The following is a 68,499-nucleotide window of genomic DNA, read 5'->3' on the forward strand; positions in this document are numbered from 1 at the left end:
AGCCGGCGTTGGCGCGGTCCGCCAGCAGCTCCAGCAGAAACTGCCACAGCTGGATCTGCCCGCTGCCTGTGGGGACGGGGCGGTCAACCGCGGGCGGGATGAGGGAGGCGGGAGGTAGGGGAAGACGTGAGGCGGGAGACCGGGTCGGCCTGGTGGGAGCTGGCGTCGGGGAGGGAACGCACGCGTCCAGAACGGTAGCTGGGCGCAGCTGCAGCGGCTGGCCGGGGAGGGGCTGATCCGCCGAGCAATCCTTAGCCCTTACCGCGTTTGCACAATGGAAAATACGGCTCCCACCTAGGAGGACCCAGCTCTGCGGGCGCCTGGCTGTGCGAGAATTGGGGAGAAAGGCAGGTCGAAGCACGGCCTCCTTTGCGTGGGAGCAGCAGCAGCTTCCTCCGAGGCCAACAGGGGCCAAATATCAGCCCCTACTGCCGCTTCGGCCCTGCGCCCCTATTCAGAGCAGAGAGGAGCCTACAGAACCGCACAGGGTAGTCTGTGCAGGTGGTTAGACTGCCCCATCCCAGCTGGACCATGTCTGCAAGTTCAGAGTGAAGAGACAGAGGTGCGGCAGGATCACCCCCGCCACTAGACAAGGCTTAGCCCCCAAAGGCATACAGTTGGACTGGCCCTCCCTAAGGTGGAAAAGAGGTGGAGGCTGTCTTCCTTGCGGTACCAGACAGGAATGGGGGCAGCGGCCCCCAATGCGTGCGAGAGGGTCAGACTCTGCCGGCTCCCCGCCCTTCTCAACTGCCGGGGGCGCAGAGCACAGCGCTGGCGCCCCTCGGGTTCAGCACCCATTTTCGGAACAGGCGGGATTCCTGGCATGTGAAGGTACCATACTTCTCTGGGGCTGATGCACAGGTCTGAGGACAGGAGATAAGACTGGGAAGCCGCCGTGCTTAGCTCCCTGCCTCCTCCCATCTTTGGCCATCTCGGAAGCTCTTCAGCCCGTCCTGATTTCAGGATTTGCTGGAAGCGGCCAGTAGGATTTTCCCGGATATGCCGGTGAGGAGAGAGAGGGCTGCCCGAGAATTTCCACTCTCTTGTTTTGGAGCCTCAATCAGACAAGGGGAGAAAAATCTTGGTACAATTACTTCCTCTCACTCTCTTTTGGGGGGGGGGAAAGGAGGGCTGTTCCTCCAAGTAGTCTGATTATTGATTCCAATCAAGCCTGGTAGAACCTCTCTCTTCTTTTCTCAACCACTCGCTCTAAACACTGACACTGCCGCTCCCCCTCATTTTAACCCCACTCTCTCCACACGAGCTCAGCGAGTAGCCGCCTGACTTCAGGCCCTTTTAGGGTCACAAAGAAGGAAAGGTTTGGGTAAGAACGTGCAGCTGGCACGGATCCAGACAGACATCAGAGGCTTGGAAACCCATTTTGTTGGGAATCATGTTTCCTTTAGGATAAAGTCGTTTCCAACCTTGTCTTTGTGGTTACTGCGACTTGGTGAGATCTAGGGTACTGAGGTGGGGGAAGGGGGAGGAGGGAGAGGTGGGGGACTTTGGGGAGGCTTTGCCCGGAGGGCCAGCCAGGCTCTGAGACCAACAAGGCAAAGCCGAGTAATTTAGCGACCTGCGGAACGAAGAGCGGAAACCTGAGAATCAACTGCGATAGCCCAGCAAACTTGGCCCCCAAGTGAGGCAGGTAGGTGCTAGCCCGGTGCTAGTGGTGTGGAGGCTTGGAGTGACCAGGGGTAATTATCCGGATCCTCTTGCCCAGAGGTCCTGAGCCTTGCACTCCCGTTGCCAATAGGGAAAGGACACCAAGCACCTGGGTCCTGGCCCTGCAGCAGAAAAGGCCAAGGGCTATACAGGTCCAGCTCTGGGACCCGAAATATGCTGGAGCCAAAAGCCAAGTGCATGCCCCCTCTCCTCAGCCTCCCCACAGTCATGCCCGTCCCCTCCCTTTCCAGAGCCCCGCAGTGCACACGCTTCCGCCTTCCGTTCGGGTGGCGGGTGGCGCCGGTGCTTCTGGGGTGGATGCCCCGGCCTCCGTCCACTGTTCTCGCCCCCGCCCCCAGTCGCGGGCCAGCTCACCTTTCTGCACCGCTGGGCTCAGCGGCCCCCACCCCGGGCTCTTCCCATCCTTGAAGAGACCGTCTCCGACGGGATCTGTAGCAGCGGAAAAAAACAATCATGAGGACCGGGGCGGAGGTTGTGGACTTGACCGAAAGGGCTCCGGGCCAAGGCTCAGGAGGGTGGGGGTGTTGGGGGTTGGTTCCCGGGTGCAAGGCTGGGGGCTCGAGCCGCCAGCTCCTCCTCCAGGAGCCTGGCCTGGGCGCGCGCCGCGCGGAGCCCCTCCATAACGCCCAAGTCAGGAAACGCGTCCAGGAAAAAGGAAATCCGCTTTCCGAACGGGCCGGCGGGAGCCTTATAAAGCCGAGCAGCCAGTGCGCCCGGCGAGCGGGAGCGCCCGGAGCCCATCGGGAGAGGAGAGGAGGGCGCATGCAAGGCTGGGCTGGTGGGAACGCTCGGAGCACGGAGGTGAGGAGCCCCGGGGCGCAGGGGCGACGCTCAGCCGACCACAGCCTCCCAACGCTGAACGCACACGGAGTCCGTCCCCGGCCACACCGAAGACCCCTGCTTCCCCTACCAGGCTTTCTCAGACCCTGAGCTCCCACCCTCGGCCTCCCAGGTTCCCAATCTGCTCACCTGGAGTCCTTAGACCTCACACTAAAACCCCAAATCTCTCCATCCGCCTTTAAGGTCCCCCAATGCCCTAGATTGCTCAGTCTTCCCAGCAATCCTAGTCTCTGGACCGCATCCCCTTCCCTGGGACCCCAGCAACCCCTTCCCATGCCCTAGCCCAAAGTTCCGGCCCCAGGTCCCGGTGCCTCCAGCCCCCGGCTGGTCCCTGGTACCTGGCAGGTACATGTTGATCAGCAGGGGCTGGGAGGCGCCGCTCTGTCTCATCGCCGCCAGGGACTGGGTGGTGGGAGGAGGGGGGGGNGGGAAGCGTCAGGCTTTGCGCTCCGGGGCACGGATCCCCGCCAGAGGCAACCGTGGGTGACAAGGAGAAGAAGACGGAGCGGGTCCGACAGGGCCTGGCGGGAGGGGGCTGCCCGGGTGTGGCGGGGGATGGAGGGGGTCCTGGAGCGATGCTCCCAGCTACCAGGCTGCTTGGAACCCTCCCCCCCCCCGCGCGGNGCCCCGCAACCCTGGAGACGCGCGGGGGATGGGCCTGGGCCTCCCGCTCTGATCGGGGTCGGGAGCGCATTTCTTTTCCGCCTCCGTGACTCTCAGCAAACAGCGAAGGGACAGGGTACCCGGCCCCACCTCGGACCCCGGGGGCCACAGCCCCTCATTCCGCCCATTCTCGCCCCCATCTGGGCTCCACTCTCCTCCCCCTTCATCCCCCCACCCCCGCCCGGGGCCCCGTCTCCAGGCTGCGTTATCTGCATCTTCACTTTTAAATTTCCGCTTCCCTCCCTCTCGCCTGTCGCTCGGCTCCCGGCCGGGCAGCAGTTGCTCCCTTTATCTCCGCCCCCTCCTCCTCCCTCCACCTTCTCCCTACTCTTCCTCGCCTGCTCTCTACTCTTCCCTGGAGACCCGATCTCCTTCCCTGTTTCCCCCCTGCTTTGGCCTGTTTCCTGCCTTTCCAGGGCTCCCAGCCCTTTGGGCCAGCGCGGGGTCGTCTCCCTCACAGCTTCCAGTGGGTTGCCCCTTCTTTCCCTTTCTAGGTCTCTCCTTCCTCCTCTAGTCTCTTCTGTGCCATCCCCCTTCCTGTTTCCTTGCTGTCTCTCTATGCCTCTCTCGCTCTCTCTCTGTCCAATGTCTCTCCTTTTCTCATTCATTTGTTTCCTGACTAATTTGTGGCACGCAGTAGGCTCATGATTCCCCTCCACTTCCTCCCAAAACTATAGCTCTTCCATCCTTCCCCATCCCTTCGTCCCAGCCTACTATCCACCCTCACAACTACTCTCATCCTGGTTCTCTATGAACAACTGGTATCTTGTTCTAGCAGGAGGAGAGGGGTGGAAACAGTGTTGTGTTCTGTAAAAGGCCCCCAACCCAGGATGGGGAGGGGGGGTGGAAGCTGAAATCCATTCCAAAGACGCTTATTGTGTATTAGCAAAGCGGATGTGGTCCCCAGGTGGCCTGGAGTCGCCTTGGGGCTTCCTGGCTCAAGGGAGCCTGACTAAGGAGGGATGCTGGCTGAAGGTGAGGCTCTGGCTAGGAGCCTCGCTGCGGCCATGCAGCACCTGGTGGCTACTGTCCACATTGACACTGCTTGAGCCCAGGAGGTGAGGAGGCCTGGGACTCCAGGGCACATGGATCGGAGTGGGAAAGTCTTCTGTAGGATCCATGATGCAGGGGTGCCTGATTGAGGATGGCTGGAAAGTTCAACTTCAGGGGCTCAGCAGGGAGGGCCCCTGCTCATTCCTCACTTGCTGTAACTGCTGGAGTGTCCATCTTTGCTGATGAAAGGTGCAAAAATCAGAAGGAGCAAAGGAGGACTGAGGGAGGCAGAGGCCAGGGGAAAATGGGAGCTCTCAGGACCCCAGAGGATCCTCAAGGAAGAGGGATGGGGCTTTAGGATGTAGATGAAGAATCTGGGGGGGAGCAAAGATAAGAGATTAGGGTACTTCCTGGGGACCAAACCCAGGGCTTCACGGGGTGGGGGGAGGGCTTTAGGGGGGGTTGAGGTCCTAATGTCATTCCTTCACACCTTCATATTTCTTCCCCAGATAGAAAATGAAGAGCAGGAGGTCAGAGCTGAGAGGGGGGAGGGGGGCAGTGAGGTCCACCCACATAATGCTCTCAGCAGAAGGCTGAGACAGAAGGGAGAGATGGTCAGAGTTGGGGGTCTACCCAGGCATCCCGCCTCCAGACTGGTGAGGGATTAGCAGCTCAGGCTCTGTGCCTCTACCTCACTGAAAACTCAGGTGATGGAGGGGTAGGTGAGCTCTGAAAAGAGTTTGTCTGAGAGGTGTTCCTTTCCTGCCCCCCCCCGCCCCATCCCTGACCCTGCCCTTGGGTCTTGGCTGCGCCTGAAAGAAGACCTCCTTCATCCCCTTTGGCCTTGGCAGAGTACAGCCAATGGATGAGTCCCAGACAGCTTCTCCTGCATCCTCCTCTCACCGGACTGGGTGCCAGTCCCACAGGGTTCTGCTGACCGTCAACCTGCCTAGAATGGGAGGAGGTTGGAAAGGTGAAAACACTCAGTTCTAGCCTGGCCTCTGCATCCCATACTGAGTTTCCAGTGTGGGAAGCAAGAGTTGGACCCCTGGGTCCAGGAAAACCTAGAAGGTTCATGTTGACAAAGCCTGTAGCAAATATTAGCTCTCTCATCTCCCAGATGGGGACACTAAGACTTAGAGATAGAGCGTGTCCTATTCAAGTTCACGCTGCCAGTCCCTACAGCCATCTTGCTGGCTCCTTCCAGAAGCCACAGACCCTTCTAGAAGGAGGGCAGCTTAGCTGATGGTGGATACTACATCTCCCTTTGCCCACTGCCTACCGTTGCAAAGCAGGAAGTGGAGAGATAGACTGCTGGGATCTGAAGCCAGTTTGTCTGGGTTCTGGGTTCAACTTCACTTCTCCAATTTCTTAGCTGTATGACTTTGGGGGAAGTTAGTCCCTTCATCTGTAAAATGGGGATTACGGTACCTACCATACAGAAATACGAGGCTTATATAACCCGACCTGAGCACTCAGAAGGGCTCTATGTACATTTAGCTATTGTTACTATTATTCTCCCCCAAGTGGACATTTAGGACCAGGAAGGAGCCCCAGGCTCTTCTGGGGCCCAAAGAGGTTTGGGGCTCTGCTGAGGCTTTTAGCCACCGCTCAGGTCAGCCTCCCCTTGACAGCCTGGATTTGGGGTCAGGAGCCCTGTGTTCAAGTCCTGGCTTTGTCACCAGTTAAATGGATGACCTCATCAAACCTTCTCCCTCTCAGACTGTGCAGCTTCATTGGTGAAATGGATGAAGTATGGAAAGTGTTAGGAGAAACAAATGCAACAGGGGCCACGGACTCCAGAACTCATCCAGGTATAAAGCAGAATTCATATTCTACCCAGATTTCTGTCCCTTGCTCCCCCGACCTAACCCTAGGATCCATGGATAGGTGGGGGGGGTGCAAGGGATGGGGACCCTATGTTGACCTCTCCAGTGCTTTTCCATAATAACACAAGCATTTTTGGTAGATCCTCCTTGAATCCTCGCAACACTGTGAGACAGACAAGGCTGAGATCAGTCACCCCAGTTTACAGGTGAGGGAATGGAGGTTCAAAGATGCTATATTAATGGGTCCCAGGTGTTCTGACTTCTCGTCCAGGGCTCTTCCTAAAGGAGCAGATGCCTGACTTTGCACAGCCCTTGGGAATGGCTCAGGTCCAAGTCCGACTGTTCTCCCACATGGCCCTGCCTTCTTTGGGCTTGGGCGATGATCTGGGCCACTTCTCCCCATTGATATGTCCACTAGGGGCTTGAAAACACAAGCATCCCTGAATGACAGAATGGGGGGAGTTCCAAGGACTTTGAAAGCCCTACTTCTGAGACTAAGGGCATCATTAGCTGGGCCAAAGAGGGAACTGGGTAGAAATTGCATTGGTGCCAAGAGATCTGGTACCACACTCAACCCCAACGTGGCTATGGGCCTCTGCACCGCTTCAGAACCCAGGCTCATTGTGGTCAGTGGCTATAGGATGGACTTTCCAGCTCACCAACCCTCTGAAGAGAGGGGAGGGAGAGGAAAAATGAAGGGCGTTCTTTGAAACAGCTGAGAGGAGGAGCATAAAAATGCTTTGTAAATGTTGGAGCTCAATATCATGAAGAGGTTGTTATTCAGACAAAATGTCTGGGGGCTCCACTCAGAGAAAGTCTCCCCTTTTGAAGGCCCTGAAAGGCAGTGGAACTTCCCACTCATTTATCCTCTTACAGTCTTGCTTCTCTATCAGACAGAGATTCTATAAGCTAGGAAAGGAGTGCAGGCTTTACTCGGTTGGACAGGCAGCCAGGCTAGAAGACAAACTCCTGGGGGTTAGAGAAGAATCCAGCTGAGCTCTGCATAGGGTTACACAGGTCCTGCTTGCATCCTGGTGCCTGGCCCAGGTGGTTGGAATTCAGCTATGAGCCCTATGGTAGGACTGTGTACACCCAAACCAGAAGATGGCAAAGGCATCATGTGTGCTATGGTACACCTGGCCCAAGCTGATGGGCCTTTCTCAAGGAGAGGTGTGGGGCTGGTTGTATTTAACAGAATCCCTAAGATTCTTTTTTTTTTTTAATTTTTTTAAATGTTTTATTTATTTCTAGGAGAGAGAGAGAGAGCGTGAGCAGGGGAGGGTCAGAGAGAGAGGGAGTCACAGACTGAAACAGGCTCCAGGCTCTGAGCTGGCAGTCAGCACAGAGCCTGATGTGGGGCTCGAACCCACGAACCGCGAGATTATGACCTAAGGGAAAGTCAGACGCTCAACAGACTAAGCCACCCAGGCGCCCCAGAATCCCTAAGATTCTTAACAGCAGTTTTCTTGGCCCTGTCAGGATCTAGCCATATACATCCTAAGCCAGTTTATGCTTCATAGTCGACAGTCCCAAAGCCTGAGGGAAGGGTCAGGTCGGCAGGGAAGGACTTTCATCCGTCAGAAGGATTAGGATGAAGATCACAATGCAAGACACCAAGAAAGAGGCAACAGGGACACGCAGGTTCAGAAACCTTTATTGAGGGTCCTCATGAGGGGTGTCAGGGCTGTGGAGCTTAGTGCTGCACTCTTCGAATGGACTGCAGCAGCCCAGTGTGGGCCTGCGTGCCAAATTCACTGTAGTTTCGGAACTCCCCGCTGTGCCGGTCCCGCTCCAATACATACTGGTAGCCCCGATAGCCTGGGTACTGGTAGGCCACCCACCTACGCCAGTGAGATCACAGAGGTGGTAAGCAGGCTCTGCCTTCATCCCACCAATGTCCCCCATTAGTAGCTCCCGTTTCTCAGCCCCCAACTCCCAGCTCCAAAGCCATTGCTTCAATTTTCCCTACAGGGATCTCTCCTTGCCCTTCCCACTGCTCCAGGTTTTTCAATCACGATCCTCCCCTCGTCCCCTATTCCCACCCTCCATTGCCTCCTCATCCATCTCTTTAAAAATCCCTTGCTCTATCCCCACATTGGCTCCCTGCTTCTTATTCTCCTATTCTCTGCACTCCCTCCAGTCCCCATCATCTCACTTCCCCCAATCCCCCAGTCCCCAGCATCTTTTCACTATGTCTATTAGTACCCCATCACCTTTCCCAATCCCCCTCCCTGGTCTCCATTGCCTCCTTTCTCTTTTCATTCCTCTTGTTCCAGTCCCAGGACTCACGCTCCAGAGCTGACTTTGAGAGAACCCACATCCTTGCTGGCCCAGCCCATGGAGGGCAGGGATGGGTAGTCATCACTGAGTTCAAACTTGCAGCCCTGGAAGTTATCCCCCTCAAACAGTGTCACGCGGCTGTCACTGTGATTCTGAAGCACAAGAAGGTGGGGGTGGACACGTTAGGCCCTCCAGGGAGGTATTATTTGATACATTCTCAGCCCAGCTCTCCCCCACCTCGCCACCCAACACAAGCTCTGCAGACGCTTTGGTCCACAAGCGTTTCCAGAGATCACTCCATCGGGTCCATAGCAGGCTAGGAAACTGGGATGCTCAGAAGTCCCTAGCCTAGTCCCTTCTATGGCTTTGGGTTGAAGTGATGAGACTCAGGTCAGGTCAGGGCTAGAGGGCATCTTGTAATTTGGACCTATTTTCAGAAGGAAAATCAGAGATTCTGAAAGAGATTTGTCCCATTAACCAAGATCGTTTTCTTAAGGGCCTCATTGACTACTCAATCCCTTGCATGGCACCTTGGGAACAGCCTCTCATACAGTAAGGCCCAGCTAAGGGGTGCCAGATGGCAGAATCAGAACAGACAGCCCAGGACATCAGTGTTGGCTGAGTCTGGGCTTCCATAGTCATAGGGCCTTTCCCTCCTGGAATAGAGAACCTAAGCTGAGTCAGCATTTGCTCTTTGGCCTCTACCTCTCAGCCCCAGGCTTCAACAGTAGGGTACCTAAATCAGCACAAGTGAGAAGTGAGATCCTCTTTTCTAGTGATTCATTTGATTCATTGCCAACACTTCCCCCACATACATACACACAGAGATTGACCCCTTCTCAACAATGATCCCTGGATTGAGTTCTAGTCTCATCTCCATGTTAACCCTTGTGTCCGGGTGCAAGTCACTTTGCCCTTCTGAGCCCCATTTCCATACCTGTATGAGGCTAACAGCAGCCACCCCAACCTTACAGGACTGTGTGATGGCAGAGGCACTCTCTCACAAGTGTCCACAACATGATATGAGGAACACGTGGGTGCTCAAGAGGGGCACGGGCTCGGCGCTGTCCGTGGTGCTGATTTTGGGCCCACTGTCCCAACCTTCTGGGACTCTTCTGGTTCTGCGAAGTAATGCCACTACCATTCATCTAGGAACCGTGTTTACACGTCCCCGTACAGTGGGTGGACCGCCTTTCTGAGGTGCCATGGTGGAGTCAGGGTCTGGAGCGAGGAGGTAGGAAACAGAGGGGAAGGCTGTGCTTACTGCGCAGAGCACTGGCCGGAAGGAGAGCAGCTGGTCGCTGTGGTGGCCGCCACTGCCACTCCAGGCACTCCAGCGAGGATAGTCACCTTTCTCCAGAATGAACTGCTGTCCCTGGAAGTCAGGGTACTCAAAGGCCACCCAACTGGGGAAATATAAAGAAAGCTGGTAGGCATCTGCCCCAGGCTCACTGCTTCCTCTGCCCCAGCCTTGATTACTGTGATTGAAAAGACTGAGAAACCAATTCTTTTCTCCAACCCCAAGTCCTTACCCTGACATACACAGCGCAGGGCAATATGGCCTCTCTAGAAGCTAAAGACCCTAAATTAGCTGCTATCTGGGGTTTCAGGGACCCAGGCTTCCAGCTTAGCCTCCCCAGGTGGGAAGGAATTTTCCAGCTTCTGAAGCTTACCTACCAAGGGTTCCTACCTCCAGGATGTAAGTGCCTGCAAAGGTAGGTGTAGGAAGCCCCCAACCTGCAGTAGCAACCTGTGATAGCAACACCTGCGATAGTCAGAGGCCTCAGCTCTCCCGAGCACCCCAGGCTCTGGGAGACCAGAATGGAGCGAGAGGAAGAGATTTGGTTTCTTTTGTTACACTAAGTGCAGAACTATCTAACTGCACAGAGAAAAACTCTGGGGAGGAAATAACTACACTGGGAACCCCTTCAGTGTTCAAGCCGATCCCACAGGGCGCGCATAAAGGGTTGCCTCTCGCCTCAGCCTTTTAGTTCACATGCTTTGTTTTGTGGCCCATGGGGAGCTCTGGAGAGGCCAAGGGCAGTCTCAGGCAGGCCCAACAGTCTGGGGAACGGAGGGCTGAGAGCTTAAGTCCCAGGCCCGGCGCCCCCCAACCCAGCCCTGCCGCGCCTGTACCGTCACTCACGCGCCATTTTCCACCTTGACCGAGCGCACCCTGCGCAGGCCTCCGCGCTCCGCGATGTTTGCGCAGTCGCTCAGCAGCCTGCAGCGGCGACCCTGGAAATCCTCCTCGTCCCAGAGCGTGAGGCTGGCGGGCGGTGGGCCCGGCGCGGGAGCGCTGCTCATGACGCTGGGGAGAGAAGGGCGGGACCGAAGGTTCAGTTTCTCTCTAACCCCCTCGCTCACCCAACCAGGGATGGGGGTGAAGAACTCGGGGCTGGACCAGGGCCGTTAGACGCTCTACCTCCTCTCGCCCTCCCCCCGCCCCGGAGAGATCCTGCCCCGGCACCGGCACCGAGTATTCACCGGGTGGGTGGTGAGCGCGGTACTGACGGAAAATGGAGAGGCTGCGCGCGGGGCTGGCGTGCGGGGCTTTATACCCGGCCTCGCCTCCCCTCCCCGCATTCCCTCCCGCTGGGGTGGGGGGAGCTGAGTCAGCGGGCAGGCTGCGGTCAGTTCTGGTGTCCTCTGGGGAGCCGAGGCCTTTCCCAAATCCACCAATCTGGCCCCAGCCCTCGGGGATTACNCGCCCTCTCCGGCCCAGGCCCTTAGGGATGGAGGTACCAGGTCACTCGGGGGCCGCGAATTCTTGACTGGAGGTCGCAGGAGTTCTTCCTCACGTCTCAACTCCACCTCTTCCCCAGACCTAGGTCAGGCCCTCTCTTTTGGGCCACGCCGGGCAGGGGGGGAGACACTGCTTTCTGCAAGAGACTTTCCTCACGCTCCTCAGTCCCTTTTTCCCTGAGTATCGGCCCATTGTGGCTCCTGTCCACCCAAGCTTGAGTTCCCAGACCAGGCTCTGCGATACCGGAGTTTTCACGCGCGAAGGGGCCGGGAGAAGGCAATGACCAGGTTTCACCGCGAGGCGGCGCTAAGCTCTGGAAGAGTGAACTGCCCAAGGGAGCGAGCGGATTCACGAAGTGCTTAGAAATAATAGTTACTAGGGAAGTGGCTCACGTTGGTAGGTAGAAAGAATATTTCAGCCTTAGGGCGACTCTCCCAACCGCCAGATAGAGCTCCAGGGTCTGCGAGTTCTGCAAGGCTCTTACCCTCAGTCCCAGCGCCCTGTATGGTGGGGAGAAGTGGGGGGGGGGGGGNGGGGGGGGGGGGATGGGAGGAAAGGCTTGGCGACCCAAGGGAGGCTCCAGGGAGGATATTTTGTACACATTGTACCGCGGAATGTCCTAAGCATCATAGCTCTCAATAAGGCACAAAGACTTCTGGCAAATTTGTGAGTTTTTCTTAATGGAGGGGCTATTTCAGCAGAAGTGGAGGGGAGAGTGAGAAGGGAAATAATATTTTGCTGTTTTAATGAGCCAAGTGGGATTTTTTTTTCTTTTTTTCGTCTTTATTTATTTTTGAGAAAGCACAGGCAGGAGAGGAGTAGAGAGGGAGACACAGAATCCGAAGCAGGCTCCAGGCTCCGAGCTTTTAGCACAGAGCTTGAACCCACCAACCAGGAGATCATGACCTGAGCCAAAGTCAGACACTCAACCGACTGAGCCACCCAGGAAAATGCTTTCTTTATAGACTCAACAACAGTCCAGTGTGGCAGGCTTGGGTATACAGATGCGGAAACTGAGGCTCAAGGGTGCCCTAAGCTTTGTCCAGATTCACAAAACTGGTGTTGAAGCAAGATTAGAATTTAAACCTTTTGACACCAAAGCCAGTGCTCTTGCCACTCAACCTCTTGTGACTAAAAGGACTTGTAGGCCAGATGCAGCCACCCCCAGCTCCTGGCAAGCTAGCCATGCTGACCATCCATCTTTTCTCTGAACTGCCAAAAGCTCATTTCCACCTCAGGGCCTTTGCATTTGCTATTCTGTTACCTTGAGTGTCTTAGTCAAAGATTTGGGCATGCTGGCTTCTTTATTACAACCCTTGAGTGATGCTTTTCCTGGCATTTACTATTCATCATACCACCCTGTTTTGTTTTCTTCTTTTAAAAATGTTTTATCTAATTTTGAGAGACAGAGCAGGAATGGGGGAGGGGCAGAGAGAAAGGGAGATACAGAATCTGAAGCAGGCTCCAGGCTCTGAGCTGTCAGCACAGAGCCCAATGCGGGCTCCAACCCATGAACTGTGAGATCATGACCTGAGCCGAAGTCAGCCACTTAACCAACTGAGCCACCCAACTGCCCTCTTCTTCTGCTTTTAATGTTATTATTTTTTGAGAGAGAGAGCATGCGCTGGGGAGGGGCAGAAACTGAGGGAGACAGATTCTGAAGCAGGCTTCAGGCTTTGAGCTGTCAGCACAGGGCCTGATGCAGGGCTCAAACCTATAATCCAGAAACCGGCCAGAATCATGACCTGAGCTGAAGTCCGAAGTCTGAAGTTTAACCGACTGAGCCACCCAGGCGCCCCTCACCCTGTTTTCTTTACAGTGTTTTGTCGCCGTGTAAAGTTGTCTTCTTCATCTTTTGTTTATGGATATTTATGGCTGTACCGAGAGTCTCCCTTACTAGAGTGTAAGCTCCGTTTAAGGAGGAAGGGCTGTGTCAGTCTTGTTATCTTCAAACCCAGCATAGTGCTGGACACATAGTAGGTGCTCAATAAAATGTGAGGCAACAAGGTAGTCAGGCTGGGCCATATGTCCATGTGTGTGTGTGGTGGTGGGGGGGGAGAGGTGTAGAGGAAATTACCCAGTGAGAGAGCAAGGGTAATGGTTTGTCCACACTACCAACTCCCCCCCAAAATTTTCTATAGAGTGTTGAGAACAAGCGCTGGGAGCCCCTGGAGCTTCCCTTGGGTCTCTCTTTTCATTGGTAAGGAATTGCTATTGAGGATCATAAGGTGTGTGAAGGTGAATGCCAAGAATAAAGTGCCCCAGGAGTGCCTGGGTGGCTCAGTCGGTCAAGCGGTTAAGCGGCTGACTTCAGCTCAGGTCATGATCTCATGGTTCCTGAGTTCAAGCCCCGCATCAGGCTCTGTGCTGACAGCTCAGAGCCTGGAACCTGCTTCGGACTCTGTGTCTCCCTCTCTCTCTGACCCTCTCCTACTTGTGCTTTGTTTCTGTCTCAATAAAAAAAACAAAAACAAAAAAACTTTTAAAAAAAAGAATAAAGTGCCCCAAGTGAGTAGTACAGTACAAGTTAGTAATACTTGAGTCACAGCAAGGACGAACACAGGCAGGCTTGACTGGAGGTGGGGTCAGAACCATGCCCAAGCCCCTGATTCCCTACGCTTTTGGGGGCAGGGTTGGAGAAACACTAATAGGGTATAATTTTCCCCAGTCCATAAAGGAGAAATACAAACTATCGAAGGAGGCAGGAGCCAGTCCTGGATTCTTCACGTCCTGGCCCTTGGACTTGGTCTTGCCTGGACACGGTGGTAGGTGAGAACCGAATCTCTCCTTCCCTCCTTTTCCCTCCCTCCTCCATTTCTATCAGACAATTCTGGATTCGGCCACCAGGAGGCGCAGGCGGAACGTGCTGGGGAAGCAGGCGGAGAGGGGTGGGGTGGACGAGGGAGTTGGTGGGAGGGTGAGGTCGGAGGGGCGGTGCGCGCGGGTGGCGAGTGCGTCAGGCTGTACGTCTGCGCTGGTCCGTGACGCTGGCGCTGGGTGTCAGGTTCGAGGGTGCGCTGGTGTCTCTCAGAAGATGGACAATGTGTTTGCGGGAACTGGGGCGGAGATTCTGGGCGCGGCCCTGAGATTAGGGCCCCACTTAGGTGGGCAGTTTCCAGTCCAGCTGTTGGCCAGACAACCAAATCTACGGGAGGGGCGCGCGTGCGCGTGGGGTGTGTGTGTGTGTGTGTGTGTGTGTGTGTGTGTGTGTGTGTGTTCACAGGCCAGGGAAGTAGTGGGGAGGAATAACAGCTGAGATCCAAATTAGTTAGGAATCAGGCTGGGATTTGGGGTGAAAACCCTTTGTGTGAAAAAGGGCACCGCCCCTTTTCTAATCCTAAATTCTGATCTTGGCTCCGCTCTAAAAAGCTGTTGGGCACCACCCAGCCTCTTCCCTCCTGTGTACCTCAGTTTCCTCCTCAGGAAAATGGTGTGTAGGGCCCATTCATTGCTTCCTCGAGTTCTAGATGTCTGTGCCCATCTCTCTCAGAAATGGGCACACCCAGCAACACCACCGATACCCAGTTGCCTAGACCTCTCTCAGGGTCCCCACATCCCCCAGGCCCCTCCCTGGCTCTGAGCCTCAAAGTCACGGAGAAAGGAAAGAATGACTCACGGAGAGGAAGGAGCTGTCAGGTGGCCCTGCCTAGTGTGCTCCCTGTCCCTTTTCTGTGCTCTGGACCCCCTCCCATCCTCCTTTCTGTGCCAGGCTGGTCCAGCTCCGGCCCCCCACACTNTGGTCCTGTTTGTTTTCCCAGCTCTGTTGCTCTCAGAGCTTCCTGAAGGATGGATGCACAGGTGGCTTTGTTTGCCAGCTCAGCACCCTCACCCCTACCTCCTCCACATCCACGGCCTCAGCCTTTGGGCATGGAGGCGGAAGTTAGAGNGAGACCTCAAGATCTCATAGGGATCTCATCATCCTCAAAGAACCCCCTACCCCCACCCTGTCCAATCTTTCCTCTCTTATGAGGACTTTCAGTCCGAAAGAGAAACCTTCAGGGCCACCTTCCTCACGATTCTACAAAAACACCGATCTCACAAGGCACCTTAAGATCCCACAGAGAAACCGGCAGACTCAGTCCTGTATTCTCAGGACCTGTGAGGCCCTCAGATCGCCATCCCATATGGGGACATGCGGATCTGACAAAGAAACCCTTAACCTGGGCCTGGGCTCCCACCCAGGTCTCTATCTCATATAAAGGCCCTGAGGATTCCCCAGGGGCATCTCCCTCACATAGAGACCCATCCCTGAACAGGACTTCTCGGTATGGGTGGGCAGCTTAGAAGCAAGCACCCAGTGGCCAAGGTCCTCTCCTCAAGGTGGCCCGCTCCCATCCCTTACCCCTCATTTCCCTGGGAAATCAGCCAGGGCTTTGGTGACTGAAGATGCAAATTCTGTGAATGGGGCCCTCCCTCCCGTGCTCCCACCACCAGCCTCTCCGTTGCAGCCCCACTCCCTCACCCTCTACCTCCTCCCAACCCCCCTCCCGTGTTCTGGAGCCTGGAACTGGCAGAAGAGCACCTTCCCTGGGGCTGTGAGGTCTGGTCTCCTGGGAGACAGAGATAACTGAGTGAGAGATCAGTTAAACTCGGGCAGGGTCCAACAGCTGGCCCAAAAGAGGGGGGTTCCTGCGGGGGCGGGAGCCCCACCCACATACCCATTGCCTTACCCTGCTAGAAACAGAGCCCCTCTTCTCTGCCCCTCAGTAGGGGGCAGAGCTGGCTACCATCCAGGGAAATGAGAGGCAGCCCCCACTACCACCCACTCGCCAGGCGCAGAGCCGTGGGGCTCACACAGGGCAGCAGGGAGAGGGCACATGCATTCACACACTCTCGCAGTTACAGGCACACAGATCCCACAGGCATCACACGTGAACACTCTCCTAGGACTCAGTAGACCCCTCAAAGTCACACTCATTTATGGGCAGACACTGTTCACACCCTTACTCCTCAAATGTTTAATACGTGCTGTGTGCCGCTCTGTGCTGTGTATTGGAGTCGCACACAAGTACGCCCTTCACTTACCCATCCACATACCTCATTCCGCGGCCGCGGAGAGGAGGAGAGAAGGTGTCCCAATCACCCACCCGTGATCATACAGACATTGAAGGGTTAAGAGTGCTCTGGAGTCTTGCACTAATGCCTGGGTTCAAATCCAAGCTCCCCTGCTTATACGCTGCAATCTACTTCTCAGTTTTTCCCTCTGTAAAATGGGAACAATGGTCTTAAAAAATGTGAAGATTTAGGTGCATGTAAAGCACAGAACTGGCGTGCCATTTGCGCCCAATAAATGTTAGCTGCTCTGTCATTGTAGTTGTGGTTATGACTGGCTCTGCGGCACGGTTTCCCCCGCCCCCCATACCCGCAGGCTGGGCTGGGGTGGAGGGAGGAGTCGCAGCAAGCACAGCTCTGGGATCTGCGTCCCCCTTTCCACACTGGCCTTGTGGGAGCCAGCCTAGTACTCAGGAGGGAGAGGTTCCTGCCTCACCCCATCCAAGCTGCTCTGCCCCTGATCTCAGCTCGGGAGGGTTGGGAGGGTCAGAGGAGATGGGTATCTTAATTTTCTTTGTTCTTGTTCAGGCCACTGCTTTTCTGGAAAGCACACTTGAGAGTGGAGCTGGGGACCTGACTTCTGGTCTGGATGCTTTTCTGGCTCTATGGGTGCCCTCGGGCAGGTCACTCCCTCTCTTGAGGCCCCAGTTTTGTACTAACCGCTGACCCTGGAGGGGCCTCCCAACCTGGACTGCTGTGATCCTGTGATGCCTCCGGAAGGCCCCTCCCCTTCCCTCCCAGCCTCTGCACACCACCCCCCACACCTAGCCAGAGTGAGGGGGCGAGTTGCCAAGGTCGCCATGGGGACTAATCTCTAAGAAGGTCAGTGAGGCTCTGGTTCTGCCTTGGCCGGATGGGGATTAGCACCTGGGTATGAGCCCCCCCACACTGGTGCCTCTGCTCCCAGGTCCCCTGAATCTCACATAGACCCTGGGTGGCCTCCGCACTGCACCTAGAAGGTTCCAAGGCTGAGCAGGCGGGTAGGGGGTCGGTCAGCTGCCACAGCTGTCTGTTTCCCCAGCTGTGCCCAAGACAGAAGAGGGGAGAGATGGAGTCAGACCCCTCGCTGCTCAGTGTCCAGAGGGGCCAGAGCCTTGCCCCTCTTCGCCTTTTGATGGGGAAAGATGGGTCTCTCAAGAGAGGGGTATCAGCCCCACCCCCAACCCTGGCTGTAGAAGCCACGCCTCTCTCCTCTCCTGGGGGTGATTTCCCTGCAATGTGAGGATGGAGGCTGTTTCCACGGCCTTACCTCCACAGACACTGTGCCTTCCACCTCTGGTTACCCTGACCTTTGACCTGGCATCTTGAAAGCTCTCCATCTCTCTGAATTGTACATCTCCTGTTAGGTCACGTTGCCTCTGTCTCTGCCTCGGTCCATTTTTTTTTGTTTTCCCTATGGTTGTCTCTGTCCTCTGTCTAGCTCTGGCTTTCACATGGGGTGATGGGAGGGCTGCAGCCTCTCCGAGTCCCAAAATCTCCCCTGTGTCTCACAGCCCTTTAGGCTGCACCCTCAGTCCATCCTTCCGTCCTGCTTGTGTTTTCTGCTCTCCCCACCTCCCTTCCACATTTCTCCTCCACGCTTTTCCCGACCCACCGCCGCCCGCACTCCCACTGCTCAGTCCCTCTTTCCACTTCCTCCACTACCTGTCCCCTCCCCCGCCCGGGGTGCTGACAGGGATGACAGGAAGCAGGCTCTGGCTCCAACGAGAGGGGGGAGGGGTAAGGGGGCCGCTCGAACACCAGCTGCTGACCAGCCCCCCCCCCCCCCCCCCGCCACNCCCCGCGCGGCCCCCCCCCCCCCCCCCCCAGCCCCGCACCTGCAGGCCAGCCTGGCGCCTGGAGTCTCCGCCCCTGGCCAGGCAGGGAGGAGGGACCCGGATGAGAGGCCCGTTCCCTGGCCCAGCCTGGAAATGCGGGTCTTGGGGACTGGGGGTGGAGTTCTGGGGAAATTAGGCCCTGGGGGAAAAGGCAGTGGCTCTCAGTCACAAGGGCAGACCCTGACCACTGGTGGCCTCATTCTTCCCAAACCCCCCGCCCCCCTTAACTGTGTGGGATAGTCATTTCAGGGGGAGATCTCTTCATTGTGCAACCACAAGATCTGGAATCCCAGCCAAAGGTGGGGAGTTCTCACCCCCATCCAAGATTAGGGAGGAGAAGAGGAGGCCCTCAAAGTCCCAGGGAAGATGTGCCAGTCCCAGGTCAGGCCCCCACCAGGCAAATCATTCAGTGCCAGGCAAGGAGCAGAGGGCTGAGCCCAGGCCAGAAGCCTGGTCAGGGAGGCCAGGATGGGGGGCTGCACACATCCCAGCATGGGACCCATGGATACCCCCTCCCTAGGCTGCTGCAGTCCACCCACTCCCAGAACTGCCTAGAATCTGTCAGAGCCATCTCATTCCCCTCCCTGCCCCTCCCTTTCTCTGGGCAGAGGACTCAGCAGATCCTGGTGCCTGCGGGTATTTGGGTGGGGGTGACCATGGGGGAAGGCAAGTGGAGGGGACAAGCACCTCCAGAAGCATCCAAATTGGAGCTGGAAGGGACCTGTGACTCCTGACCCTCGTTCTCTCCCACTGGGGGCTACCTCTGCCTGGGGGTACAGTTCCTACCCCGTGATGCTTCCTCACCCTAAGGGGAAACCAGGGCTCCTTATTGCTGTCCAAGGAGGCTCCCCTCCACCTACGACCCTCTCTCTGGGGGTAGACCAGCATCACCACCAATTTTGAGAGAGGAGGAATGACAGACGCCTGGAGTGAAAGGACAGAGACTCAGCTAAGGGCTCAGACTGCCCTCTGGCTGTGTGTGGACTCAGTTCTAGACTCCAGGCAGGTGGCCAGGGGTCGAGGGCAATCTCCACCCCCCTCCCTCGGTCAGATCTTAGCACTTTGACTCACTGCAGAAGGGGGACTGTCTGTCCCAGGTTTGGTTGTGGCTAATGACCCACGGACTCCTGCCCAAGATGAGGGCCACTGAGACCCAACCTCACCCCCAACTTCATGAACCAGGAGACCTTGGGATTACGAAGTTTAAGAAAGGTGGTGGGCTGTGGTGCCTGGGGACCCCATCTGGTAAGGGCTACCAGACTCCATTCATCCTTTTTGATCTTTCTGTCTGTCTGTCTCAGACATGGGAAGACTGAAAGAAGGGCTTGGGCGATGGCAGGGAGCGAACCCTCAGGATGTCAGCACCAAACAGATGGGGAGGCATAGACTTGATCTTCATCTGGTTCTAGCTCCCCCACCCAGATTTCCCACACCTCACAGCTACTGCTCGAACCCCGTGAGGACCTCCAACTTCCCAGGTCAAGTCGCTCAGCATTATTGCTAGGAGCCCAGAAGCCAGAATTTGGGGACGGGTGACGCCCTTGCCCCAGGCCAGACCAACCCCTCTGAGCACACCGGAAAACGAGGAAAGGCTGGGAAATGACTTGCCCAAGGCCAGAGAGGTCGCTGGGACAGAGAGGGGCTAGAAGCTGGGTTTCCTCCTCCAGAAGGGCTCCTGTTTCGGCCACAGCTCCCTATGCCACCCGGTGGAGCCTGCTCGGCTGGCCCATATTACCCGGAATCGAGCCGGGCAGCCCTGGAGTTGCGGGCAGGATGAGGCAGGGCGGGCGGGGCCGGATGGGAGCCGGATCTTCCCGGAGGAGCGGCGCACAGCCTCTCCGGCCCCGTATGGCAGCGGCGGCGGCGGCAGCGACGGCAGGTGCCTGCGTGGCGGTCTGGCCCGGCCCCGGGGCAGGTGCTGAGAGGCCACCCCTGCCTCACGCGAGCCGAACGAACAAAACGCTCAGGTCCGGTTTGTGCGAGGGGCTCGTCGCGGGGCGGGGGCGGAGGGTCCGGGGCCTGGCCGTGGCCCTTGGTGATCTCCTGGTCCTTATCATCCGCGAGCACAGTGCCACACAGCGCTCCGCTTGCCGCCGCCCTCACCTGCGCGCATCTGTGGCTGACACGTCGCCCGCCGAGGCGGCCACCGCAGGTGTGCACCCGGCCCGCCCCTCCCTTCCTGCCACCCTTCACCTGGCCGGGCCGTGCTTGGCTTGGTCCCCAGCCCATTCCCCAGAGCTTGTGAGGGATCCTGGGCTCAGCGCGCTCTTATACGGCCTGCTCAGTCCCCGCCCCTAGTCACACACACACGCACACACACACACACACACACTCACACCTGTCCGGGCGCCCGTTTGCTCCAAGCAAATATTGACTCAGAGGAGGCGGAGCGCACCCACCCCCTCCCCACCCCCGCCTGGGCTCTGGGGCCTGAGCTCTTTGGAGGGCTTGGCGCGGGGGTGGGGGGGGTGTCCGGGACCTGGGCGCCTCTGGAACAACACCAGATGTCACTTTTCCACCCACCTGCTTCTGGTGGGGGGGAGGAGCAGAGGACAGAGGCTGCCGGGAGGAGGTTAGGGGGAGTAGGAAGGGACGTGGGTATCCTAGGGGACGTGGGACACCCCCTAGGCTAGGGATTCAGATTCACAATGGGAATCGCTTAATAGGGTCTGTGTCCTGCTAGCTGTGACCACCCGCGTCCCAGCGCCTAGCTCTTAGCCCTCCGGGACGTGCCTTGGTTTCTTTTCCTTCTCAACCTCTTAGCAGTGTCCCAGGAGCCCGGCAGAGGCTGAGAAAGGACTGGTGATGGAGGGACCCAGCCTCGGAGCAGGCGCAACAGGGAAAGGGGAGGGGTGGTCACCTCGCCGCGCAGCCACCTGCTGCGCGCACTAGGCCGGGCGCTCAGTTCCTGTCCACTAGGCTATGCTGAGGCAAAGGCCCGCTAGGCCCTGCCCGAAGCGCCCTCCACTGGCCAAACCAGGTCCAGCGCCCAGCAGAGAGCGGCGGGAACTCCTGCCCAGCCTCGGTGTGGAGCGGAGAGGCGCAGCCTCCCAGCACCCAAGTCTGCAACGAGTCGCTGCAGTCCACCTCGGCCGCTCCAACCGTCTCTCCCTCCCAGAGCGCGGGCGAGAATTCCTCCCGCGTCGGGAAAATAAAGTCAAGGCAGATACAGGGACGGGAAAAAAATTGCTAAATGCTTTACTGGAGGGGCGGGGGAGGGGGGGTCCTTAAAGCAGCAAATCCATGGGGCTGGGCGCTGACACCCGCAGAGTGTTGGTAGGGGGCGGCGCCACCAGGCGGGGGACCTCTGCTTGATGCAGCCCGAGGGATGCTACCGCCAGCAAGTCTGGAGTCCCAATCCTGGAAGGCAGAAAGCCCCAGAAAGGCGTTGGAGAGGCTTAGGGCCGAGCCTGCCCGCCCCTGCCGCCCCTCGCGCCCTTCGGGCGCAGTCGGCGCCCCCACCTGGAATCGCTGAGCGGCGGCAGGGCGATGACGCGCGGCGGGGAGGGGAGCACCACCTCCCCGCGGCTCGCCTCCACCAGGATGTTCTGGATCATGTTCTCCAGCAGCGCCTCCTGCAGGTTGGCGAACGCCGGGAGACTGCGAGTGGCGGGGACAAGGGTCTCAGCACCGTCGTCTACGGCGCTCGTGTTCTCCGCAAGCCTCCTCTGTGCTGTGTACGCTGTGTGCGCTGTGCTCTACGTGGATTCTCACTTAACTTCCCACCCTTCCAACACGATAAGGCATCCTTGTCCCGGTTTTATAGACCCTCAACTTGTGGCTTAAAGGGACCAAGCCAAACGTCACACTGGCTGGTACCAGTGGTGACATCCGAACCCAGGCTCCCTCTCAGGGCCAGGCTTGGGGAAAGGCATCCAGCGGTGGGAGGGTGCCAAAGGGACCAGGCGGGGCCTAGGGAATCCCAACACAGACAGAAAGCAGCCCCAGGAGGAGGACCTTCCCGAAGAGGTGGGGCTTTTAACCCATTTAAGTGACTTCAGAGACAAGAACTACCCCCCGCCCCCGGAAGTGATGTGCTAGTAAATGTTAATCGCGGGTCTTGGAGGGAAAAAGTAAAGCTCAGATGGCCATTCTGTAAATACCCTCATGAGATGGGAGTGAACCCTGAGCTGGGAAGAGCCTTGCACACAGACAGAAGCTGGCCCCTCCACACCACCGCCTCCCGGGACCCTTCAGTACACAACTGCCCTCCGAAGCCTGGCCTGGGCCTGGCTCCTCACCGGCTCATCGCCTCCTTCTCATCGTGCTCCTGCTCCTCCTTCGCTATGGTCTTCAGTTGCTGCTGCCAACGCCATTTCAGGGATTCCTGGGACACGTGTGACTGGGTGGGCTCAGTCCCCGTCCAGGGCAACTTCTCTTCCTCCTCCACCTCCTTTACCTCCAGCTCCCTCTTGCCTGTCTCCTCCACCTCTTCAATCTCCTCCTCTTCCTCTTCTTCCTCCTCCAGCTCCTCCTCTTCCTCTTCGCTGGTCTCTTCCTCTTCCTCCTCTTCTTTCTTCCCCGGCCTCAGTTTGTCTTCCTCCTGCTCCTTGTCTTTGTCTTCCTCCTGGCTGCTGGAGGATGGGGACAAGACTGGCACTGGTTGGTGTTGTAGGTTGTGGTTCTGGGCCATGAACTTGGCTGACCGCTCACTCCAGAACTGGCAGAAGTAAGGTATCTTCTCCACCAGGCTTTGGTCCACGGCCTCATGGAAGATCTTGTCTTCTAGCAGACCCCTGCATGGCAGGGAGGAGAAGGTCCTTGCTGAGAGGCCTTGCACCCCGCTGTGGGGCTCTGGCTTCGGTGATCCCCAAGGGACAGTTCCTGCCTACTGTGTCTACAAATGGGTGCTAGGCAGTGGCGGGGGGGGGGGGGGGGGGGGGGGGGGAAGACCCCCTAGTCAGTTGCCTCCTCCATCCCTTCTTTGGGGGAAGGCACCTCTGGGCCTCATAGGTTCTTAGAGGCAGAGTCAAGAGGTCAGAGTTACACAGATAAGAGACAGGAGCTCTGGGTAGACAGTGAACTGGCTTGGACCTTGTCTACCAGCCATGGACAGGACAAACTTAGGATCCAGCCCTGAGGCTCCATTAGAGCTGCTCTATCCTGGGGCCACCAGTGGAAGGACCTTGTAAGAAAGTTCTATTTTTCAAGAAAGGAAGGGACTTCAGGGCCCATGGGTGGATCCAGAGTTGGCTGAATGAGCACAGAGAGATGAGGTGGTGAGGGACCCGGGGCAGGGGTCACCTGATGATGGCGGTGAGACAGTCAACCAGGAGCTGCTTCTCTTGCTTGGAGACAGGGCACCACTGGTCAGGGGATTCTTCCTCAGAAGCCTCCAACTCTTCCCTGGGGCATTTCCTCTTTGGCAGCTCCCTGGAACAGGCCGTGACATTCTGAGTGGCCTGGGCGAGCTACCCTGCTGGGGGTGGGGTCATGAGCAATGGTGGTGGCAATGCAGTCATGAGGACATAGATGAGCTTGGGACAACCCCTGGCTTTGGCCCAAATGTAGTGCTCCTGCATTTGGGGAACCTCAAACCTAAATCAGCACAAGATCTGGAGAGGCTCCAAGTTGGCAAGGTAAGGAAGGTGGTGGGGCAGGAGGCCTAGGGCGCATTCCCCAGGGGGCAGAGACCCCTCCCTCCCTGAGTGTTCACCGGTGCAAGAAGTGGCGGGGAAAGTCGGAGAAGAAGTTGGCCAGGAAGTAGTCAGTGGCGTGCGTACGGGCAGTGAGGCCCAAGTACAGTATGCCTGGTGAGGGCAGCTGGGGACACAGCCAGGGTGGCTCCTCCTTTGAGATCTTAAGTTTCCAGCTGGCAGGCCGGTTGAGAGGCTGCTGATTCTTGATGGGGGGCAGCGTCTTTGGAAAGGGGGAGATATGGATGACGGGGGGTTGGGGACTTCATTCCCATCACCGATGGGCCCCTAGCCCCCAACCAGCCCCTTAGGGCCAAATATTGATGTGACCCCTCCTTTCTAGGAGGCTGGGCCAGCAATTGGAGGTATCTCTGGGAGCAAACAAGGATCTTTCAATTTATCCCAAGGAGATGGGGCTTAGGACCTCACCTTGTACTTCCTTACAGGTTCACAGGCTGTACAATATACCCTTCTCTGTGGAAGCAAAGAGACCCATGCTTAGGATATAAGACACCTAGAGGGACTCCCCTATTCCTACCCTTCCTGCTGACCCACAGGGCCTAAAGCCAATGGGATCTGCTGCCTCTCGATCCCACCCAACTCCCAGCCACACCCTTTTCCAGGACCTTCCCTAGGAAGTGCTGCCTGCAGACAAGAAAAATCAGATTACCCAACTAAAGGAAAGAAAACGGCATGCCACCAAACAGTGCATACTGTCCCAAGGGGCCTTGGAGCTTTGTGGTTTTGTGTGATAAGATTTAATTCAGAAATCCCTTCTCCCATACCCTCAAAACATGATATGCATTCACAGTTGGGCCAGAGCTTCAGAGAGGAAGAGTGCCTCCCTGGGGGTTCAGTGTGGTGAGCCCAGAGGCGATCAAGGTGTAAGAATACCAGCACAGAGGGCTGTGAAATCAGAGGAAGAACTAAGATGGATGTTCAGTCTCGTGTGGTCTCCTCCTACAAATACTAACAGCCGTGTTTAGCGCATGCTTACTTGGTGCCAGGCACTGCTGGAGGCACTTTGCTTGTATTACCTCATTTAATCCTTACAACATTGCTGCAAAGCAGGTACTATTTTCCTTGCATCCAAAAATTATTTTCTAAATTTTATTTTTAAACTTCTTAATATGGAAATTTTCAAATGTATAAGAAAGTGGAGAGAATGTACAAAAAGTTCTCCATTACCTACCACCCAGCTTCATCAATCAGTAGGCTCATGGCTAATCTTGTCTCATCTGGGCCCCACCTCTGGATTATCTTGAAGCTAATCCCAAATGTCATATTATCCCTATTTTACAGTGGAGGGAGCTGAGACATTAAATAGCTTGACCAAGATCCCAGAGCTGGAAATCATCAAAGCCAAGCATCAAAACTCAGCAAATTGTCTCCAGTGTGTGCACCCAAAACCACTATACCACATTGTCTTCCAGCAGAGGGTGAGCTCTGTCTTGTTTCCAATGAGTCCCAGCATTTAGCAGGCACCCATTAGATACTGGGGCTACACGAGGCAGGGAATGGTCAGCCAGGCTTCTGTACCCAGAAGAGAGTCTCTTGGGGAGATGCGATGTTTGGTCTAATGAAACAAAGCTAATCTAGGGCAGGCTGGCCAGTTTTGCATATAAGACTACATCAGATCACTACCTCTGACCCCTCTAGTAAGGGGATCAGAAGATCTGTTGTGTTCAAGGCCCACTCTGCGTCCTCACCTTTACTTTCTTATCTGTGATGGTGAATTCCACTTTCTGCCGCACCTCCTCACTCTTCCACTCTTGTAGCTCCTTATGGTACTGATTCAGGAGATCCTGCTGGTGCACCTGCAGCCCAGGACGAGGAGAGTGAAGGCCAAGGTCTGGAGGGCCTGTGTGCTGTGGGCCCCCCACTCCTCCAAGGGCTGGCTCCTGCCTCTCTCTGGAAGTCTGGGGATCTCATAGCTTACCCTACACCTGAGGACTGGGAGCTGTGCTCTGTCCCAGCTTTTCTCTGGTGCTAGTCCTACCTTGCAGACTAGGTCAATGCTGTAGAAGCTGGCATGCACTGCGGCCTTCAGGGTCACCACAAATGGGATTGTCTCTTCAGGAGCCACCTTCCCTCTCACAGGACTCACAGACACCTGTTTGTTTGGGGAAGGGGTCTCTGGAGCTTCGCAGGGATGGGATGGGGTAGGCAGGAGGAGGGGGGGTGGGGTGGGGTGGGGTGTGATGGGGTGGGCTGGGGTGGGATGGTGAGGGACAGGGGGGTGAGATGGGGTAAGATGAAACAAGATGGGATAGGATGAGGTAGAGTAGGGTGGGTCTGAAGTCTTGCTAGAGGTTCTGATTCTGTGGAAATAGGAGACTCTCACCTCCCCAATGTCTAGAGGCTTCAGCTGCCACTCAAAGACAATGGTCTCATTCTTGGAGACGTTGTTGAGGAACAGAAGGCGGCTGCACTTGCTCTGCACAGGAATGTTTCCCAGGGAGATATGAGACTGGGACAGGAAGACATTCTGTTGGTGGAGACAACACAACAGCCACCTTGGTGGGGAGTGAAGGAATACTAACTATAGCAACCACTACTAGTTACTGAGTGCTTTCAACAGGCTGGGTACCATGGCAGGCAGTTCACATGCATGTGAACCTCCCCACGATCCTATGATATAGGTATTATTATTGTCCCCATTTTACAGGTGTCCTGCTAAGGGTTAGAGAGCATAAATAATTTTTCCAAAGATCTCTTACAGGCATAGCCGGAATAAACCCAATCTCACTCTAAAGCCTATGCTTTTGACCATTAAAATAGGCTTGGAAGGGCTGAGAAAGGAGGGCTATAAATTAACGGGGAAATCAGCTGTTGACTTCTTCACTGGGAACGGAAGGAAAGGCTGAGGCCACACGGAAGGGGCACTTTCTCTCTGTTCAGAGCCTATGTGCCTCCAGGGCTAGGACTTTGTCTCACTCTTCTTTGTGTCCTCAGGGTCTTCATAGTGCTTATCATGCAGTTAGGATCCAAAAAGTGGAAGGGTGAACAGGCAGATGTATGGGTGGATAGTGACGGGGTGGCTGCATGGGAGGATGGATGGTTACATGGATGAGTAAATGGGCATGTGGGTAATTGGGGAGAGATGGATGGACGGGTGGATGAATGAATGGGCCAGACTTCCCAACAGTGAGATGGGTTTGAACTAAAGATGGTGTTACTGCCTCTAGATATCTTATAGCAAAATCCATACAGGCCCAGGGGAAGGACTGTTCTGTATGAAGATAATACCTCATAGCCCTAAAATGGGAGAGCTTCCTTCTACGCCCTCCAGTATCCCCACCCCCATGCCCAGAGAAGAGGGCGGGATGCAGGGCCCGGCAGCAGGTGGAGTGGCTTGAGCAGGAACTCCTGTGGGCACTAGGTGGCAGGATAAGCCTCTCTTCAAACCAGTTCTGCCTCTTAAATCTGGAGGAGGGCTGGTTCCAGGTTTCACCTCTGCAACCCTCCCTTCTCCCCTCATCATATTTCCTTCTCAGCTTCCCCATCCCGCCACCGGCCACCCTGTGGAGCCTTAGGCACCCTCCTAGGCCTCAGGCCTTTCTATCTTCCTTCTCCCTACCTGTCCAGGAACCATCAGCCTAGAATGTATGGAGTCATTGTCGCAAGAGGAGATGTTGTGGAAGGGGGCTGTGTCCCCCATGACATGGGGGTCATAGCCCACTCCCTGGAAGTGGATGATGGCTGAGTTCCATCCTAGGATGTGTATGGGCACATCCACCTGGGAAGTTAGGAGGGTGGGGAAGGGACTGGTCAGAGCAAGGCTTACTGAGGAGGCCAACCCCAACCTCCACCCTCGATTAGCCCAGGCTGCTGCTCACCGTGTAGGTCTTGGCCTCAATTGGTGAGAAGATCCAGAAGACCTGAGCGGTTGTGCCTGGCTGGATCTCCCCTTGGGGGTTGAGGCAGGAGAAGATGGGGTGATCAAAATTGTTTTCCTGAACCTGCGACAGGATGTTGGTCTGGATCTCATATGTCACAGGCACTGAGCCACCGTTATATAGCTCATAAATCTGTAGGGGGTGAGGCAGAAGAGTGAAGTCTCCACATCAATTCAGGGTTGCAATGCAGATGGCCTGGGATTCTATGTCCACTATAGGAGGGCAGGTTGATCTCCATGATGTCACCCTTATGCTCCTCTCAGAGCTCCCTAACTACCTTGGGTTTCTCTTGTGGCTTGATCACCCAAGAAGTATGTAACTGTATTTTCAGTCTGTGACATTTTAGGATATTATGTAACCCTTATTTTTTTTTCCTCTAAATTTGACTTTGTCAAGGCATAGACACTAATGCTTATGTCTCTAGTGTTGGAATTTATAGAACTGTCCGTGTACGCACCCTTTACTCTTCAGCATTTTCTAGGCTCTCTTTCTAATCACCTGTGAGGTTGCCACTTTCCACATCGGCCATTAGAGGCAGTCCTGCTTAAAGGCAGATAAGGGACTGTAAGGAAAGTTTAAGGTTCCCCAAGGCTAACTCCAAACTGTAGGAATCACAGAAAGTCCTAGAAGAAACCAGAGATCTTCTGGTACAATCCTTCATTTTAAGATGAGAAAACAGAAGCCAGAGAGATTAAGCAGTTCATCTGGATTTAGGTTTTGCCCCCTCATTTTTCTCAACACCCACTCCTGAAAATGCTGATTTTATTCTCTTGCATGGGTCACCCGCTGAGTTCCAGACCTGGTATCCAACCTCTGCCTGAAAGCCCCACCCTCCATTGTCTCATAGGTATCTACGATTTGGTAAAAAAAAACCAAAGTCGTCACTACAAAGCCTATTTCTACAGGCAGTGTATCTCCTTTCAGTAAATGCTCAACTAGGAATTCAATACATCCCAATCCCTCCCTTCTGCCTACTTTCCCAGTCTGGTCCCAACAAGTTCTAAAGATCCTGCCTCCAAAATGTACATTAAATCTGTTCATTTCTATCTCCACTGCCCTCTTGCAGGTCTAGGCTACCATCTGTCATTATCTCATGAATGACAGAGGAAGCTTGGCTACAGTTGTACAGATTGGTTGGAGGCACAATTGGGTCTCCTGGCTCCAGATCTGAGGACATTTTCAATTGTCTATGTTCAGGGCCACATGGGATTGGTCTAGTCTCTCTGGAAAGCTCTCCAGGGGGCACAAGAGTCTTTGCCTTCCAGGAAGTCAGTAGGGTAGAGGGTGGTATAGAAATCAAACAGAGCTCAGGCCTCGGGGCCCCTCTGCTTCAGGTCCAGAAAGCCCATTCCTCTGACCCTAGGCTGGATGGCCAGAGACCTCCGCTCAGAAATACAAGGATTTCTAAAAAGTTAGACATTTCTCAGCTGTAACATGTTTGGGAAAATACTATGTCCCTTCTGGGAGACTTCCAATGTACAATTTCAGAGCAAAGGAACCCAATCCCTTCTAATTAATAAAGAAAATTCTATAGCTTTGCAAGGATTCACATTTGTTTTTCACACTCCAGAAAGAGGTCCTTCTTGGGAGCAGTGATTTTCAAATTGGGGCTGAGACCTATTAGTGAGCAGGTCAAGAAACTAATTGAGCAGGTCATGTCCAGTGTGTAAGAAATGGAACACAATGAAATAAAAGCAGATGGCATCAGAACACTTTGCATGTAGTAGGGTACATGTTGATTTGTGATACTCTTTCAGTTGGTAAGTGTATGTATGTACTTACTGGGTTATTATCCAAAATATGTTAATGAGACTCATGGTCAAAGAAGTTTGAAAAATCCTGTGCTAGGGGAGAGAACCCTCTGCTTTTGCAGGGGAACGAGACCCGGCAAAGGGCTTAGCATTAGGCACCAGGAAGCAGAATCCTCTCGCTTTGGGTCTCTCCCAATTGCCCAGTCTCAGGGTTTAACCTTGTAGCCCCACCTGGTAGAGTGAGGGCTTCCAAAAGGCAGGGTCTTCGTTACCCTGTAAAGGTGACAATGCTTAGGCTTCTTGGTAACCAGGACCATGTAGACCACTGACCTGCCTCGGGGGCAGCGTGTCACCGATGGGGACAGGGATGAACTGGTGGCTAGTGGAGGTGAAGTGCACGTACTTTTGCTCCAGCTTCACTGTCACACCTATGAAATTTAGCTGGAAATAGAAAGCCCATGAGTAGCATCCTTCCCTGGGAGGAAGGGAAACACCCAACAGAGAGATCTCGACCCTAGCTCCCCAAGGGGGAGCACAGTTCCCTGCTTCTCCCTCTGGTGTCCAGGACAGGGGGAGGTCTAGGGTCTCACCAGGATCTCACGGCCATAAGACACCTTGAAGAGCACGGGGAGGCGATCAGTGCCAATGAACAGGTGGCTGGAAGGGAGGAGACAAGTCTGGGATGAGTTATTGAGCCCTGGCGCAAGCAGGAGAGCAAAGCGCCTGTGACCTTGAGGCAGCTAGCCCCTGGGAACATGTGGAAACCCCTGAGCTGTGATGGGACAAGAGGTAAATCAAACTTCCCCGCCGGCTGGGTGGGCAGGGTCCTCCCAGGGTAGCAGTCACTTAGGGTACCCTGGAATCACAGAGTGCAAGGCCAAGCTCTTCCAGGAGCCAAGGGAAAGGGGGATCTCCAGGACCGGTGTGGGAGGAGCACCTGTATTTGAACTCCACCATCTGCTCTTGCCCAGGACTCAGGCTCCCAGCCTTGGGGCTGATGGAGAATATGCAGTTTTCCTGTACACGCATTTGGTGCAGCTCAGTGCTGTCAAACTCTGCTTGTTCAGCCCACTGCTCCAGCTCAATCTGCTGGTCACTTGGGAAGAGGAACGCCCTGGGAGAGGGGTACAGAGCAGGACGGAAGCCTCTTAGAACAGAGAGGTGGGCCCCCTGAGCTCCAGATGGGATGGATGAAAGTCTCCCCTCCTCATTCCCCCAATTAAGTAAGCCATCTCATGCATGGCTGAGCAAACGTGGCTATGGTGGATCCTCATTTCATAATGGCCCCGAAACCCGGGAACAGAAGCAGATCCCTCGTGACTAAAGGCAAAGTGGAGGTCAGGGCTTCCACTGTGAGTGACAGGGGTTGCGGGGGAGTGCTTGTGTAGGTGGGTAACTGAGCTAGCTAACCACTAACCCTGGAGGGGTTGGTGTGACACAGCTCTTAGGAAGTGCCATTTGAAGCACCTAAAAATGCCAGCAGCACCAACCAGAGGCCTCCAATAGGAAGGATGTGCAGTACGGCGGGCACAGGGGCAGAGAACAGATGCTCCAGCAGGGCTGGCTCTTTTGAATCTGGAGCAGGTCTGGGCATAGAATTAATGCCCCCCAAATGCCTCATGTTGTGGGAAAGTAGATATTGTGCTCTAAGTAGCTGACAAAACAAGTGGCAACTGGGTCCCCAGGTTGCAATCTGAAAAGGTGGACCCCTTCAGAGCATAGAACTGGCCTCAACCTGGGCCATGATGGGTGGCGAAGGGGGGGGTGGGGGAGTACGGACAGGGAGCAGCCAGATGGGGAAATGCTCAACAAAGAGTGGAGGAAATGCAAATCAAGACTCCCTTGAATCAACCTGAAATATTTTCACATCAGAAACATGATAAACAGAGGCGCCTGAGTGGCCCAGTCAGTTAAGTGTCTGACTTCAGCTTAAGTCATGATCTCACGGTTCGTGGGTTTGAGCCCCACGTTGGGCTCTGTGCTGACAGCTCAGAGCCTGGAGCCTGCTTCACATTCCGTGTCTCCCTCTCTCTCTGACCCTCCCCTGCTCACACTGTCTCTATCTTTCTCTCAAAAATAAATAAAACATTAAAAACATTAAAAAGAAAAAAAAAGAAACGTGATAAACAGTTCCACTCGGGGCACCTGGGTGGCTCAGTCGGTTAAGCCTGTAACTCTTGGTTTCAGCTCAGGTCGTGATCTCATGGTTTTGTGAATTCGAGCCCCTCCTTGGGCTCCATGCTGAGGTTGCTCAGCATGGAGCCTTCTTGGGATTCTCTCTCTCCACCCCTCTCTCTCTGCCCCTTCCGCACTCATNCCGTCTTTTCAAAATAAATGAATAAAAATTTTTAAAAAACACCAACCAACCAACCAACCAACAAAAAACAGTTCCACTCAATGATGTGTAAGTTGAGAAAGAACGGACACCTTCAAACATAAGTAGGGAGAGAAGGAACACACTTTTGTTGTGGGGATTTTGACAGCATCTACTAGAATAGTAGCAGTATGTGTCCTTTGACTCAGAAATTCTCTCCTGGAGAACTAACTGTACGAATAAATGCATGCTTGTGCATGCATGCGCACATGTGCATACACAGGTGTTTATTACAACTTTCTTTGTAGTGGCAAAAAAAAAAAAGTACTGGGAACAACTAATGTCATCAATAAACAGATTAGCTTAACAACTTAAGGGCTATTCATATTGGGGAATATTATGGAATATATTAAAAAGAATGAGCTAGAGTCACATGCATTGATCTGCATTGAGCTGAATGGAATGTTCCTGGTGTAATGCTGAGTGAAAATGTTATTGGTGTAATGCTGAGCAGAAACCACTAGTATAGTATTGTGCCATTACTGTAAAAAAAAAAAGGCAAAAGAAATAAAATAACCCCCTGGACTGTGTTCATGTGTACATTGTCCAAGGGCTGAGCACGAAAGCCCACTCCACACCCCTCATCGCCCCAGCAGAGTGGATGTGGAATGGGAGCTGGGGAGTTTCTTACTTTTCTTCCATCGCCTTTGTGACTTTTGACAGGTGAATAAACTGCGTTTGTCATTTTATTGGGGGGATACTGATTAGCGGCAAAGCTGGAGATCTTGCTACTTTGGGGTTGTCTGGATAGTCCTGACACCTCTGTTTCCCTTGCTGCCTGCACCCAGTCCCGGTCCCAATAAACCCAACCCCCTTTTCCCTGCCCATCTTCTGGTGTGGGCCTCCCTTCCTGCTCCCCTGCCTCAAGCTGCTAGTCCGTCTCTCTGCCTGTACCCTGCATCCCAGACCAGAGTGCTAAGTCTTGAGATTAGATCATGTCTTTGTCCCCCATCCCCACTTACATCATCATCAGTGCCCTCAGGAAGAAGTCCAGACTCTTAAGAAGACGCCAAGGTCCCGACGCCTTGGCCCTTGCCTGCCTCCCAACCACATCCCGGGCCCCTTCCTCGCTATCAACGCTCTAGCCACGCTGAGCCCTTTTCTCTTACCCATATACGTGCCAGGCCCTCCGTCTGGAAGGTTCTTTGCAGTCTCTCTGCCTCTTCTCCCTAGGCTACAGCTCTAGCTTAGCCATACCTTTCTTTAGCACACATCACCCTGGACCAAAAAGTTGGCCTGCCCCAGACACCTGTGGAACCCGGAGGGCCAGGCTTGGAACTGTCAGCACCTGGATTCTGAGGGCCAGGTCTGGAGCCTGGGCCTAGGAAGCCCCCAGTAAACATTTAGCCAGGACTTCATGAGTGCACGAGGGAACAGAAGATGTACACCAGCCTGTCTGGCGTCCCTAAGGCCTTCCGTCTCACCAGGGGCCGAGGCATCAGGGGAGAAGACCTGGAGGGAGTACGGTAACGATGTGGCTCCTATTTCCTCTCACGCTCCCCTCCCACTTGGGGTTCTCACCCTGTCCTGCCTGCTGCCGTCTCCAGGCCAAGTCCACACTCCCCATTTCTTACTGGTCCCAGCAAGAATAAAACCTTCAGTCTGTTCTTTATGAGCTCAGCAGAGACTGGCTAGAATTTTCAAAAATAGCCTTCTAAGAAACTGAAAGGAAACAACACAAAAAGCCTAGGAGAGTCAAGCCTTCCAAGGAAAGGCCGCTGTGCTTGGAATCCTGGAAGAAGCACGGACGGCCTTCCTGGACCTCAAATGATCTCCTGACGGATGCACCCAGCTCAGTGGGCATCTTGCCTGGGTTTCCTCCCACCTCGGTTTCCAGCAACCTGGACTCTCTCCACAGAGAGTATGAGCTGGCTTGCTCCTACACAAACACACTTGCATGCATAATCCACCCAAATACCCTATTCCGTGCCAGGACAGACTAATGCCGCTTTTCCTGCAGGGCCTGGCTTCTGGCCACTCACAGAGCCCAGTGAATGGCAGATGTGGAGCTCAGGCGGGCCCCGGGCCTTCCCCACCAGGCCAGCAGCCCTGCCTGCCAAGCTTCCTCAAGTCATCAGGGCCAGGGGCCCTCAGCAACTCATAGTCCTGGCCCTTCTCAGACAGGAGCCACCTAAGGAGCCATCTTCCCCAGCTGTTCCCACCGCAGGGAGGGGCAGGACGATCCAGAGAGTAAAGATGGCCGTTGCACCCTTGATGATGCAGGTTTCCACACCCCCCCCCGCTTTGTCCCCATGCACCCCACGACTCTGCTCAGGCAGGAAGTTTCCTGAGATCACAGATGCCAACCCCCACACACCATACACACACATATTTTCCCAGGCTGGGCCCCTGGCTCTCTCTCCCAAGCCCGACCCAGATGCGTACACTTCTTTCTCACCTCCGTTTGGCCAAGAAAAGTTAGAAGTCATCAAAAGGAAGTTTACTAGGAAATCAAGACGCGTGGCAGAGGCGGGGGGAGGAACAAGAAGGAGGCTTGGCATGGAAACAGGATGCTTACTGGACACAAGTTTGGGGCCCCAGTGGGAGGAAGGTCGAGCACAGGAAGGGCCGAGCTTGGCAGGCTCCGGGCTCCTGGCCGGTGCCCATGTGACCTGGCGAAGCGCAGCCTGCTGGGCGCCAGCCTCAAGCCTTCCTTGCAGCCTAGGTGTCTTCACTCAGCCACGTCATCCTCCCAGACACTGGCTCGGCGGCAGCCTGTCCCTGTCCTTCCCTACCAAGGATCTTCACTCGCCCCCACGCGGGCTTGGCCTCCCTGGACTGAGGCTCTGTCCCACCCTGGACTTCCCACCCCATCAATGAGGGGATCTGCTTCTCACAGACATCAGGCAGCCAGGTCTGCCACCGGCAAGAGAAGGCCTCCAACACCTGCCTCCCAGGCCCCTCAGCAGCCCCCTAAAAGCCCCCCATACCAGTCCAGGGACACCACTCCAGTGTTCTTCAGGGCCAGGAGCACCACGGAGGGTCGGGCCTCTATTGGTGCTGCTCCAAAATTGAAGTCGAGCTTCAGAGGGGTGAAGACGGTGGGGATCTGGCCTGTGCTGTGTGGAGCAGAGAAACAGGCTCAGAGACAGGTGGGGACAGTCTGGGGCCCTCCTGGGGGAGGGGGAGCTAGCTCAGCACTCGTCTCCCTGCAGGTGGGAATTGGAGAATCTGGGACTCAGGGGCAGGGGTGGGCTAGTGATTTAGACTTTGGGCCAATCCCTGACTTCCCCTGACCCCTCCAGGGATGGGCAAGAATTCAGGGGGGAGATGAGAGTATTCACGGGCAGGGCCTGGTGCTGGGGGTTTGGGCAGAAAGCTCCAAGAACATCCCCAGATAGGCCCTGCTCCTTCCGTCTGCCCACCTCACCTGTGCCGGGTGGGCACCTTATAGGTGAGCTCCCCGGGGGTCGGGTCGCGCTCCAAGTAACTGTTGAATCTGTCCAGGGAGAAGAGGCGCCACAGGTGTTTCCGGGTGATGCCCTCGGCGCTGCCCATGGAGCAGACGTCCAGGATGGAGAGTAAGGGGTACACAGCCGTCAGGAAGACGCGACACAGCTCCCGTTTCTCCCCAGCCTCGTTATCTAGGGGGAAGGGATGTGGAAGAGAAGAGTGGCCTCACCTCCCAGCTGCCCTGGGGCAGAGCGGAGCATGCAGGCTGAGGGCGTAGGACCCCTGGGCCACCTGCCTGGGACCCTTGTCAGGAACAGCAGATGTCTCCAGGCTCTGAGATGTTTCCAGCAACAGCCGAGCCTTGTCTTTCTATGTGTCAGGCATTGTCTTTTTTTTTTTTTAATGTTTATTTATTTTTGAGAGAGAGAGAAAGCTCAAGCAGGGGAGGGGCAGAGAGAGAGGGAGACACAGAATCCAAAGCAGGTTCCAGGCTTTGAGCTATCAACACAGAGCCTGACACGGGGCTCGAACCCATGAGCTGTGAGATCATGACCTGAGCCGAAGTTGGACACTTCACCCACTGAGCCACCCAGGCACCCCATCCCACGTCAGGCATTGTTTTAAGTGTGCCGCATGCATCACTGTACTTAATGTGCACCCTTCATTACTATTTTTAACTAACTTTCACTAACAGCTCTATTGAGGTATAATTTAGGGGTGCCTGGGTGCCTCAGTTGGTTAAGTGTCTGACTCTTGATTTTGGCTCAGGCCATGATCTCACAGCTTTGTAAGTCTGAGCCCCATGTCACACTCTACGCTGACCCTGCAGAGCCTGCTTGGGACTCTCTCTCTGCTCCTCCCCTTCTCATACTCTCCCTGTCTCTCTCAAAATAAATAAACTTAAAATAATTTATATAAAAAAGAGGCGTAATTTATATGCCATAAAATTAACCCTTCTAACACATACAGTTCAGATTTTTCGTATGTTCAGAGTTCTGTATTAGAGCATGTTCATCGCCCAAAAAGAAACCTGTCCCGGGGCGCCTGGGTGGCTTAGTCGGTTAAGCGTCTGACTTTCGCTTAGATCATGATCTCGCGGTTCGGGGGTTCGAGCCCCGCGTCGGCCTCTGTGCTGACTGCCAGCTCAGAGCCTGGAGCCTGTTTCAGTCTGTGACTCCCTCTCTCTCTGACCCTCCCCTGCTCACACTGTCTCTGTCTTTCTCCTAGAAATAAATAAAAAAAACATTAAAAAAAAAAAGAAAAAAAAGAAAGAAACCTGTCCCAAGTGGCTGTCAGTCCCTATTCTCCCTTCCTCCCACCCCTGGCAACCACCGATCTACTTTCTGTCTTTACGGATTTGCCTATTCTGCACATTTCTTATAAATGGAATCATACAATATGTGGCTTTTTTTGTGACTGGCTTTAATTTGGCCTAATATTTTCAAGTTCATCCATGTGGTAACATGTGTCAGTACTATTCTTTTTTTCCGGCCTGTGCACCATTATGCTTCTTCTTCCCATTTTACAGATGTGGAAACTGAGGCAGAGGGTGGATAAACAACTTGTTAAGATTACACAGCTAGTAAATGCTGGGACCAGGATCCAATCCCAGGCAGTCTGGCTCCTTCTACACTCTTAGCCACTCTTCAGTGCTGCACCAGACTCCTCCCAGCAGGCCCCGGAGCAAGCTGATAATCCCACTTCATGGAGGAGGAAGCTGAGGCCCCAGGTGACTGGGGATTTGTCTTAAGATCCCACAGTGAATAGGCACAGCTCCAAACCCTTCGCACTGAGCCCTCCACAGCTCAGGCACACGCGGGCACACATATACACAGACTCCGGCAGGGACACATGCGGCTGGAATGAGGCATACATACCAGTCACCAAAGGCACACCCTAGCACGCTAACGCTCACTCTGCTATCCCTGTCCGGAACCTCAGCACCCTTCCACCCCAAGTCCTGCTCACACAGCCCTCCCCCTCTCCTCCCTGACCCTGACTCTGGCAGGTGGCCCAGGTACCTCTGTGGGAGAGGAGACAGTAGCTGATAATCCAGGAGTACTGGGACCGGTGGCTGGGACACACTGTCAGGCAGATGGTGTCCTGGGACCGGGGCGGCATGCTCCCCTCTGTACGGTCCATTTCCAAAGCTGCTCAGGGATGACCCGGGTGGGGTCAAGGGCAGAAGAGGCCCTCAGTGCTGGCCAGCGTCCCAGCCTCTCCTGCTCCTTCCCAGACACCCTCCCCTGGGCCAGCAGAGCACTGGCTAGAGAGCGGGCCCAGAGCCAGGAAATGGGGAGCGGAGTCCTTCCCCCCCAGACCAGACAGAGGCAACCAGTCTTCATGTCACTGGCACCTGCTAAGCCCTTTGCTCCACCCAGCAGCCCTGTGAGGCAGGTGCCAACAACAGTCTGATTTACAGATGAGGAAGCTGAGGCTCAGACAGTGAACTGCCCGATACCACACATTGAAAAGGTGGAAACACCAAATTTTAAGCCCTGCTTTGCCTGCCCCCAAACCATGGTCTGGTTAACTTTTTTTTTTCTTTTTTTTTCTTTGAAATAGTGAGTGCATGCTTGAGAGCTAACAGGGGCAGGGCAGAGAGAGAGAGAGAGAGAGAGAGAGAGAGAGAGAGACTCTTAAGCAGGCTCCCTGCTCAGTGTGGAGCCGGATGGGGGAGCTTGACACACAACCCTGGAATCGTGACCTGAGCCAAAATCAGGAGTCAGATGCTCAACTTGCTGAGCCCCCCAGGAGCCCCTAACCAGTCTTAGCCAGTGCCCCTCCCTGCCTGCCTCCCCCATGCCAGTCCTAGGCCTGAGTACCAAGGGGGCTGTCGCCCACGATCTCAGGGCTGCACTGCTCCAGGAATAGGCGATAATACAGGGTGCAGTTGCCGTCGTTCAGAAGCACCAGCAACCTGGACTGCTTGCTGTTCACCAACAGGTTTCCCAAATCCAGCTCCTTCTCCTTCGCCTGAGGGCCAGAGTCAGCTGGACACAGCCCTGGCTTTCCCAGCCCTGGCCTCAGGGAGTCTTCAAGGCAGGGCCGGGCCAGGGGGCTCCCATCCCCTGCATGGGAGTTGGACACCCTGGGGCTTCCCCCCTCCCACCTGTGCCCTGGTCCCTAGCTCCCAGCCCCCACTGCCAGGGTCCCCATACTCACAGAGAGGCTGCTGGTGACGCCCATGCCCACCAGCCGGAGCATGTAGTGGGTGGTAGCAGGGGGCTTGGTGTCTGGGGGCAGAGCGGCCCCCCAGACCCACATCCCCACTCGGAACAGGTACTTGGTCTCCTTCAGAGGGCTGAAGGTCCACGTCACTGTCTGGAGTCAGAGAGATCATCCCTGCATGGGGCTCTCCAGACCCCCCTGCCCAGGCCCCTGCCCATCTGAGAATATCAAGATATGGTACCCCTTAATGAGCATTTACCCCATGCCAGGTACTTTCTACACATCATTTTTTTTTTAATATATATATATATATTTTATTTCTAGGAGAGAGAGAGAGACAGCGTGAGCTGGGGAGGGTCAGAGAGAGAGGGAGTCACACACAGACTGAAACAGGCTCCAGGCTCTGAGCTGGCAGTCAGCACAGAGCCCGACGCGGGGCTCGAACCCACGAACCGCGAGATCATGACCTAAGCGAAGGTCACTTAACCGACTAAGCCACCCAGGCGCCCCTCTACACATCATATATTATGTTATCTTCCTCAACTCCTCAATCCTTTATCCCCACGAAGTAAGTGGTATGATTTTAGTGGCTCATTTCCTTCCTTCCTTCCTTCCTTCCTTCCTGCCTTCCTTCTTTTCTTTTCTTTCTTTTTTTTTTTTTTTTGAGAGAAAGAGAGAAAGCACTCAGCCATGTCAGTGGGGTAGGGACAGAGAGACAGGGAGATGGAGAGAAAGAGAAAATCTCAACCATGCCCAGCTCGGAGCCTGATACAGAGCTCGATCTCACAACCCTGAGATCATGACCTGAGCCGAAATCAAGAGCTGATGGAGGGGCGCCTGGGTGGCTTAGTCGGTTGAGCGTCCGACTTTCGCTTAGGTCATGATCTCGCGGTTCGTGGGTTCGAGCCCCGCGTCGGGCTCTGTGCTGACTGCCAGCTCAGAGCCTGGAGCCTGTTTCCGAGTCTGTGTCTCCCTCTCTCTCTGACCCTCCCCTGCTCGCGCTGTCTCTCTCTCTCTCCTAGAAATAAATAAAAATATTAAAAAAAAAAAAAGCTGATGGCTCAACCTACTGAGCCACCCAGGTGCAGGGAACTTGCCCAAGGTCACACAGCTGGTGAGAGTGCTTGGTGGGAGCTGGGGTGTGAACTGTCGAAGTTGACTCCAGAGCCTATGTGGTCCTCTCACCTCGCTAGTACCTGAGTTCTTCCGGAGACTTTGTGTTGGTAGCTCTTGGCTCAAGTTTGGTCTCCCAACTAGTCTATAAGGTCCTAGATGAGGGAATGAGGCTCTGCTAGTTTGGGCCCCAGGCTGTGTCCCCCTCCAGACTGCTGCTCCGATCCTGAGGAGTCCCCTTCCTCATGCCTTAATGGCACCCACCCATTTGGCCCCAGATCCAGCTGCCCCAAACCACCTCCCAGCCATCTCATGGCTTTGGGGACCATGGATGGAGGGTGGCCTTGCCCTCTGAAACTGGTTCAAGTCCCAGCTCTGCACCTCCTAATTTACAATCTTAGTAAATGGCTTTTTCTGCTCTAGTCTCAATTTTTCTTTGTAAAATGGGAGTTATGACAGTGATAACTATCACACCTACTAAGAAGGCAGAGGAGGTGGTTACAGATTGAATGGGAGGGTGCATCCTGTAAGCCTGGCCCCTCACAAGCATGAGTAACAGATAGTGGTGAAAGTGAGGATGACCTTGGATCTCCTTGGAGACGGCCCATCATAGCCCACATAGACTTCCCTGACTGTGTGTATTAGCTGGGAGTGGGGGGCAGTGGGAACATGTAGATGGAAGCATGGCTCCCTCTTCTCTTGAATCCCAGCTATTTCCTTCCCTCAGGTCCCCAGCAGTGGGTCACGGCACTCACAAGGCTCTCACCGGGCTGGATAAGTCCCCTAGCAGGATGGACAGCCAGCATCTTTCGGTGTTGTTCGGAAACCCTCCATTCAAACTCCAGGGGTAGACGCGAGGGGTTGCGGAAGGTGAAGAGGCTGGTGGAGGAGCAGCCCACCCAGGTGGGCTTGAAGAACACGCTCTTACAGGTGTCCAGCTTCAGCTGCAGTGGCTCCTCCCGGCTCTGCATGCTTACCTCCTGAGGCCAGAGGAGGAAGGGGAGTGCTCTAACCTCACCATGCTGCCCTGGCTTCCCCAAATGTCCAAGAAGCCATGGTGGGCAGCTTTTCCCCCTTGCAGGGGGCAGCAAAAGGCCCTTCTCTAGCCTGGGCATAGATAGCTTCTGTCAAGGCAGAGTAGGTACTGACTGGTCCAGGAGATGGTTCTTGAAAAGAACTCAGAGACCGAGAGAGGATGTGCAGACCATTCCATGGGCCAAATGGGTCCACCATCCTGGCATTTTTCCCTGGCCCGGCCCCAAACACCCTTTTACCATCTGCAGATACGAGTCTTATATTGCCCGCACTCATTTTTTGGGGGCGTATGCACCCCTTTTCTTGTCCCAGACACCTTGAGGTGAATACGCTGGGCCCTGGGGTTAGGAGAGCTGTTCACAGATGTGGCCGAAGTGTCCTCTCTCTGCTATGGCACTTCCTGGGAGAGGAGCAGCCCCTTGACTATTTTAGGGGAGCTTTAGAGGTCACCCACAGAACTGGGTTTTGAAAGGGAAGCCCCAGACTATGGCTCACTCCTCAGGACCCAGTCCCCTAGCTTTGCCTTTTACCTTGAGATACTGGGGACAAAAATTGAACTGCAAGTAGAAAATGTGCTGCTTCCAAGCATTGCCCTTGGGGTAGGTACAGATAAAGAAGATCTGGTGGGCTCCGGGGGCCACAAGGCCTGAGCTGGGCCGCAGGGAGATGTCTGAGGTGCTCTGGGGGGCCAGGTTGAAGGTCAACAGCATGGAGCCTTTGTTGATCAAGAGCAGGCTGCGGTAGGAGGGTTCACTGGGGGATACTGCAGGAAACAGCTGGGGTGCGAGACAAAAGGAGCCCAGACTCAGATCTACGCACTGCCCTCCCCTCCCCCACCAATACGCATACTCAGAGAAGTCTATGTGAGCCTGTCTCCAAGGAGATCCAAGGCACCTCAACACATCCCAGTCACTACCCTGGGAGCAGGGAATAGAGCGACACAGCTTGGCACCGAAAACTGCTCTGTCCTCCAGAGGCCTCTGGACAGGGAGATGGAATGACCATAGGAAGTAGGCCCCGGAAACACAGGCCTCTGAGACTTCCTCAATGTTAAGTAGATATTTCATTTTAGAGTGCCCTCAAATCATCCTTTTTTCCCCTCTTAATGTTTATTTACTTATTTTTGAAAGAGAGACAGAGAATCCCAAGCACTGTTAGGGCAGAGCCTGATGTGAGGCTCCATCTCATGGACTATGAGATCATGTCCTGAGTCAAAATCAAGAATTGGACACTCAAGTGACGGAGCCACCCAGGAGCCCTCCAATCATCCTTTGGAGAACTCACTTTCAGAGATCTGAGATCCCAGATCAGAAGCTCTGGGATAAATCTAGATGATTCTTACCTAGGTGGCTGAGGAGAACCCCACTTGGAGAAAGGGAAGGCCCCAGAAGTCCCAGCTTCCAAATATCCCTTAAGCATGTAGGGTGTGCCCAGCTCCAGGCTACATAAAACACAAGGCCTGAAACTGCTGGCCAGAATGGCCCATCCAGCTGGGGCAAAAGTGCACATACGTGAGGCAGTGGGGGGTGACACAGGCCCAGAATCTAGTGGATGGCAGTAAAGGCCACAAAGTGCTGGGATGAACCAGCCAAGGGAAGGGGACAGGGGTCAGGGAGGGGAATCTCACGTAGTCAGGGAGGGATTTGAACTGAATCTTGGAGGTGAAGTCAGTCGGGGGATTGGAGAGCAAATGTGCAGCTGGGGGTTGGGGGGCAGGATCGCCCCCCCCAGCACAGTGCCCCCTAGCGGCACCTTTCCAACAATATGAGATGTGAGAGGGTAAGGGAGATGGATGAAAAGGCTGACAAAGGTAAGGGAGGCTGGGAAGAGGCATCGGAGGAACTTGGTCATCTGGCTCCAAGGTCTATGCTTTTAAGCCATCTGTCATCTGGCTGCCCAGGTCATACAGGGCCTCCAACGCCCTTCAGAGAGGCCTGGGAATTATGACTCAGGAAGCTGAGGGACCAGCTCTGTGACCTTCACTGGCCTGGCCAACCTCCAAGGGCAGGGGCTTATGGTGTGAGTGGTCATACCCCTAGCAGGTGCTCAGTAAACAAGCACAGATAAATGAAGGAACTAGAGAATTTTAAACCTCAGTATGAGAGGCCCAGGGAGTATTTCAGAAGAAGCAGGGAGGGGGCCAGTGGTCCAAGCCCCAGTCCTCCATGCCCAGAGCCCCACGGGCTGGTGGTGGGGAGGTTGAGACGGCTCCGGAGGGGGCTGGGACGTTTCTGAGGCCCTCAGAGTGCAGAGAGGGATCTTCAAGTGAAAGCAGAAGCCAAGCTCCCCGGTCCCACCTCCCACTGCCACTGGGGCCATGCTCACCTTGGGGGCATCCAGAGAATACTGAGGGATGTGGTGCTCCAAGCCAGCAAAATAGCTATGGCCTCGTGTGCGGATGGTCAGGCACCAGGAGGGGCACATGGTACAGTCCTCCTCGATGTTATTGTAGTTCAGCAGGACCTACGGGGTGCCGGACCCAAGGGCAAGCTGAGAGCCCTGTGTCAGACCCTGTGGGGCCCCCAGCTCCTCCCCTGCATTGCAGGAGTCCCACATTGGGCACAGAGAGAGGGGTTCCCTGGGAAGACAGGGCAGAGAACAACCATCCTAACAGTTCCAACTGCAGTGTGCCAGGCCTGCTCTGAGCACTCAGCAAATATGCTCTTTAATAACCACAACAGCGCCAGGGCAAGGCTGGGGCTGGGATGTGAGAACAGCATTCATCCTGCAAGAATGTGCCTGGAGAAGCGCTGGCCAATAAAAATAGAACACGGGCCACAAATGCAAGCCACAAACGTAATGTTACATGTTCTAGCAGCCACGTTAACAAAGTGAAACACGTGAAATTAATTTCGGGGATATGTTTTATTTACCCCAGTAGATCCAAAATCTTATCATTTCAACATATAATCAATATCTAAGTGACACGTGATATTATACTCTTTTCGTGCTGAGTCTTTGAAGGCCGGCCTTACAACACACGTCAGTTTGGACTAGCCACACATGTGACTGGTGGATGCCCTATCAGACAGTGAAGGCTATCGAGCCAGCAGCCTAAAAATCTGGAGGGCTCAGCCTTGGCGAAGCCAGGTGTCCACAGCCTTACTCCTACAAAACTCTCCATTCTCCCAATGCCAAGATATTAGAATGGAGGCAATTAAAGACTCAGCTTTGGAAGTCCTTCTCAAAAGTTTGGATATGGCCCCAAGGTTTTAGATGAAAAGACCAGGGCTCAGGGACATTAAATGACTTGCCCAAGGTCACATAGCTGGTAAGGGACTCTAATTCTCTCTCGGCCCCAGCACCTGGCCTCTGGGAAAGAATAGCAGGGTGCAGAGCTGACAAGGAAAGGAAAAAGCAGGACCAGAGATGAAGAGGGAGCGACCGGCATCAGGGACCCAAGAGGCTGGGCTGGGCACAGCCTGTGGTCTGAGTTCCCCAGCCAAGGGAAGCTGAGCTAGAAGTCCCTCCTCCTGACACACACCTAATTACCCAGTGCTCCTGACTTGGTGCCCCAGACCCTGGTTCCTCCTGCCCATGGCTCTTTGAATGGACCACCTCCTACTTCAAGGACTAGAGAAAAGTCAGGAGCCTCAGAGAGCTGCTCCTTGTGTGCCAAATGTTCCCAAGGGGCTTGACTCCAGCTGGGTTCTCCCTCTGGATGAGTGGGAAGCCACATATGAGTGAGACATAGTCAGATGAGCCAAGGAGCCCCTTGGCTGAGGCAAGCCCATGAGCCTGGGAGAAGGCAAAGCAGGATGGATCGCTATCCAGTCAAGGAGGAGCTTGGCACAGAGAGGATGGATCCCATAAGCCGCCTCCCTAACCCCTCCAACCCCACCCTGCTGTTCAGGTTCCAGGGCAGAGAGGTGGCCCTCCCCACCCCCATCTCGTCTCCCTGCACACACCTTATAGACAGCGAAGGCCTCCAGCTCCACAGCGTACAGGCAGTTAGGGTAAGGCGGATGGAAGTGCAGGCGCATGGCCATGGACTTGAGTGGGGGCACATCGCAGGTGTCTGGGGTTACCCAGAAGGGGCAGTCAGACCTCCGTGTCCAGACCACTGTGATCTTGCCTTTGGTGTGGTTCATCAGGCACAGGGGAACAGGGTTGGGGTCCCCGGGCCCAGGGCAGGCACCAAAATCCACATCAGTGGGCTCTATGCTGACAGGCGGGGGGAAGATGGCTATGTCGCTGGTACCATCGAAGAAATACTCAGTCATGGGGGGGATCAGAGGAATCTGTGGGGCTGACACATTCTCCAGGTCCTGCGTGGGGGAGAGACAGGTGAGCAGTGGCTCAAATGCCACTCATCTTGCCACTGCCCCTCATCTGCACGCCCCTCTCTGGAAAAGGCCACAAGGGCTCCACACAAGTCATCCCCAACTACTAATGGTGCCCACAATTTCTAGAGAAGGGGGCATGAACCTGGGGAGGGTAGCCTGTCTGTGAGGAGCCCCAAAGGGCCCATCAAACCTCAGTGGGAATCATGAGGGCCCCATTCTTATCCTGCTCCAGCTTCTTCTCCCTCAGCATGGTGCCCAGGATGTCAGGAGGGTAGAGCGTCAGGCCCCGCGCCAGGTGTGTGCGGTACCAAGTGAGGTGCTGAGGTCTCAGGATGGCTGGCTTGGTGCTGTCCGAGTGGCAGGTCCCAATCAGGTCCAGGAACAGTGGGTCCTGTGACATTTGTCCAGATGAGGCTAGATTTCAGCCCCCACTCACCACCTTGGCCAGGAGTCAGCTGGTCAGGGCACAATTTGTATGACTTTTCCCAGGGCCCTGAGTTGGGTCCTCACTTTAAGGCTCTCTACGCTGCACATGCTGCGGAGCATGAGTCCAGTCTCCCCAGCCCATTAGCAGCAGCAGCAGCAGCAGCAGCAGCAAAGCCTTCAGACCGGCAGTAGTCAGGGCAAGACTGGCATACCTACCTGGCTCGAAGTGAGCCTTAGTGTGTCCCTGGCCAGGCTCTGGCTTAAAAAGCCGGGCTGGGGCCCTGGCAGAGACAATCCAAGCAGAAGTTCCAGAATACAGGGCAGCGATCACCAAGCATTGTCTTCATCACCTGGCCTCAGGTTGGCTCCTCTAGCTCCCAGTGAAGCCCCTCCTCACCCCCTCCCCCACTGCTCACCTGGTGGTGGATGAGACAGGCCACTCGCCGAGAGTAGATGATGGGGTGAGTGGGCTGGAAGGTGCAGTGCAAGGTCATGCGGGCCTTGCCCACCAGAGTCCCAAAGGTAGGTCTGATGTTGAAGACACTCTCTTGGCAGTCAATGGCAAACTGGAAGTAGGCTATGCAGTCTGACTTGTTCTCAATCCACAGGGACTTCTCCAAGTTCTCCCCAAGGTTAACCCAGCCGAAGTTGATGCAGCAGTGCTGCAGGGACACCTCAGGACCTGGGCGTAGAAGATGGGGTTCCTGTGAGCAGGCACTGCCACCTGCGTGGGGCTGGGGCATTAGCCTCCTGGAGGATGTCACAGGAAGGGTCCCACTGGTGGAAGGTGGTGTTGCCTGGTGACAGAGGCTGGGCAGGAAAGGCCCAGAACCCCAGCAACCTGAGCTGACCTGCAAGTCACCAGGGGTGAGGGTGGGAACATTATCTCCAGGTGTCCAAAGCTGATTCTGCATAGAGCCCACCAGGGGGCAGCAGACACCCAGGTTGAAGGGCAAGGAGGCATCACACCCTTAAAAGCAGGCAAAGAGCCCTTCCCTACCCTAAACGTGAACTGCTCCTGTCCCCAGGGGCCATGCAGCATTCTAGGGTTGCCAGTACCTCTGCAGAAACCAACGACTTTGAGCAGGGTGTGGGAGGCACAGCCAGAGGGCATGATGGACAAGTAGTTAATGGTTCTGATGTCCAAGGTCTTGGGGTGAAAGAACACCGACAAGAATTTCTTCTCTCCTGGAGGCACAATGCCATTGGTAGTGGGGCATGAGAAGGTGTGATCTTTGGCCAGCATGTCTGGGGCCACTTCAATCCTGAAGGGGGCGCTCACCTGTGGGGCCAGGCAGGGGCAGGAAGGTCAGGTCACAGGGTGAGGCAGTTGTCCTGGGTGAGGTGCCCAGCTGAGGGGGTGAGGGCAGCTGAAGTCCAACCTGTGCCCCTCTTGTCAGTCTGAGCATGAAGCCACCTCCACCAGGAGGGAGGAAGAGGCCAAGCTGTGTGCCCTGCGCCGGGACTGCCTGGGGACACTCTTCTTTCCCAAAGATACCATAAAGGCTGGCTGTGGTCCTTAGGACAACCTTAGGACTGCTCTTGGAGTTGCTCTGGGGGTGGTCAAAGGATACTCCAGCCCAGCCCCCAGCTGAGAAGGGAGGAGGACACCAGCTGACACCTGTTGACACACGTGTGTATCAACAGACATGGTTTATGGGAGGCTTGGGGCCAAAGGTATGGACAGGAAGAGGGCATTTTGTAAAGCGGGTGGGTTTTAGGAGCAGCCAGCTCTGTGGTCTGCCCCCTCCTCATGCACAGGATGTTCCCTCCCCCCCTTATACATGGGACACCCTCTCCAGCCCCTAATACATAGGACATCCCCTCCTCCACTTATACACAGGCTGCCCCCTCCCTCTCCTACCGTGGAAGGGTTATAGAGCTTGATCTTCCTTTCAGCAGTGCAGCCCACAGCAACAGAGCCAAAGTGTAATACTTTCTGGAAGCCTTCAGCATCCTGGTCCTCTGGGCGCTTCTGCTTTATGCTCACCAGCAGCTGGGCGCACTTGGCTGGGGCAGAGATGAGAGAGAGTCCTGGGAAGAAATCCACCCGCCACAGAGGCCCCACCTGAACAGTCCCTCGAAGCAGGTGGGTGTGCCCAGGGAAACACTGGGGTGCCATGCCAAGGAAGGCAAAGCAAAGGCAGAGCCTGCAGAGCTGGGGGAGAGTGGGGAGCTGGTGGAGGTCTGCGGAGGACAGGCCGGCGGGGGAGGTGGGGGGAGGGGCACACTGAGGCTTTGAGACCCATGAGGGGCAGCAGGTGGGCTCTGGGGACAGGGGATAGGTAGGGCCTCACCCACGGCCTGCAGTTGGATGCTGCTTTTCTGCTTGCTGGCCTCTCCATACCAGCATGTGGCCTGAACTTCACAGATGGTGGCCATATCGGGGTGAAAGGTCACCTTGATGCAGGAGGCCTGGCCTGACTCCAGCAGCCCCGTGGTGGGCAGTATCTGGAACGGGCTAGGGAACTCCCAGGTGAAGAAGGTGGGCAGATCCCTGGAGGGGGGTGCAGATCAGAGCCACTGGGCTCATTCTGACTGCTGCCTCTACTTCAGAAAGACAGTGGCGCTGGGCCCCTCCCTCCCCACCCCTTCCCCCACCAGCTCCCTGGGACCCTCCTCACAGAGCTCACTCTCCCTGCCTCTGAGCTTCAGCTGCTCCCCTCACCCCACATTTTCCAGGGAGAACCAGGCTTCAGCCATGTCCCCCACGGCACACACGGGCAACTGCAGGGATCGTGGGCAGATCAGACTGTGGCAAGGCAGGGTGGCTTTCAGGTCCACACAGAACATCCCCTCTGCTTTCTCAAACCACAGCTGGTCCGTGTACTCCTTCTGCAATGTGGGGGCGGGGGGAGGTGGGGAGCACAGGCAGTCATTGATCAGTGGTACCTGCATGGTACTCAGGGATGACACATCCCACCCGGGCTCTTGGCCATTCCCTCAGCACAGTCACTGAGGAGTGGGCTGGCCCATGACCCTCCCTTTTTGTCTCTGAGGAGAGCTGGTTGTCTGTCCTCCAATACTGTCCTGGTCTCAGAGATAGGGGGCCTCTTTTGTGAAGAGCAAAGTATTTGGGGGAATGCTTTGGGCTAAGGAAACTAGGGCTTTCTGGTGGTCAATACAGTAGCACAGATTTTAGCCCCCAACATCCAACCGGGAACTCCCTTGAGTTTAATGAGTTTATAGTCTGAGCCTCTCCAGGGCTTCCCTTGCTGGAGTTTTTGCTACAGCTGGCAGGGTGTGTGTGTGTGTGTGTGTGTGTGTGTGTGTGTGTGCTCGTGCGCACGTGCGGGTGCAAGGGGGGTGGGGTGCTCCTTGCTGCTCTGCCCTGCTTCCTCTTCCAAGGTCACTGTGCCTGTATCCCTCCCTGCCTGCCCCCTCCAAGTGCCAGACCTTACCTCCTCCAGAGGCCGGAAGATAATGGGGAGTGTGAAGGTTATGCCCGGGCTCAGCAAGATGGGCTGGGGGATGACTGTGAAGAAGAACTTGCTCTTGGGGGGCCTGTAGGAGAGAGCCAGGGCTTAAGCACTTCAGGATCAGGGCTCAGAAAGCAAGAAAATTCTGTGAGCGCTGAGCTGGGGGAAACCAAAGCTGAGAACAGAGATATCAGGATACCTTTCAGAGACCTAGGCAAGGCCAGAGAGTTCCAGTGTGGGACAAAACCATAGACATTGCAGACTTCAAAAACATCCATAGGAAGACGATACTTCCAATAACTCTATACCAATAAATGTTAAAGTTTAGAGGCAATAAGCCCATTTCTAGGGAAGTATTAAGTATCAAAACTGATTCAAGAATTAGACAATATATTTTATGGCCACTCTACCTAAATTCATCAAAGCCAGTGAATACGTAGTGAAAAAATCTTCCCACAGAGAAAACACTAGGCTGGATGGCTTCAGAGCAGGTCCGACCAAACATTTGATAAAAAATAATCCCAGCCTTATCTCTCCAATAATATAAAAATGTGGAAACATTCCCCCTACATAGTCTAGGAATCCGACTTGTAACTTTGGAAACGTTAGTAACTTGTTGGTAACTTTACCCAAACCTGACAGAGGCAAGAGAAGAATGGAGAATTACAGGCCTATCCAAAAACAAAAGGAGAGAGCCAAAAGAATTTAGCAACATAAAAGAGTACTCAAATATGCCAAAGGTGAGCTTACGCCAGGAAAACACAGTTGGTTTAACAGAGAAAATCAATTAATGTAACCCACCAGGTTAACAAATTAAGATAGGAAAAAATCAAATGATCATTTCAATAAAGGAAAATATTAGATAGACGTCACCTGTTATGAGAGAAACCCTTAGCAACCTAGGAATAGAAGGGAACGTCCTTATCCTGATAAAATCTTAAAAAACGAAAAACAAAAAAAAACTATAGGAAAGATCCAAACTAATGGTGACACTCTGGAATTTTTCACTTTGAAATCACAAACGAAACAAGGATAAACATCAGTAGTGGAAGAGATCATCAGGGAAAGTATGAACTTTTCACTAAATGGCTTGGGGACTTTTGGACATTTGCTTCAGGAAGAGTATCATTGGATTCCCATGTAAAACCATTCACAAAGATCAATTCTGTATATCTAACAGGCAAATGTGAAAGGCAAAACTATGAAGTCTTTAAAAGATAGTATAGGAGACTGTCTTCATGACCTAGGTAGGTGGAGAGAAGGACTTTTTTTTTTTGAGTTTTACAGTAAATTTGTTTTTTTAATAGTTTATTGTCAAGTTGGTTTCTATATGAGAGACGGACTTCTTAAGCAAGATACAATAAAGCACCAACCATAAAAGATTGATACTTTTGATTCCTTTGAAATAAAGACCTCTATTCTTCAAAAGACATGGTATAAAAAAAAAAGAGAGATGGTAAGGAGAGGAAAAGACAAGTCACAAGGTAGGAAAAGATATCTACAAATCTGACAAAGGATTGGTAGCGACCATAAGAACTTCTATTAAAAAAAAAAAAAGAGCTGCCTGGTTGGCTCAGTCAGTAGAGAGTGTGACTCTTGGTCTAAGGGCTGCAAGTTCGAGATCCACCTTGGGTGGAGCTTACTTAAAAAAACAAAAAAGAAAGAAAAGAAAATCTAATAGAAAAATAGGCAAAGACTTAAACAGGAATTCCACAAATGAAATGGTCAATAGCATATGAAAGACACTCAGCTTATCTGTAAGCTGGGAAATGCAAGTTAGAACCACAAAAAAATTACCACTATTGGCAAAAATTTTTAACTCTGGCAATAGCAGTTGTTGGTAAGAAGTGTGGAGGAATGGGAATTCATGCATGGCTGGCAGGGATATAAATAGAAACGAGTATTTTGGAGAATAGTTTGGCTTTATCTACTAAAGCAAATATGTTCATGTCCTAGATCACAGCAATTCTACTTCTGCATATCTACCCTGGAAAGAATTCTTGCAAGTGAAGATCTATACACAAACGTTGATAACAGTCCCAAACAAGAAACAACCCAAACATCCTTCAACAGAAGAATGGATGAGGGGCGTCCAGGAGGCTTAGTCAATTGAGTGTTCAACTTTGACTCAGGTCATGATCTTGCAGTTTGTGGGTTCAAGCCCCGCATCAGGCTCTGTGCTGACAGCTCAGAGCCTGAAGCTTGCTTCAGATTCTGTGTGTGTCTCTCTCTGTCCCTTCCCCACTCTCTGTCTGTCTCAAAAATAAATAAGTAAACATTTTTTAAAAAACCCAGAAGAATGGATGAATATACTACAATATAAGCATCTGTTGGGATATTATCTTGAAGTGAAAAGGAATGAACTATAGCTGCATGCACATGAGTCTTAAAAACATAACTGAACAAAAATAAAAGACCTACAAATATACGTCAAGTTCGTAACAAGGCAAAATTAAACGATATCATTTAGGGATGGAAATGTAGGTGGTAAATCCATTTGAGAAAAGCAAGAAAATCATTATCACTAAGTCCGATAGTGGTTACCTTTATGGGTAGGGAAGGTGTTCCAATAAAGGAGTGAAACAACATGGGAGGTGAGCTTCAGACACTTATTACTCTTATTGACTGGTCACATGGGTTCCCCTTTCGATAATTATTCAAACTATGCATGTTTTATACCCTTTTCTAATTTTATGTGATGGTTTTAAAGGGTTGGATTTTTTTTCCCCGATAGAGTGACTGTTTGAGGGGCTTGAGGACTCAGGGGTTGGGTCTCTGATCCCTCATTCTGACACCTGTACTTCATCTTCTGGATTTTCAAGGATAGATTTTTCAGAGTCAGGTTCTTGGTGACCTCCTTCCCCAGTGCCCAGCCTTTCCACTGCAGCTCCTCAGCCACCTCGATGCCCCAGATGACCCTCTTCTTCACTTTGTCTTGCTTCTTTGGGCAGCTTACGCGGGTCCCTGTGAAGCTGGCAGGCTGTGTGGTGGGCAGGGAAAAGGGGGAAAAGAAAGGAGACATTAGCCAGGTAAGATTCAAATACCCAGAGAACAGGCAAAGATCTCCCATCTCCGGAAAGTGAGGACTTCTACCACCGCTGACCCCTAGGGGATGGTCTGGAGAGAGAAGGTGAGGGGCAGGCAGGTCTTGGAGTCAGATATTACCGTTTCTGACATCACCACAATGGTTTTCCAACTAGATTCTCTGTGACTCTTCCCCTGCAGCCTTCCTGGACCGCTCCACCCAGCACTGAGCAATCTTGGCTGGTCTGTTCTGTTCCTCCATGATACCTCCAAAGATACCACTCCCCTCAGGTACTGCCTTTTCCTTCCCTTCCTTGCCATTCTGCCCTTTCACTACGGAAGCCTCTCTGAGCTGGAGTGGCTGGTCCTCACGTGGGCACTGGTGTTGCTGCTGCTGCAGGCACTCAGGGCTGCACTGCTGCCAGTGATGGTGGGGATGGCCATGGTGCTGGCACTCAGGCAGGACCCAGAGTTCGTGGTGTAGTCCCTGCTGTCCTTGGTTCTCATGAGGGGGGTTGGGGCTGCCTGGATGAGCATCACGCACCTGGAACACAAGTCCAAGGGAAGCATTCTGGGTAAACCAGTAGTTCTTGCCAATTTGGAGCTAGGAAGAGACCACAGGGGAGAGAGTAGGCACATCAAAAAGAGAGGTTGATGGAGTAGATTTGCTGTGGCCGTCATTATCATGAAGGAGGGCCAGGTTGCAGGCTTTGGCACCAAGGTATGAGGCAATACCATGAGGAATGAGCCTGAACACAAGATCCAGTGCTTTGCCCAGGAGCCTAGAAATTCACCATTCAGGAAAGGGACTTGGAGATGAGGCCCGTGAAGTTCTGCCAGCCACGGCCACGCTTGGCATTTCTCGGTAAGTCTCCAGTGAGTGTGACTAAAGCAAGCACATTACCTTTATCTGGATTTTGCTCTCACTTCCTTTTTCTTCTGAACGTGACTTGCCTCCTGTGAGAAGGAGGGACAAAGAAGAGGTAAATGAGACTGGATGGTTCTTGGTCTTTGGTCTTTGGTCTCCTCCATCAGTATGCAGCCTGTAGTCCAAGTTTAAAGTAAGTATTCGCTGAAATAATCACTCAATCCAAGGATAAGTGAATCAACCTCTAGAGCAGAGGGATCACCAGATAGACTGCAGCTGGAAATTATATGCAAATCTATGTGAATGTTATATGCAAATCACATGCAAAATGTCATGTATATGGAGAAGTGCTCTTTTCCAGGGAGAGAATCAACAGCTTTCACCAAATACTCAGTGGGTGTTTGGCCCTGCTCTAGGGAACACACATGGAGCCTAAACTCCACATCCCCTCTTCCTTTACCACACTTCTTTTGGCATACACACCGAGGTGTGGTTACCATATTAGACAGCATCAATTTAATACCTTTTTGAACATATCTATATTTTTAAGCCTCCACAGTATCCTTTCCACTTCTTTGAATAACAATCTCAAAAAATTAACAACTTCTACTGACATTTACTGAGAAATTATGTGCCAAGCAGTGTTGTAAGGCCTCCTCATGAATTTTAATCTTTATGTCAATTTCTGAGTAGATGTAAACTGTCTTTCATTTGGCCTAAAATTGTTTCTTTTCAAGGTGGGCGTTCAACTCCTTATTATAACATATTCCACTTTAGTAAACAATGTTGTGGTCACCCTTTGGAAATTTATACAATTTCACCAGACACTCTCCATCCCCTCCCCACCACCATCCAAAGCAAAAAAATTCTGTTGACTCAGTTTTTCTTAACCGGCAACATCTCGAAACCCTCTGGGGGAGAATATCTTAGGTTCATCCACTCACTCACTCATTCATTCATTCACTCACAAAGCATTTACTGAGTGTCTGTTATGTACCAGTGCTAGGCAATGCACAAACGGCAAGACCCTTACCTTCAATTATAAAGAGGACGGTTCAATTGGAATCAAAGAAATGCAAGCTGGGGAGACAGGGAGGAGAAGAAATTAGAGAAAATGGGGTAGAATCTGGTCCAGATCAGGCCTTAGGGCTTAAGGAAGTGAGCGCTGGTCTTCGAAAGGAAAGCTGGGTTCTGGCATCTGCTCAGGCTTGTTGAGATGGGCAAGTTTCTCAAGCTCCTTGAACCTCAGTCACTTCACCTAATGAGGATTAGCTTACTTCACAAAGTTAATGTGAAGCTGGAATGAAATAGGGGGTTTGAAAAAGCCCTAGACAAACCAATGTTACTGTAATTAACAATCATAACTTCCATACTAGCTTGAGCTACTCTTCCAAAAGACACACATCTGTTATCATTGTGAAGACACGGGCCAAGGTAGGTGTTGTTTTTAAATCCAGTTTTCAAATCTTGAGGACTTAAAAAAAAAAAGTATGTGTGTGCATGTGTGTGTGTATCATCAGCTTCCTTTATTTGCTTCATTACCAACCTAAACATTCCTTTTTTTAAAAAAATATTTATAATGTTTTATTTATTTCTGAGAGAGAGAGAGACAGCATGAGCAGGGGAGGGTCAGAGAGAGAAAGCGAGACACAGAATCAGAAGCAGGCTCCAGGCTCTGAGCTGTCAGCACAGAGCCAGACGCAGGGCTCGAACCCACGAACCGCGAGATCATGACCTGAGCCTAAGTCGGACGCCCAACCGACTGCACCACCCAGGCGCCCCAACCTAAACATCCCTAATATGACCAGTGGAAAAAGTGGCGGGTCGTCGTGTAGTGTGGAGTGGGAAAGAAATGGTAAAATGAATTGATCAAAATACTTAAAGTTCTTCCTCCTTTCTCTAAGAGATCCCCAGGCTGATCTCGCCCCAGTCTCAGTCCCACAGGGGATCTCTAACGGACATGGAGGGGACCCCTGGCCACAACTTCCCAAAGGAGGTGATCTTCGGGGACAGATACCTTCTTTGGCCACTCACGCCGTTTTCCTGGTCCTGCGACCAACTCTCAGAGCTCACTCTGCCTCCATGTTGTGGTCTCCTTTGATACAGGGCGCTCAGAACACAGCGTCCCATGGTATCCCGGGACAACGACGGCAAGCCGAAGGAGTCAAGGCTCATAGAAGGCGAAAGCGCCTCCCAATTTTAATGCTTACTTTATTTTTTATTCTCTGAGTTTCCGTGCATAGTAGTGACTGCACTTCTACCAATCGCAGCATGTAATGTATAGTCTCCTAGTTATCGTGACGTCCTTGCAATCCTGATTTAGTCGACGACCAAATTCATAGGGGGTAACTCCGGGCTCTCGTCACCGGAGTGGGAGCTCAACCAGTTCTTTCCGGACGCGCGACGATGACAGAGGGTCAGCGTTTCAACCGGAAGTTCAGTCTGTGATTGTGATTGAGATTGTTAACTTAAAAGCATCCCGTAGTTATTTCTCATTTGCCTATTGCTTTACAACTAGGATACCTCTTGCTAGTGAGAGAGAATGTCCTATCCATTTACTGCCGGCATTTCTTCCTCCCTACCACCAAACTAACTCTTTTCTAGGGGTCTGGAGGTTAATGTATGAAGAAAGCATTGTTATACTAATGTGAATTTTTGGAAACCCATTTGTAGATTTGTCCGCATTTGCTTTGGGGAAAGGGTCTGTTAAATAACAAAAATTTAAGGGACTAAACTTTAAAGATCCAACTGGCTTTTTTAGTCCATTCATAAATTGGACAGCATCCCATCTACCAAGTAGAGGGGAGCTTTGAAGACTTGTGCATAATGGAAGGTTTTTATAGACAGGAGGGTGGGACAAGATGTTATAAGCAAAAGAAAAGAAAGGATTGTTTCAGGCAAGATCGCCTTCCTTTATGGGGAAGGGCAAGGGGTCTAATTGCAGATTACCTCATTTTCCATTAGGGGTTGAAGAAGGTACACATGACATGACAGATTACCTACCTCATTGGTGCTGACCAGAAAATTCCTGTCTTACCTGTTAGGATTACATTTCAGGGGGAGGGGGGAGGTTGAAACTTGGCCTAAGTGACACCATTTTGAGCCTGTGGTTTTCTTTTTAAGAGAACTCATTTGGTGAAGACTTCTTAGGTTGGTGAAGCTGAAAGCCTCAAAGTTCATTCATGAACAATTAAAGATGTTTCACTACCCAGGACAGTGATGTGGGGTGTGGTATTACCGGGAGAGACTTTAATGAGAAGCTTAGAAAATAAACTCTCATTTTGGGAAAGTTGGCATTTGCTTGTGAAAGTAAACAATGGACTAAGATGATAATGTGGCCCTAGTTGGCCTGGGAGATCACATGACCAGAAAGAAGTTGGCTGAGCTGGAGGGAAGGGGCAGGCCACAGGGCTCATTAAGTAATGTCAGCACCATTAGGTCTGGAATTTTCTTGGGACTGAGGAATGTCGAACTCAGTGAGCTTTTCAACAGGTTTAACGTTATTCTCAGAATCTGAACCTGCACTTTGGACATGACAACTTCTATGCTATTTGTAGTTTCTATAATGATTTCCTTTTTGTTTTCCTCTAAGCATTTTTTGAAATGGTCAGCCTGACTCAGCTGGACCTTAAGGACAGGGAAACGGACCTGTTTTTCCACTCTTAGGCCAAAAAGAAATAGGAGCAATGACTCTGGGGGCCACATTTGGTGGTGGCCTCAGGAATCCCAGCAATAAAACCTCAAGAAAGTGGGAAAGCTTATGCTAGGAGCCATGTGTCCTTATGCCTCTTCACTGAAGGAATGCCCCTCGATAGCTCTGGTGTGGCCAAACCTTAGTGGATTCTGGGCTTAGAACTATGAAAGGATATTCTTAGTAGGGCTTCTGTGGGCTCCTCTTCTGTGGAGCTCTGGCTGCCTCCTAAGAGCTCTGCTGGAGAGTGACCTTGACTGACATAGTGGACTCTCAGGGAGACGTCCAAGCCAGACTTTACTCCAAGAGGCAAACAACATGGAAAGAGGTGTAGCAAAGGATAGGATTGAGACTCAGGAGGAGAGATAAAGTTGGGTTTGCTTTGGAAATCCCACTTTTCAGGAGCCCAGAACCCATGGGAAAAAAATGGGTGCTAAGTCCTGGTGACTGTATCTTCCATGGATCCAAGAAAGGCAACAGGATGAGTGCTGTTTGGTTCAAGAATGAACACGGATAGGTGATGATTCAGGAAATTGATTAAGACCAGGATGAAGGAGAAAAGGAGGAAGGAAGATGGATAGTAGACAAACTTGAATCCTTTTGTTTGGAAACTGTGGTTGGGGGTAATAAAGATAAAGCACAAACTCAGTAATTTGGCTTTAGCACACTGAAAAATATTTTTTTCTAAGCTCCCCCCCCCCCCACTTCCAGCTGAATAGAATAGAGGAGATTTTGGGCTGGGAAATCCCAGGCTGAGATTAATCCCAATGGTCACTGTATGACCTTGAACACATAACCTTTCTGAGCCTCAGTTTCCTCAACTGTTACCTGGGGATAATGATCAAAAGGCTGGTGTAGTTATTGAGTGATCAGGAATTGAGTGATCAGGAATGTGAGAAGTATTTGACACAGGGCAGACAATCAACAAAGAGACATGCATGCGTTCACAGAGGGTGGTCACTCACACTAAGTGGAAGGCCTATATAATTAAGCCACTTGGTTTTCTGTGCACCCTCCCCTTCTACCATTCCCCAGCTTCTCTACTACATACTGGAGAAGCAGAAAGTTTTTTCTCTCTCCACAGTTCCCTCATTTTTTGCTACAGAAGGAGGCTGCTTTGGTGCTCTGGGATGGAGAAAGACAAAAGGAGGTGCCAGGGTGATTTCCTGTCCAGTTAGAAAGTCAACCCAACTCCAGCACTTGCAAATTCATCCCCATCCTCCTTCTCCGAAACTCTGATTCCATTTCCAGTGTTGGTTCTGAAATCAGGCCTGTATCCAAGATATACTTAACTTAGGGAGGGCGATGAGGAGGTGAGTCCCTCAACAGAAATTTCTGACCTCTGAAATTAGTGAGGTAAGTCTTCCAAGCCCAGCCTGATGAGTGAAGAGTGAGAGAAAGCTGTAGCTAAGAGGGTCATTGGGGGCTGGATCTAGGAGCAGGTATGGAGCAATCTCTGCATTAGAGTGCTGTGGTCCTCTGAAGTTGCTGGGGGTGGGGAGCACACATCAAGAGGTTGATGGCACCGCCAGCCTGAAAGTGTTGCCAGAACACAAAACTGACAGGGTCTTGGGGCAAGACTACCATATCACAAGAGAATTCAAAAGAAAGAGTTCTATTCTGTTTAGGACCCCTCCCCCATTCCCACACAGGGTTTTCTAACCCTTTTGTGCCAACCCAAACTCCCTAGATGACTTACTCCCTCTATTCGTTGTCCCCACGGGATAGACATACAAATCAGCATTAGGGGGATGGAGGGAAAAGGACATGAGGCTTAATCCCAGAAGACTCAAGTTCAAGTTTGGGCTCTACCATTTGATAACTAAGTGATTTTAGGCAAAGTATTAAATATTCTAAATGCTCACTTTCACTTTCTAGATGTTCATCTGTAAAATGGGGGCAAACAGGGATAGTATTCAAAATTCTTAACAACTGGTAAAGGTATGGATGCCAACCTATGAGAATGGATGCCAGCTGGCCTTAGAGCCAGAGCAAGGTCCTGGTAGCTCACATTGTGCCAGACTTTAACCCTTTAGTTGTTGGGTCATGAGGAAACCTGGTAAGGGGACATGGAGAGCAGCCACAGTAGTGGAGGACTCAGTCAGTGACTGTTTCCCAACTGGAACAAAAGTATTTTCAGATTTTAACAATCAGTATAACTATACTGGATAGTACTGGTTGCAAGTGAGACCTGAGGAAAAATCTTACCTCACCAGCTACTGTATACACAGTTATTTATTTCAAGTCAAAACTTGACGTGTCTCCCCCTCGGAGTCCTCCTCATTGGTGAAGGATCTGTCACCACATATAACTGCTCTTTCCTTCTAGTCTGAGGAGTGCTTCTTCTCTGTTAGCTTTCCTAACTGTCTTCCCCTAGACCATCTCCTACTCTCCAGCTACATGCCGGTCTGGCCAGCACCATGGACAGCTCTGGCTGACCAGCCTATCCCAGGCCATCCTTTTCTTTTGCCTTCTATGCCCACTTTTCTGCCCCAACCCAGTCTGAGGTATGAACTGAATGAGGGTCATCCCTGAGAAGACAGTACAGTGGAGTGATTAGGAACAAACTCTGGAGTAACAAAGTTTGGATTTGAATCCCAAATGCACCAACTCTCAGCTGTATGATCTTTTTCTTTTGCTTCTATAAAGCCCAGTCTGCTCATCTATAAACAAGGAAAACTAACAGCTACCTAAGAGATTGTGAGGTATAAGTGTGATAAAAGATTTTGGGAACTTAGCACAGTGTTTGCCTTATTATATGTTCTAAATTAATGAAGAACATCGTTATTCTGTGACTTTCCATCCTATTTAATTCCTCAAGCCCATTTCCAATCCATTTCTGACCAGGGCTCTCTCTCAAGTAAGTGTCGTAACATGACCGCTGGTTAAGTGTAGCTGGCCTCCTTTGGACTTCAAGGATGGTAAGGGAGCCCACCTTTGACTGATCCATGACGTTATGACTTTATTAGGCTTCTTTTGCATTTTCAAATTTTTGAGTTAATTTTAGATATATAGAAACATCACAAAAGTAGTATGGAGAGTTCTTATAAACCCTTCATTCAATGTCCCCTTAGGTTAGCATCTCACATGACTATAGAACACTTACCAAAACTAAGAAATTACCTCAGTACAACACATACTATTAATGAAATTAGAGAATTTATTTATTTAGATTTCATAAGTTTGTCCACTAATGTCTTTTTCCTATTTCAATATCTAATCCAGGATCTTACCTGGGGTATTTCCTGAGTCTTTCCTTGTCTTTCATGACCTTGACTCTCTTAAAGATTACTGCCAATTATTTTGTAGAATTTTCCTCAATCTTGGGTTTGTTTCTTGTGATTGGAACAGGGTATGTATTATAGGGAAGCCTAATACAGAGGTGATAATCCCTTCTCAGTATATCATATCGAAGGGCACAAGGTGTCAATATACATTGTTGGTGATGTTAACTTTGATTGACAAAAGTAGTGTCAGGATTTCCCACTGTCAACTTGCTATTTTTCTCTCTTTATTACATTTTGATCATGTCCCTCTCTAGGATTAAGAGTTTAAAAACCAAGAAGCCTCCCCTCGAAGTAACTTTTCTACCCCTATACTCCCAAACACTCCCCAAGACATACCCATTCCCTATCATCTGCCTTGTCACTTTCCTATGAGTTTTCTTAAGTTGGACCTTTGGAGACAAGTGCAGCAGCCAAATGTGGCCATTTGTATAAGGACAACAGGTGCTTCCAGTCCATTTTCAAGAATCTTCTTTTTTTAAAAGATTTTTTAAAATGTTTAATTTTTGAGAGAGAGAGTGAGCAGAGGAGGGGCAGGGAGAGAGGAAGACAGAGGATCCAAAGTGGGCTGCACTATCTGTACGGAGCCCAGTGCAGGGCTTGAACTCATGAACAATGAGATCATAACCTGAGCTGAAACCACCCGACTAAACCACCGAGGTGCCCCTTCATGGACCTTCTTGTTAAGACCCTCCAAGTTTCTGTGTGCAAGGACACTCTGAGAAAATGTGACCAAGCAAATGCCCACAAAAATGTCCGGCCTATCTCTCAGATCTGGCCTCAACTCTTAAGCACTTTCTTCAACACCTAACATTTTGGGTTTTTAAAAATCTCTAACAGCATGCCTTTTATTTGGCCATGGATGACTCCTTATTACCTACTAGTTCGGATCCATGAGCTTCCTTCCTTCCAGAAGGCTCTTCACTCCTCCAAGAGTTGCCTATCATGGGATATCCTGCCCCTAAAGCAGATACATAACATTCTTCCAATCAATTGAATGTGGAGAGATATGCTTACCCAACCTTTGAGTTCAAGCCCCATGTTGGGTGTAGAGATTACTTAAATAAATGAGAACTTGAAGAAAAAGGAGAAGAAGGAGAAGGAGGAGGAGGAGGAGGAGATTGAGAGGCATCACACCTCCTCCAGCCCAACGGTGACTCCAATTTTAAAAGCTTTTGTGTAGAAGTGTGTTAAAGGCCTCAGAAGATGCCTTCATCAGTTCTCATTCCTCTTTGCCCTTTGTTATGGTTACTATTGTTGTGTAAGAAATCACTACAAAACTTCAAAGTTCCAATCACACATTTTATTTTGATTATGATTTTTTTTTTCCAGGAATTCAGGAAGGGCTTGGCCAGGCAGTTCTTACTTGGAGAATCTCCTGTGGTTACATTTAGATGTTGGCCAAGGCTGCCACCCGAAGTCTCCATTGGGCTGGACATCCAAGATGGCACATTCACATGGCTAACAGTTGATGTTGGCTGTGGTCTGGGAGCTAGTCTATGGAGAGGAATACCTATTTGTAGCCTCTCCAGCTAGGCAATCTCAGAGTAAAACCAGGCAAAAGCTATATGGCCTTTTCCTGACCTAGCCTCGGGCCAAATTCAAGGACAGAAGAAATGTCAAATAATTTGTGAACATATTTTCACTATTGCCACTCTCACCAGCATGGGATTCCTCTCATATCTTCTAGAACATTATCCCTCCAGTTCTTCCCTGACTGGTTCTTGGCTATCCCCAGCCCCATCAAATCTTTTAAGTTGAGGCTGAAAATGCCTTCCTCCCATTCCTCTGGAATGGTGACTCATCAGTTCCCACCTTTTTCAGTTTGCTGCTGCAGGGCTACCTGGGTTCTGGTCTGGACCTTGCTACTATGTGACCTTGGGCAAGTAAATTCACTTCTCAGAACCTCAGTTTCTTCTCTGTAAAGTAGGAGTTAGAAACCTCACTTCACAGGCTGTTAGAATTTTATTTTAATTTTTATAAGCTTTTTAAAAAGTTTATTTGGAGAGAGAGAGAGAGAGAGAAGGGGAGGGATAGAAAGTGTGTGAGAGAGAGAAACTCCCAAGCAGGCCACGATCCCACCAACCGTGAGATCATGACCTGAGCTGAAATTAAAAGTTGGATGCTCAACTGACTGAGCCACCCAGATGCCCCCAGGCTGTTAGAATTCTAAAAGATAATGTAAATGGAAAACTTAGCACAACTGATGCTCCTAATTATGAAAGAAATAACTGTGGGCAAGGCATTTTCCCTCTTGGAGAATTTATTCTGAAGTGGGGATAATTCTCTTAACCCAATTCTCCCATGCGGATGAAAGAGGGTCTTAAATGGACTGCAGGAAGAGCCAGCCCACAAGTTGAGGCTTCCTGTCTCTAACCTGGTCAGGAAGCCCCCTGCATCTATTCCTTTCTGGGGCCCCATGTGATGTGCGTGTGAGGTGGCCTCAGGTATGGCTTGGGGCGGTGCAGCACACAGGGCGGGCCATTATCTGCCCCACCAGCCTTATCAGATCCAGGCTGGCCACAACTCAGCCCCATGGAACAAAGAGGCTTTGAGATCCAGGCTGGGGTGTGGGACGTGGGGCTGAGCCCCAACAGGCACATTCCATCCAGGAGGCAGAGGGCATGGGGTGGAGGAATCGCTGCCAACCCCTACCAGACAGGTTTCCCCAAGGCGGCAAGGCCAACCTCTGAGGTGGGGAGGGGGCTTCTGCCCTCCACCAAGGGCCACCATTCAGACTTCTTTGGGGGCATTTCCTGCTCCAGCACTTTCCACCAAGCCCACAGCTCTGCCCCTTCCCCTACCCCAGCGCCCCCATCCCTTCACTCCCCACCCTGCTCCCATTTCCCCTTCTGGCATCCAACCACACTGGCTTCCAGTTCCTGAGCATGCCCTTCACCTCTCCACGCATCTGCTCCCAATAATCTGTCCATTTACCCTTGCTCCAGTCACTCGAGTCCAGAAGGCAGCAGCCCAAAACCACTTCCAGGAAGTGTCTGGTCATTGCTCTCATCCTGTAGCTCATCCTGTCCCCACCCCCACCTGATTGCTTTGCTCTTTGCTCTCCGCTCTCCCTTTGGCACTGTAGGGAACTTCTCTGGAATCAACTGAGCCTGGCAGAAGCCTTCGGAGGTTCATTACATATGGACTCTAGGCTGGGCAGGCAAGCCAGGACTGAAATCCAGATGTGCTGGTACCCCAGCCTTCCTCCTGTGCTAGGCTTTCTCCTAAACAGGCTTGCTGGCACCATGCCAGAAGAGTTGCCTTTTCTAGTTGGATCTCTCGGGGACAGGGAGGGAGGGATTTGCTAAATTTTTTAATGGAGGGGCTCCTATTTCCAGTTCTCACATGGGCTGCAGCAAACCAGTGCTAGCAGCAGGCCTGGTTGCCTAAAGGATTGATTGATGTATTCAGCTCCACCCTTCACAGCACAGCAATGCAGACTATCAGAAACCATCTCTAAGGAAAATGTCTTCAGGTGAGTGCAGTCCTGTGCAGCTTGGGAAGGGCCATGCCCAGGATGACTGGGTTTCTCCAAACAGGAGAGAGAAGGCTGCAGGGACAGCTAGGGGACAGGTGCCTGAGAAGGCACCTCTGCACAGAAAAGTAGGAAAGCCAGAGTGCAGTTGAGAGCAGTCTGTCCAGGCAGCTCTATAGCCCTCCCAGCCAGTTTCCCTACTTAGTCTCCTGTACCACAACACTCCAGGTCATTTTATCTCCACTTCTCCTGGAGGACTTGTGGACTCAGGTACCAGTGTTACATTTGCTTTGACTGGGCTATAAGGGGCTACTCTGAATCTCTTCCCCATGCACTCCTGATGGGGGATGAACAGGCAGAGAGAGCAGGAGCCTGGGGGGTCCCTAGAACTTGGTTAGACCAGCCTGGGGCATTGAGGAGAGATGATATCTGGTATGGGAAAGCCCTGACTATCTCCATTACAGACGCAGACACCAAGGCCAGAGAAGAGCCATGGTCAAGGGCTCTGGGCATGGGGGAGCTGGACCTCATGTTTAAACACCTGAAGTTAACTTGAATCCTTTTTTCAACCTCATGGCTCACCCAAACTGGCTTCAATTCCTGACCATTCTACTTCTAAACATCTACAATCCATCACCTTCTTTCTGACCCCAGAGCCACCTCTTCAACCCAGGCCACCAACTTCTCTCTCCAGTAAATGGACTCCCTGCTTCCAGAGCTGCCTTCTCTGACTGTCCTCCACACTACACCTGAGTGAGCTTTCTGAAACAATCTAGTGTGAGCTTCCCCAATGCCAAACCCTCCAGGGCCTCCCCAAGCCCTCAGGATGAAGTCCAAACATGTGGCATACAAGGCTCTCTGTCATCTGATCCTTGCCTACCTCTCTACCTCAGTTTTGTCAATCCCACAGAGCTTTGTGACACTGACCTGGTGGCAGTTCTTCCAAGCCCCCAAGGCTCACTCAAGCCCCCATGCTTCTGCATTTACTGAGTCCTCAGCTTGGATCCCTTCCTTTACTTACCTGCCATGCAAGCCCTCCTTGCCCTACCTGTAGCATCCAGGCCTCCAGGAAATCTTCCTAACTCTCAGCCTCTTTGTGGCATTCCCATAGCCCCTGTGAGATGTCGTCCAAAGCACTCAGCACACAGCATGGATATGTCTCCCCATGCTTCTTCCTCCTACCCAAGAGTTCACTGATGGCTTTCCCTCACTCTGGCACAGGACCTGACACAAGAGTGTCCAGCAAACAATGACTGAACAGGTGAATGCAGATCACAATTGTGCACACAGCAGCCTTGAGGGCTACACTTGACCCTGAGAGGAGAGGCAGGTATTGGGTCAGTAGCTGCCTGGGCCTAGGCGGCACAGTTGACCCTCCTCTGGGCCTTAGCATTACAGACACTGGGGTGGGGTAGGTTCTGGTGGGAGGGATCGGGGCCATCATACTGCAGTGCTGAAAGATGACTTCCCTGGCTGTCTCCCCGTGTGTCTCCACTCACACAGTTCACTCAGATATGGTCCCAGGGTTCCCAGAAAGCCACAGGGCCCCCACCTTCACTCCAAGGTTGGGTCTGATTCAGATCAGTGTTGGGTTTTTTTTTTTTCCTGAGTCTTGCAGCCTTCTCTTTCTGAAGAATAAATGTGTTTCCTAAAGAGGTCCATCTAGAACAGAAAACTCTGGGGACACCAAATGGCTCTGTATCTGCAGGATGGAGTGTGCTCAGGCCTCCCCATAAGAGAGGCAGCTGGACCTCCACAGGGGAAAGTCTCTCTCATCTTCTCATTCACCAAACATATGGCATACAAGGCTCTCTGTCACCCCTTCCTCTCCCTTCACCCCCTCCCCTACCTCCATGAAAAATGTCTATAAGGGAGAGAATGTACAAATGAATGGACAAAAGTATCTTGACCTTGTACTTCCATTTTTGTTTTTCACTGTAAGTCGGTTCATGGACATTCTGGTTCCTTTGAGCCTGGTCCATGAGCCTCTCCATGAGCCATGGTTCTAGTGCATTCTAGATGTGCTGACAAAGCTGATTTCCAGGACTGAAATGCTGAGAGTGCCTTTCAGAGAGGACCCAAGTTCACCAAAGAAAAAGCCTTGTGGTCAAAACAATGAGCCCAAAGGCCAGATGCAGGGGTGAGAACCCTGCCTCTGTCACTTGCTGTGTAATCTCAGGCAAGTTCCTTAACCTCCCTGGGCTTCTGTGTTAATCTCTGGAACATGGTAATATGAAAACATACACCACATAGTGTTCTATGAGAATGAAATAATGCTCTAAATATAAAGCACTTAGAACAACATCTGGTGATGTTTGGTCTTCATTGAATGACAGCACTTGTCATTATAGCCTGTGAAGGCCTATTTCCTCCCAGATGACACAGTCTCCAGGGCAACTTCTCTGGAGTTTTCCTCCATGGAGGTGGGAGATGGGGAAGGTAAGTCTAAGCAGTCATCCCTAACACCGTAATCTCTGTAAGAGAACAGAACCTGGGCAGTGATGTGTCTTAGCAACTGGTGGTCCATGGTTGGGAGAACTCTACTTTGTAGCATACACCAATTTTGATGGTGTGAGTAACTCTCACCATGGCCTATTTCAACTGGCTTACGAAACTTCTGAGAACTTAACAAGAATCATGCTGGACCTGGGAATCTCAGCTGATCTGTAGCAAGTACAGAAAAACTTGCCTTGGCATAGAGAGACCAAGAAAAAATGAAGAAGGGCGTTACCTTGTCTTGGCCATACATTGGGCCTTCTCTAGCCTAATCAATGTTTCTCAAAGTGTGGTCCATGGATCATCCACTATTTGTAAAAATAAGTTCCTGGGCCTCACTCTGGATCTATTAAAGGCAAATTGTTTGAATGGAACCAGGCATCATTTTTAAACAAACTGCCCAAGTGATTCTGAGGTTTGAGAACGGCTGTTAGTGATCCTGAGTTATCCAAGAAGTCAGAAGGGGCCATAAGGCAGATGTGAACTCTACACAGAATGAACTCTATACAGAATCTTCTCATACCATGATCCATTATTCACACTAAAGGATGAAAAACCTGCGTCCTGAGGAAGTCTCAGGTAAGCAGGAAAAGTGCCCTGATGGGCCCAGTGAAGGTCGTTCTAGATGAGTAAAGTGACTGTGGACTAGTTACCTCAGTTCTTTCTCTGGTTTAGGGCAAACTTTGAGCTCAGCATGGGAAGGCCTTGCCTGGCACAGGGCCCAGGTCTCTGTGGTGACTTTGCTGGGCTTCTGGGTGAGGAAGGGCCTGTAGAAATGGTAGGAGCATGGGAGTTTCTGTCCTTGGAAGAAGGTGAGCACACCCTTGAACAGACCCACCCATGGCTCCAGACTGTCTGTGTGTTGGCCCTGCTCAGCATCCTAGACTCTATGGCTCTAACAACTTAAATAATTTTTATTACAAAAGGAAGAAAAGACCAAAACATCCCCAAAATTCTCCCATGGGCTTCCCCCTCCGAGCCAATAAATAAGGTGGGGGAGACTGACCGGAGAGGGGGGTGAGGGTCATGGTTCAGCAGAAAAAGGAGCGTAGCCTGGGCGGGGCAGAAGGACATCCAGCCCGCTCCCCTGGTCCCAGGCACTATGATCACATTGGCTGGAACACGGAAGTCTGCCCACTGACAGCAACCAGTCTCTGGATGTGTCCCAAGGAGTGTGGCCAGGGAGGAAGGTCATGCCTCAGGATGGCCAGACTGGCTGCCCCACCCCGTGGCCTTCTCAGTTCTGGGCAGCAGGCGTTGAGTTCAGCCAGCTCCCTGCTGGCTCCCAGGGAATCTAGCAGCATCGGCTGAGGTCCAAGCCCACCTAAAAGGGGCCTCAGACAGATGGAATGAGCCCTCCCCATTGGGGGAGGCAGGTATGAAAGATCGAAGTGAGAGCTGGCCAGGTGCGGGATCCACTGTGCCAGCCTCGAGAGGTCTCTAGAAGAGAAAGATGGACCGCTCCCTCCCAACCAGCTCCACTTGAGCTCTGTCACTACCTCGAGGTGGGGTGGTCAACACTGGCATTGCCCAATCAAGTCTCCATGGCGTGTCTCTGTGAAAGAGGAGATGGTGGGAACCAGTGCCCCCCCACTCGGGTCCCTTCCAGGGCCAGTACCCTCTCGGTGGGAAGGCCTTTGGGCCGAGTTAGGCAGCTGCAGGAGGGCAGTGAAGGGGTCTTCTCAGCTCCCTGGTCCAGCCATGCCCAGCGAGTGGAAGCTGCCCTCTTCCAGCAAGAGCCGTCCCAGGCGGTAGAGCATCTGGGGGTACCAGTGCACACCCTCCCCCGGGGTCCAGCTGCCCCACGCCAAGCTGTGAAACAGTCGTAAGGGCCAGAAGGCCAACTGAGCCAGATGGTGGTCAGCCACGGCCGCGAAGCAGGAGGCCACCACATCCTCCACCACCAGTGTCCCGTGCCTAGTCAGTGGGGCATAGGCCCCCAGGGCCACGTGTGTGGAGACGGCTGCCACTCGGGCAGGCTGCAGGCCTGGCACCCCGGCCACCAGCACGTACTGGCCAGGCTGCACTTGGCTGGCAAATGTGGCCCGGAAGTGGGCGGCTGCTTCTGTGTGATTATTGGCGGTGAAGAGCAAGTGGGCGGGCGTGAGGGCCAGGCGGCGTGGGGGGTCCTGGGTCTCGATGACCCGGAAGGCCCTCAGCCTGTCTGGCTCTCGATCCAGGAAAATGAGCACGTCACTGAAGGTGGGGTTCCCATCCTCCCCCATGGCCAGCACCCGGTCTCCAGGCCTCACAGCTGACAAGGCCACACGTGCCCCACTCTCCAGGCGCACTTGGGCTCCAGCAGGAAAGCAGCCACCTGTCTTGGCCGCAGCCGAGTGCTCTGTGGGAAGAAGGGACAGGAAGGTGTTACTGCTGTGTCACAACACCCCTCCCCAGAGCTCCTCTCGCTCCCGAAGAGCCCCCCCATCACCATATCCTGGCTCGCTGCCCCCTTCCCGTGCAGCCTCGAACACACCCGGACCCATGGTGTGACTGGCCATCCTCCCCAGTCTAATCCTTTGCCAATGAGAGGAGCATATTGTGGCTCCAAGACCCACGAGTGAGAAGGAAAGAGCCCTTCTGAAGCCTGGGTGAAGCCCCTGCCTGCTCGCCATCCTGACGACACTGTGAGGCAGTCAGAGAGGCCAGGGGTGAGCTGAGCCAGGTGGTGGTCAGCCGTGACTTGAAACTCAGAGAGCTATGGTCTCGTGGAGAAGGCACTTCACTCCTCTGGGATCTGGATGTCCTGTTATTTCTCACTCTTTGCTCAGACACTCCCCAAAACTTGCACTGTCAGGCAGACACCCCAAGTTCTGTGCCAGAGCTGGCCCTTGGAGTCCATACAGAAGTGAGAGAAGGGCCAGCCAGGGGCAGCTACAGACTTCTGGGGAGCCTCAGGGTGAATGGTTGGGCCAGGGCATGACTCAGTGGCAAGGGGCAAAATCCCCGTCTTCAGTTCATGTGCTGGGTCCTCAGGTGGGGACAGGACACGGTGGCATTGGTGGGTGGGATGGTGAGCAGTGTTGTGGGTGGGAATAATGACGGAAGTGGCCACTCGGGGAGCTGGTTATCAGGCCAGTGTTAGCAGGTGAAGGGTGGATGTGACTTGAAGTAGATACAATTGGCAGGAAAGTGCTGGAGGGGAGGAGGGGGGTGGGGTCACCACAGCGTGCCCAGGTGGGTTCAGGAATAGGAAGCACTCTGCCTGGCCTCAGTGTGCCAGGTCTTCAAGTGTGACTACTGCGTGGT

At 52.8% G+C, this 68,499-nt stretch overlaps 4 protein-coding genes across 4 annotated transcripts in view; all 4 read right to left on the reverse strand.

Annotated features, from left to right (window-relative positions):
• Nucleotides 1-2,916, reverse strand: part of FEV (FEV transcription factor, ETS family member) — a 5,253-nt gene extending 2,337 nt beyond the window's left edge. The window contains exons 1-3 of the mRNA XM_077748570.1: nucleotides 2,865-2,916; nucleotides 2,041-2,115; nucleotides 1-66 (exon numbers count right to left, since the gene is read on the reverse strand). The exon at nucleotides 1-66 is cut by the window's left edge and continues 166 nt beyond it. Of these exons, the coding sequence (XP_077604696.1) occupies nucleotides 1-66; nucleotides 2,041-2,115; nucleotides 2,865-2,916 (193 nt within the window). The remainder of the gene's footprint in view (nucleotides 67-2,040; nucleotides 2,116-2,864) is intronic.
• Nucleotides 2,917-7,704: 4,788 nt separating this feature from the next.
• On the reverse strand, nucleotides 7,705-10,598 carry CRYBA2 (crystallin beta A2). Its single transcript, XM_077748668.1, has 4 exons — nucleotides 10,438-10,598; nucleotides 9,556-9,697; nucleotides 8,301-8,443; nucleotides 7,705-7,852 (listed from the first exon to the last, which is right to left on the reverse strand). The coding sequence occupies exons 1-4, from the start codon at nucleotides 10,596-10,598 to the stop codon at nucleotides 7,705-7,707; spliced, it is 594 nt and encodes a 197-aa protein (XP_077604794.1).
• Nucleotides 10,599-21,079: 10,481 nt separating this feature from the next.
• On the reverse strand, nucleotides 21,080-54,382 carry CFAP65 (cilia and flagella associated protein 65). The gene is made up of 35 exons (XM_077748676.1): nucleotides 54,319-54,382; nucleotides 53,335-53,381; nucleotides 52,338-52,390; nucleotides 51,806-51,977; nucleotides 51,205-51,389; nucleotides 48,392-48,494; nucleotides 47,659-47,825; nucleotides 47,288-47,487; nucleotides 46,855-47,000; nucleotides 46,050-46,272; nucleotides 45,407-45,672; nucleotides 44,755-44,955; nucleotides 44,187-44,546; nucleotides 42,604-42,741; nucleotides 40,809-41,054; nucleotides 39,999-40,223; nucleotides 38,125-38,283; nucleotides 37,785-37,935; nucleotides 36,981-37,109; nucleotides 34,937-35,150; nucleotides 34,497-34,625; nucleotides 30,130-30,306; nucleotides 29,783-29,849; nucleotides 29,523-29,633; nucleotides 27,382-27,573; nucleotides 27,123-27,281; nucleotides 25,887-26,030; nucleotides 25,542-25,655; nucleotides 25,252-25,359; nucleotides 23,972-24,016; nucleotides 23,563-23,765; nucleotides 23,151-23,279; nucleotides 22,148-22,642; nucleotides 21,369-21,506; nucleotides 21,080-21,266 (listed from the first exon to the last, which is right to left on the reverse strand). Exons 4-35 carry the CDS (start codon nucleotides 51,968-51,970, stop codon nucleotides 21,134-21,136), a joined length of 5,622 nt encoding a protein of 1,873 aa, XP_077604802.1. The 5' UTR covers nucleotides 51,971-51,977; nucleotides 52,338-52,390; nucleotides 53,335-53,381; nucleotides 54,319-54,382; the 3' UTR covers nucleotides 21,080-21,133.
• Nucleotides 54,383-66,144: 11,762 nt separating this feature from the next.
• Nucleotides 66,145-68,499, reverse strand: part of IHH (Indian hedgehog signaling molecule) — a gene marked incomplete at its 5' end in the record, with an annotated part of 5,989 nt that continues 3,634 nt past the window's right edge. The window contains one exon of the mRNA XM_077748634.1: nucleotides 66,145-67,591. Within this exon, the coding sequence (XP_077604760.1) occupies nucleotides 66,933-67,591 (659 nt within the window). The remainder of the gene's footprint in view (nucleotides 67,592-68,499) is intronic.

Source organism: Crocuta crocuta, unplaced genomic scaffold (genome assembly GCF_008692635.1).
Source record: "Crocuta crocuta isolate KB4526 unplaced genomic scaffold, BGI_CrCroc_1.0 scaffold229, whole genome shotgun sequence".
Taxonomy (NCBI): domain Eukaryota; kingdom Metazoa; phylum Chordata; class Mammalia; order Carnivora; family Hyaenidae; genus Crocuta; species Crocuta crocuta.

Excerpts from the sequence above, each read along its gene's own strand:
- CRYBA2 (XM_077748668.1), bottom strand. The coding sequence starts at position 10,598 with ATGAGCAGCGCTCCCGCGCCGGGCCCACCGCCCGCCAGCCTCACGCTC. Across the intron at positions 9,698-10,437 it reads GTCAAGGTGGAAAATGGCGC|TTGGGTGGCCTTTGAGTACC; the intron begins GTGAGTGACGGT and ends ATATTTCCCCAG. Across the intron at positions 8,444-9,555 it reads TCCGGCCAGTGCTCTGCGCA|AATCACAGTGACAGCCGCGT; the intron begins GTAAGCACAGCC and ends CTTGTGCTTCAG.
- CFAP65 (XM_077748676.1), bottom strand. The coding sequence starts at position 51,970 with ATGCTCATCCAGGCAGCCCCAACCCCCCTCATGAGAACCAAGGACAGC. Across the intron at positions 40,224-40,808 it reads TTTGTCCCCAGTATCTCAAG|GAGGTAAGCATGCAGAGCCG; the intron begins GTAAAAGGCAAA and ends CTCTGGCCTCAG. Across the intron at positions 25,360-25,541 it reads GCATTGACCTAGTCTGCAAG|GTGCACCAGCAGGATCTCCT; the intron begins GTAGGACTAGCA and ends CCTGGGCTGCAG.